Here is a 51386-nt window from a genome sequence, read left to right as displayed (position 1 = left end):
GTGTTACAATAAGTGCAGATAATTGAGGAGAGGTCAAATTTCTTGTAATAAAACATTTTCTGTAAATAGAAATGTAGGTTAAAATAAATCCAAAATCTTATAAAGTACTTATGGCCTAAAAATTCTTTTGAAATATTATATTATTATGAGTCTGCGCAAATTCACAACTGTGTGTATAAAAACTCTAGTAATAAAATTAATTCTTACATGCTAATTTACCAATGTCTTAGACTACAATGAATGGCCAGGGCTTGGATTACACAGTACACACATTCTGTCCTGTCGACTGTTATATTGTTTTGATAGTGTGTGATACATTTTTTGGCCTGGGTTGTTAGAGGGTATAAAACATAATGTTCACAAAGAACACCTGCTAGTGTGCAGTACGGAGCTGAATCACCCTTCGGACCAGTGACCTACTGAGCACATAAGAGCATCGGGAGAGACAATGACAACTGTAAGTCAGTAGATGTGGCTAATTGTTCCATGCTTTTTGGCCAGTGGAAATTCCCAAACATGTTGCTAGGGTAAGCCAAAGTGAATGGGAATCGATTAGTAGGGAAGAGTATTCACAATCCTGTTGCTACAGGATTGTAGCCAAGGGCAGTTAGAAGTGCTACTACAAACACACGTCGAACAATACGCTGGTTAATTTAGCACTTTAAGTAGAACTTCCTTGCAATCCAAAACAGAGGTTGTCGGCATACATCTGTGAACTAGTATTACAGTAAAATATACTTCAGAGTAGGTTGATGACATGAAACATTGCCTGCCCACATGCCAGATGGAGGTAGGAAAAAAAGAATGAAGTGTGGTGGATTAAGTCACAACACAAGAAAACTGCCTAGTTGAGTGGGGATCACTGAATATAAAAATAAAATATTATGTTAAGAATCAACTATGACATTAAAAATTAGATAGAGAACGAATGTGGAGGAGTTCCTCGTGAAAGCATCATCCACCGACTGGTGGCAATGACTGCGGGATTTCACGTCTGCGGGCTAACTTCCATCTCCCTCCCCTGATTGGGACTGCATCCATCAGTGGTTTTATTTAACATTTAACTTTATATTTTTCTTTAAAAAAAACTCCACCTAACAATTCACTGCAGCTCTGGCCTCAACAGTGTATGGTCCCAAAACAGACATACAAGCAGATGACTGGTAAATAGTCAAAGGAAACAAAACTTGTAGGATATGTGATAGTAGTAAACAAAATTTAAACTTACTAAAAAGTTTGCTAAACATTTGGTTGAAATAATAAGATATAAATAAGTAATTAAAAATCACATCCAATAGGGGAACAAGTTAAAATTACTTTACAATGGATTTATAAAAAAAAATTACTGACAACAATTTGTGCTCATCCAACTCGCATAAGCCGTTATGTCCTATTTCTTTTCCTTCATCCCCCCTCCCCCTGCAATGTAACATGTGCCGTTCAAAGACAATCCTGCGTGGCTATCGACTCATACTTGTGTATTCATTTGCCGATTTTTAAATTAAAAAAAGTATCATAAACTTTTATGTACCTACCTATTTTGAAAGCACTGGTATATATTTTACTTGTCGTCTTGCTTCCTTCTGCCGCAGAGATGTTTGAGGTGTAATTTATTACTGTGGGTGCTAATTAACAATTATGCAATTATGCTTGTGGGCTAGTGCACAGAGCATTAGAGAATCTTTAGTCAGGGTGTGACTTTGCCTCGTGTCCAGCAGGCAGCAGGTGATGGCTTAACAGAATTACCACCGACTGTTGTATCCACCAGGAACGCTATGCTAAATGATGATCGGGTGTGTTACAAATCAGGCATTTGCATTCTGGTAAGAGTATTTTTATTGAGTAGAGGCACTCGTTCATGTGCTGCTCAGTGCATGGCCTGGCCACTTCGGAGCTAGAGCTCAACATGGCATGCTCTACTGGTCACACTGACGTGATGTCACAGTGTCTCTAGCCTTCGTGCACAAACTATTTGGACAGATGTGCTTGGCGCCCTGTGTTAAATAGAAACGTGAGTGTCCATACATATGATGCAGCAACCTTAATCTTAATCGATGAAATAATTACAAAGCACATTTCAAGTTACATGCAGCGGCCACTCTCTGTGGTCATGCTAACAACAAATACAAAAGTCCTAATACAAGCACTATGAAAACATTACAAGCTATCTGGTACAGGAGAAAAGATTACATATTATACTTAGCTACTTGGCATGCAGCCTTAAACTCAACTAATGCCATGTGGGTGGGATTAATTACGAACACCATAATAATAATAATTATTATTATTATAAAGAGTTCTTTGTTGCTTTTCGCCTAACCGGGTGCCCTGCGCGGGCGAAGTTGTGAATGTCTCGGAGATGAATACTAATTACTAAAGACTGGGTTGGAACACGCTCCCAGGCAAAACATAAAACTATGTAGAATGCATAAAGTTCCTCATGTGGGCAGTCATAATTAAGTTAAGTGGCCGGTGCATTCAGGATGGCCGTACAGACTTTCCGCGGGGCCGAATGAAGAAGGATTTAGAATGTATGTTATTGCTGTGATGATTGCAGTGAAACAAAGTTTAATGGTCTCCACGGGGCGATATACAACTGGTCTGCCTCAAGGGTAATGACGAACTTCATGGTTGTTGACTCGGCGCGCTACCCCAGCTCGGTTATCGCGATTACGAGCATGATCAAACTGCGATTAAAGGTCGCTTGCAGAGTCGTGCCAAGAAATCTCGGAGAATTCTCGAAGTCAAAGGAGGAATTTTTTCATTGCACAGTTGTGAACTACAGTTTCGTACTATCGATTTAGTCGATAGGTTTTATTGGTTGTGCCTATGACTAGTTATTGCTTTGTTCTTTGGGATTATGTATTTGTTTATTTTATTACAAATATTGTTTGTCAGTCATTTTACTAGACTGTGCTGTAATTTCCGCTGGTTGCTCGAATTAATTTTTGGTTATGTTATGGTGGTTGGAGCTACACATTCCATTTTTGGAAGTACTTAGTTTGAGAAGAAAATGGAAAAATTAAATGCTCTGAGTAGTGGCAATATTTTATCGTTGCTTCAGGAAACTAATGAAGAGGTAGGAATATTTGGTGAACCACGGGTGCCGCAGCCGTGGGATAGTACGTCTTGATGATTGGCGGGGGGAAACACTGCCCCCCCTTTTAATAATATATTTCTATTTGACCCCTCCCCTTGTTAATTTATCCAAAAAATGGAATTTGAAAGGAGTCTCTTCCAAAAACGAAAAAAAAAGTTTTATTTATTTTATTTAAAAAACCAGGGGCCAAGACTTGTTTTCTTCCCTAATTTGTTTTCCATTTCAACTGAATGTATTGAAATATGGGAATGGTCCCCACAGATTTTGACATTATGCTTGCAATTGGGCTTTTACCTGGTAGCAAGGAGTGCTCCCTTTTCACTCACTCCCCCCCCCCCCCCCCCTCTTTTTTAAATTCTCCTCAGATCCCTTGCATCTCCTCATCCAACCCATTCCATTCCATTCCCTTCCTGTCCTGCCAAGAAAAGCATTTCTACCGAAAAGTCTAGGCTGCCACTGATTGTTATGGGTTTTTGCAGGCCTTGAAGACCAACAAGGGCTCCTATGAGCAGTGGCTGAGGGTCAGAGATGAACACACCACTTTACTGGGGTTCTTGGAGACCCTCCCGGGGGTGTTGTCGTACGACGTGCTGGTGCCGTTCGGCTGCAGGGCTCTCATGAGGGGGAAACTGGTGCACACCAATGAGATATTGGTACGTCTTGGGGACGGCTGGTTTGTGAAGTGCAGTGCAAAACATGCCGCTGACATCTGCAGTCGGAGAATCACTTGTAAGTCGGATCATGTTATTTTGTAACGATAACCATAATATATGTATTTGATGTGATTGTAGAGTATGTATACTCATATATCGTTAATATTCATGGTTGTATAAGAGTTGGTTGATTATTTTCCTTAAGAGCAATTTTTATTCCCAAGTGTATTTAAAAAAAAATTCATATTGATGATAGTATAATGTTAAAGTCATTCTGATTATCATATAGTGTTAAACTAACATTTGTTTTAATAAAGGCTGATAAGTATTTTTAATTTTTAACACTTTACATCATTTTATAGATGCATATTAAAATAAGTAGTTGAAAACTGTCCACTTAATCATGTGGAAATTATCTATAGAGAAGTTTTAGCTAACATGAAAATAAACCTGTCCCTGCCAATATATACCTATTTTGTATTATATTTACTTGTCCATAAAAATTACCATGTGACCTACAAAAGTTGTAATAAAATTTTATTTAAAGTTCCTGAAAAAGTCTTGAAATTGGTTCACCCTGTATTTTTATACATCCTATAGTAGTGTTCATAATATATTTTCCCCTCCATTATGATGTGATTGAAGTGAAGGTAAATGGCAATATGTCCTTCCAAACGCTGTCGTGTCGCGAGGGCAGCTGTGTCGTTCGCAGCACAGAGTAAGTAAGGAGAGTTAGACACGTCACTCCCAGGTTGGCAAGATATTCAGTCTCTTTTGGGGGTGGTGGGCAGGTAGTCGGTACCAACCTCAGTGGTTCAAGACAAGAAACAAAACCATTAAATAGTAGTATGTTAGAAAAGAAGCATTTATAATATGTAGTAGTGCTTAGATCCTGCATACTACATAATGCCAATAACAAATATTTTTATGTTATTTCTTCCTTCTGTCAAAATCCCATTTTTTATTTTTAAAACAAATTCAAATAGAATTTCCAAGATATCTAGCAACATAAAAATTAAAGTATATACGTGTGTGAGAATATAAACACCTGCCACAAAAACAAAATCAAGTATATAACAGCATGACATATAGAATAGTTTTGTACATGTTCACATTAAAGGTGATAATTTTGATAGAGAATTAAATAGCTTAATTAACATTAATTATTTAAATATACAAAAGAAATATATTTAGATTATAGAAAAAAATTATTGCTCGAATACAATTCACACATTTAAATTATACTTTATTACGAGGTTGGTAATAGGATAGGGACTAACTTAGAATAAGAGCTTGGTAGCCCTACCTAGAGTCCGCCCCCTGGTTCGCAGTGTGCAAGGAGATGCTGGAGAAACTGGAGAAGGAGCGAGAGTTCCTGCTGTCTCGCAAGGAGCTGCCCATGCAGCAGGAAGCGTTTGGCTCCCGGGAGCAGGCCGAGATCATAGAGACCTACTCCGAGGAAGAGGAGGCGGAGTGGAGGGGTGGGTCTGACTGGTTAGCTCAATAGTCTTGTAGAACTTTGTTGTTTCCCCAGGGTGTCCAGCATAGGGGGAAAGCCTGGAATCGTCACAGGATTTTATGTCAATGGAAAAAGTCAGGTAAATACAGGTCACCGAGAGTGATTGCCAGGATTCTAAAATGTCATTGTAAAATAAGTACTTAATGAAGATGATATGTGTGAAATCTTAACATATTAAAAAAAGTTTAAAGTTTTAGACCTAGCTTTGCACACTTCATACAGGCGCTATTTTAGCTCTGATGATGTTTAGACAGTATTATTTTTCCTTCCATGTTTTCTGATACCCGTCCACAGTGAAACAGCAACATTTTTTTTTTTTGCTACTGTTTCATAGCTTTGTAATTTGGAAGATTTTATTGTGGTTGCATACGTCAACACTTACATTGCACTGCGACAACCAATTTCAGTCCGGCATACCACAACACAAGCTGAACCTTCTATTGACTCATACCCTGAGAAGGTAACGAACATCCAGCACCTTGAAGTTACCATCGCTGCAGCAGTGGTCATTTTAACTGTGGACCCAAATCAGAAAACATAGTTGGAAATTGAATACTGTCTAAACATTGTCAGAATTTAAAGTGTACTAATCTAGGTTTAAGGCTCTTAATTTTTCTGAACATTTTAAGATGTGACTTATTTTACTATAACAGTTTAGAAGCCCGGCAATCATTCTCGATGACCCAGTATATGTTAGTTAGTTCATGGAATTTAAATAATATGGTTAGACTAAGACAGAGTCATTAACCATGTAATACATTTGCATTTGAGTTCAGTTTTTGTGGCGTGCCTAGTATTTTTGACCAGAGTGGTATTTTGTCGCAAATGAGTCGTAAATAAATTCTTGTGACTACAACAAAGTTAGGAAGTAAAGCATAGATTTATATTGTTTATTTTATATAGAAATATCACATATTTTAGCCAGTGGAAAAATATGTTAAGTCAGGGAATTCTGTTTTTGGGTTTTGCTGGACATCCTGTTCTTTTTGTGAGTGAGTGTCGTAGATGTAAGGAAATGAGTTATGTGTATATGCTAATTATGTAGACATCCAATATTGAATAATTATGTTAATGAATGTGTAGTTATTATGAAATAGGTGATTTTGAAAGTGTTTTGTGTCACAATGGAGTCCCGCCATAGTGACTGCTTATCCAGACACCTGTTTAATCTGGGTGGGATTTAATCGTACAAATGTTTCATTTTAATAATCCTACATCAGCTTGTAGGTTCAAAACTTGTACGTATTCAGTAGTATTAAAAATAAAGTTAAGCCTTAGGAAAAATTATATGTATGAAGAAAAAAAATCTATTTACAGTTTTACGCATCTAAAACTTATATTGCATGCATTTTAAGGCAGACACTGGTTAATCCGGACTTTCGGTGATCCAGACAGGGCTATGTCCCATCTAGTCCAGATTAGCTGGACTCCATTGTAGTTATTTTTGGTGTTTATGTAAGCATTTCCAGAAAGCTAAAAGTTAAGTTAGTGGACATACTGTTTAGCTTACAACCACTGCCATCAAGGGCGCCCATACCCGGGGCAGGGGGGGGCCGTGCCCCCCCCCCCCCCTAGCTTTCAGGGAAGGAAAAAATATATAGTGTAGTCAGGTGTTTTACTTTAAAGAAAATTATTTAAATTTGGTATTATGTATAAGTGGTTCAACACAAAGATATTATTGTATATAGTGTTTTACATGCCTACTTCATTTTTTATGTTATTTCAAGCATTAGTTTCTGCTGCTGCGATATAAGGTGTTGTGTACAGGGAGAAAACGCTGTTCAAGCGCAACGCCCGTGGCGAGTCATTTCCCTTCGTAATCCTACCCAAGCTCACGCGATAACACAACACAACAGATTTAGACCAGTCAGAGTTAGACGACGCGACAGTTGACATGTGCTTGCAGACGGCGAAATGTTTTGCTACTTTTTCGTCATAATAATGTGTATGTTCACAAATAACATCTCAAAACAGAGATTTTTCAATAGTCTTTAGGTCTACAGTTTTATGCATCTGGTCTAGATTTAGTTTAGTGTATTCAGTCAGTATAAATAACCTAAGTGTAAATAAATCAGTGAAAAGTGTAAAGATAAAAACCATTGTTATTATGTAGTGTTTCTTAGTTTTCCTCATTCGTCACATCCGCTCAGAATATTCACAATTTTTAAGGTACGCTTACACCTTAAAGTTACTTAAATAAGAATTATTGTTCTTAAAAGTCTACAACGTAAAATTTATGTTGGAATTTTGAATTTAGAGGAAAACCACTTTTTCCCTTCAAAAGTATTTAAAGGGATAAGGATTCCGCTACCTTCAGTAGACTCGAAAGCAATTTACTCTGGAATCCCGATTTTACGTACGCTCACGGTCGCTTGGATTGCATTCGTAAAATCGTTATCTTCATAAAATTTAAACACCCCACCCCGTGAAGATACATGTTATAATTTATTGAACGGAATATATATATATATAATATTAAATAGTAAAAACAACGACTGCCGTCTGCCCTCTGCCCTCCCCTGCGTTCCCCTTATTTTTTTAAACATTCCACAACTTGCCTCATTGCACGAGTGATATAAAAGTGACATCACAGCGACTAAACACAGTTGCACCACGCATTGCATCATGTTAACTTTTGTGTGGTGACAGTAGGTTGTCCGACATACCATTCTTGGATATCTTTCCTTTTCGTAAGACGCGTGCTACTAAAATAAATTTATATTTGAGTTTGCAAACTTGTCCACTCCTTGCCAGAGACGACTAAACACAAACACAAACACAATAAAACTGAAATACACGTCGACATAGTGTCCAGTTGTTTTGTGTGAATTAATTGCGCCAAACTAAACTCTTCTGTGGAAAGCTGATATATGAGTTGTGTCAGCATTTAGAAATTTTCAATTTTTTTAATCGGTTTTGGTGTCACTTAATTCCTTAACCTCTAAATACTGTTTGGTTAAATTGTCTAGTCTAATAATAAACCAATTTTTTCTGTGCTTTACTATCACTAAATAAACTTATAGTCCTCGCCTACTGAATCCATCTGTGCTAATTCTAAATGATAAGCAATTATGATTCATATCGAAACATAGTAATATTCATTTAATTGTGAAACAATTTTTGACTATAATTATAAGCGTAGTTCAGGTGTTACATTTAAAAACAACTGTTTTCTGACTGTGATAACATATTTAAATCGTTTCTCTCCCCAAGTTGAATCTTTTGACCAACACGTTTTAAACTTTATAATTATTTTAATTTTATTTGTACGCGACATTTATTTAGGGGTAAAGAGAGCAATTAGTTGAAGGACTGTATTCTTGATATTCGTGTACCCGAGATGCTGCAAAAATATAAGGACTGTATTCCTGCATTTGTGTTGCTAAAAATTCATTTGTCTCAATAAAATAGTTAATATTTAATTAATAAAGTAGCCAATAAAGATTTTTTATGGCGAATGAGTACTGTGGTCTAGTATTTTAGTAACAGGACAAAACAATTTTAACAGGGTCAGAACTGGAACTATTTTATGGCTAGTAACAAGCCGCAGTTAAGTCTTCCAAAATATTAAAAATACTTCATTCCTGGAACACATAGCTAAGAATATGTGCAAGAAAATAGTTTATTTTACAGGATGTCTATAAAAGAAAGTCCCAGTTTCAATGGTATATTATAACAGTTTCATTTAGACTATTTACAACAAATCATACATCAAATTGAAGGTAAACTAACTTAGTTTTTCTTACAAATGTCCAATATGTGCACCTTTAGTTATATGGAACATAGACACAGTCTCTTATAAAGCCCCGAAGGAAATAATCCCATTGCGGTATGTTAGGTGTATGTGTAGGCCAGCGAAAAAGAGCTCTTGTCTCAACCATTACGACCAATCCAACGGTCAGGGACGAAATGCTCATTGAAATGAAATTACAGATTTACTCATTGCAAATTGCAGAACACAAAATGCTTTATGCTCAGGATACAATTTTGCATAGGTGGTAGGTACTGCAAGAGAGAAAACAACTGTTTAGTTATTCTTTAATAGTAACCTTGAACCAAACAACTCTTTTTTTTCGAAATCTCACATAGACAGTGACCTTACTCTGGTTTTGAATGCCAAATGTGCAGAATTTTTATCAAGCTCAGAGTAATTCTGTAGATTGGCATAAAAAAACCACAGTTTTGTTTGCTGATGTAATATTATTTACACCTTATGTATTTAACAGTCAATGTGTGCATTGTATTTTGTGTACAGTTCGTCATAGAGAAAAAGAACGACAGTACAGACAGAAACTAGCGGAAGTGCGTAAAAGAGAGAAGCAGCCCCTGATAGAAGAGGAAGATATTTGGCAACGACTGGATGAGTTGGAACTTGAGGAAGAACTGCAAGAGGAGTTGGACAGGTAACGTGATACACTTCACCTCAGCATTTTTCAAGTTCATTTGAAACATACGTACAGTAGACTTCCTCTTAAATGGCCACTTTTTTAACAGTCCTCTGCTTTAACCAGCTTACATGAGTTTGAAATGATGATGATGAATCACTAAACTGTTATACTTACAAGACACAATAATTATGCACTTTGCAAGATAGGATAGCAAGCTGACAACTATTTTAGCCACTGGAGTAAAAATTCACGTGTTTGTGTTTGCTTGAAAGCCACATTTCACCTAGTGTCCTTTCATTCATGCTTTTGCATTACTGATGTGTATGTTCCACTTTTTTCTTGGTTTTTGTTCCTGTTTTTAAAAATGTGGTTTAGGTTAAACACCACACAATTTCCAGATACATTAAAGATACATAATGTCCTGATAGATGGCCTGTTTATTTGTTCAAAATTACTTCAGAGTGCCCCACTTTACCATAATTCCACCACAAACACCTAGTAGCATAGGTGCTTTGATGTTCAATTGGTGACTAGAGCAGCACAGGACCTACATCCTGGGGTGGAACAAAATCTAGAAATAAAAATATTAACAACAGTTTTTTAGCTGATTCAATATTTAATTTAGGCACATAAAAAAATTCTTGAGAAAATTTAAAATATGTTGACAAGAGATTAAGTAAATTATAAAAAAAAATAAAAAAAAACTATTGTACATAGTAGCAGTACATGAAAGAAATTTCAAGTTATTTATTATACTGTATAATGGGTGTAACCCTCAAGTTAAAATTGATGTAGGGCTGAAAAAGTGACAGCAAACACACAGAGTTCATAAGTAGTAGACAGCTATAAATCACAGTAGATTGTTTTTAATTTAAGATTTTCAAAAGTACGTATATTGAGTCTGTGTATGCATACTTTTAAGTTTAAATGATCATCCCTGCCTCCTAGTGAAAAAGAGGACAAAAAAAGTCGGGATCTCTGCATACGTTCTGATGGACGTGTATGTTTCCATCTAGGCGGGCTAACACAAGGGGGTTGAAGGAAAGGGAGGGTGACTGCATGCTGTCGACCTGCAGCAAGTTTACGTCCCAAGGGGCTTAATGGGAAGTTAGAAAGACCTCTGAGTGGGCCGCCCTACAACAGCGTGTTACAGTTTTTCTAACGGAAATCTGTTGTATTTTCACAGTGGAAAGGTTTGGCTGTTAAGCTTTCCGTGGTACCGGATTGTATTTACGGTTCTCAGTGCCGGTTAATTTGCTGAGAACTGGGACTGACCCATCATTAGTTTGCATGCGTTAATTCTATTGGCAACTGGGGTTGCAATGCGGTAATACCAACTGCTGTTTATTGTTCCCTGTTTTTGTATTCTTCAGAGATTGCATTGAAAATACACATTCTCATTTTTATCTCATCAATAACATGTCACCCATTTGAAATACTAACTTAAATTTCAATACAAGTCCATGCCAAACAGCAAGTAAATGAAACTGACAGTGACCTTGGAGGGAGTGATAGGGTTGGCAACCCTGCGTGTGTGGTGAATCACAGCACTGTAAATAAAAAGTACTATTAGGAAATGCTCAAAACACTGCACATTGTAGTTACAAGTGTTCCAATTTACGAAACGCAGCAGTGTTTGGAAATACACTGCACTGTGAATAAAAAGGTTTCATTTGACCCAATGTGGATTGACAATACTGTGTTTGAGCAAACTTAAACGCTTGAATAGCTTCTTAATGTTGAGTGTTTCATGAGTGGGTGTATATTGTACGTTCAGATTTTCATTCAAACACAGCGTGTTGGACTATCAGCATTACTTAATACTGGATCTGTAGCATCCTATGTGTTGTACATTATTATAGAAGTAATAAAAGTCAATTATAGAAATAATAAATATAGATACCCAGTGAAATATATAATTATATATTTACCATATTTTTTAGTGGCATTTCATTTTCTTGTTTTATCATTTTAAGATCTCGTCTCATTGTGACTTTTTCACGGGTGATAGCTGATTATGAGCCCATCCAATTATGCTCTCGCTTCTATATTCTTTCTCGAGGGTGCATACCTCTTTATACATAGTTTGATATCTAATCAAATTTAATATTCAGAGCAACATGTTTTGTAATCTAGTTGCTCAATAGGACTAGTATAATGTTTATAAAATGTGGAGGAAGTGCTACTGTTCAATAAACTATCTTTGCTATGGAGGTTGAGCCACGTTGAAGTGGTAGACTGTACAGATGTTTCGCTCGGCATTGCAGTAGGCATGTTCAGCTAAGAGCTAGAAGTTTGTTCCACTACCACTACATCGGCACAGTCTATGAGCTAGTCTATAAGCTGGTAATCTACCGCTACTGTTCAAATTTACAAAACTTAGAAAATTGTCTGGTGATTTAATCTTTAAAATATTTCAATAACAAAAAGCCTAAACTGGTATTATTGGGTTAAAACAGTGTTTTTCTCTTTATCGACACAGGTTACATGCTGAAGATGGTGACTATGATGAAGATGATGATGTAGATTATGGAGAAGAAGTTGAAACAGTGGAAAATGTTAATAATTCAGACTGCATAAGTGGAATACACGGTGGTTCAGGTTTAGAAACAGTTAATCATAGTGACAATGCTTCGGAGACAGAGGTGAAGGAAAGTGGGTGCAGAAGGGTCTCTTTCCCAGACTCGGCAGACGTAGCAGGGGACAATGGGGAGGTGAAGAGGAGGAAAGTGTCCTTCTCTGACAAACCTAAAGATATTGACAGTGATGATAGTGAAGAAGACTCGAGGATTGAATTTTTTCACACGCTGAGTTCAGGAACTGAACCGTCAGAGCATTGTGATTCCAACATCATCTCGTGCCCGGCAGATATTTTTAAGAGTTATAGGCGTGTGCATGGTAAGACTGCAGGTCTCAAATCCATTTTGAAGAAATCGACAAGTTCTCTTGATGAAGCGACCACTTCAAATGACCTGGTTTCGCCCAGTGAAGTACCTGTTACTAATGGTACTGAGGATGTGTTGGAAGACTCTCTCATTGAAGCAGAGGTTTTGCCACCTGTGGTGAGTGTACATTGTCTTATTACTTGACATTGATTTGTTGTGTCTGGCATGCTGATATTTTGTTTATTTGGGTTTAAATCAAAAGTATTGTATATTTAAATATTTTGCATGTTCAAGATTTTAATTATTGCGGTGTAGTTTCATGTTCTGGATGTTATTTAATTGTCGGAGTAAGCTTGTCATTATGTTCTAATTTAAAGCAAGAAGTGAATATTTTTCCATTCTTAAACTTGATACTATCACCTTGCTTAATGTACTGTACTTTCCAGCCAGCCTGAATAAGGAATATAGTAGATGGGGTTTATTTTATATGACTGCAGGAGGCTTAAGGCAAAGGGACGTTCAATATTGTACTGAGCCCCATACTACTTGGGTACCGACTTGGTGCTCATAAATAAACACATGACCCTTGCCACATCAGCTCATCGTATTAGCGATCATGTCTACCAAGAGGCTAATGTTGAAGAGAGAGAGTGGAAGTATTCAAAGAAAACTTTACATAACATTTTTACAGTCCATGCTGCACATAGGTCTAGACTGTGTAAACAGATGAACTAAAAGTCTATGTCTTATAAAAATCGGGGCTGTTAGACAATGACGGGCGACGGGATACTAATGGAGCACTGACAGAATGAATGACAGGAGTAGGCTACCCACCCGCTTACTGCAAAGACTGCAGCACTTTTCACTAGCAGAAAATTCGGAAGTGATATTGGTGGGAATCAAACCTGGAAAGTCTTGGCAGGAGGCAAGTGATCTGACCACTCAGCCACAGCTGCCCCTTAAATAGAAAGATAAGAACGTTAATTTCACCCAGAAATGAATGGCATCAGGGACGTAGCCAAGGGAGAGGTCCCGGGGGGTTCGGACCCCTTCCTTCCAGTATTAAAAAAAATAAACATCCGGAAATAGAATTAGAAAATAACAATTTAGCTACATAAGGTCCCAAAGATATCATTTTGGAAATATTATTGTATTTCCTCCGTATTACAGCCCTTATGCACAGAAACGGCAGGAATTGTCTTTCCAAGTGCAGTCTATCCTGCAAGTTTGAACATGTGTAAATATATCTTTCAAACAAACTTGACATGTTTCATTTATTTATTGACTTTAATATGTTTGTTTATAACAAACAATTTACTTAAAAACAAATAAATCATAAAAAAAATATAAAATGTCCAGTTTTCTTTTGTCAAGCAAAATCATTATTTAAAAATTCTGTGTGTGAACATTAAAAGTAAAAAAAATTCTGATATTTTAGTGTAACTAATTTTTTTTTTATTATTCAAAAAATTCCAATTTAAAGAATACTTACATGTAAAAAATTATGTAATGGTTGTACTGTACCCCCTTGTTTTCACTAAATCCTGGCTATGGCCGTGATTGCATGTGTGAAGGGTACATGGTAGTTGTGTTGGTTGCAGGTTGGCGAAGTGGTGGAGCGGAAGGTACAAGAGCCCCAGCCACCGGCACAGCTGGAGAAGCGCCCGGTCAGTAAATTCAAAGCTGCACGCCAGTCGTCCAGACGATGAGGCCCAGCTGAGCTTCCTTGGCCACCGTGCAACGGATGGCACCTGCGTCATGTGACTAGTGTTTATGTGTGCAAATGTTTGCAATATAGCACATTGGGGATCGTGGCCGTGCCGTATTATCAAACATTGCTATAGTTCAGGTGGGAATACCAAAGAAAAATCAATATACAGTATAGCGGTATTAAAAAAAAAAGGGTGAAAAAAAATTACAGTTCAACATTACTGTTATAAAATTGTCTCTGATATCACATTAAGTTTGTGATACAGATCTCTCTTCTTCAAAAATGTAAACTGCTAGTAAATAGGAAACAATGCACTGAATTGAAAACCAACCACATGTTGAAATCTTGAGTGAACAAAAACAAAATGCCGGCAGCACAGCAATGCAACCTGGCAGCCAAGGTCAACAGTTGGAATCAAACCAAAAAAATCTGAACGCGAATGGTTTGATTGGTGTTGATTACAGAATGTGCCAAACCATAGAATGCCAGATTAAAGAACCTTCACTGGAGTTTGTTGTTCACCCACTGTGTACCTGGCACCAGTCTTTGACTCTGCCAATGTTAATCTATGCAGATATCCTACATTCTTATACTCTAGGAGAGTACACATTAAAGTTAAGTAAAGTTAAAATTTTTTTGATATGTATAATTTAACGAACGAGTAGAGGCAAGATTTTATGGTTTTATTGTTTTTATTTTTATAAATACTATTTTGTAATACTTACTCCACTAAAATAGTGTATTTGCAAGCTGTATTTTTATGACATGATAATTTATAATAAATTGGTCTACAACATATACATTCAGAACAATAAAAATAAATTGTCAAACATTTGTGATTTAAAGGTGTTTCAATAAGAGATTCACAATAAAATAGATTAAATTAATTTTTCTGATTTTTAGCCAGAAATAATAACGACATTCCTTAAATATCATACATTAAGTTTTTTTTTCTTGTGATTTGAATTAAGTTTTGGTTAAATGCTGCTTAATTACATTATATAACTTGCATTTCAGTGTTATGCGGTGTTATCACAATTCACCATGGAGTCTTGTCCCTATTAATGAGATTTGGGTACATAGTATTGCTCTTTGGTCTGAAAATATGAACACACATTTTTGAAGTCTTAACCACTGATGTGTAAATGATTCTCATTGTTCATAAAATATGCAATGATGATAGAGACTAGAACACAGCCTATCTGGTCCAAATTGCGATAAAACTGACGGTAGGCATTACAAATGAAAAAACACTTGGAAGATCCTTGGATAGAAACTTTTGCAGAAAAATGCTGTAACTAGCCATAGCCATCAGGAAGTAAAATGATGAAAAACCACAATCAATTGAATTGAAACACTTAAAACTGGGAGAGTTAATAAACCAAATAAATTATTAAATAATTGCAAAACATGATTAAAAACTGTAATAAAAATAAAACAAATTGTGCAAGTAGAACCAATACGTACAAAGCTCTTAATTGCTATTTTTTATTTTTAAAAAAATCTTAAGCTGTCTTTAAAATTTTTTTAACTTTAGTTCTACATCTTGTTAGCTAGAGCTTTAAAGAATTATCCTGCAGATTCTAAGAATCCAACTAATTATTATTTTGTATAAACTTATTGAAGGTTTTGTTATATATTCATTATATTACAGTTTATAATTTTCTTAACCATTAAAAATTTGCTGTTGTTTTTTTTTTTTACAGCATTGTCATTCTACTTACTGATTTTGCACATAGATGACTGTTTGATGTATATGGCAATTTTTTTTTAAATTCTGTTAAAACAGTGTTTTATGAAAATAAAGGTTATTTTTTCGATACCAGAAACTGCTGTATTCATCAATTTTTTTACTCTTGCAAATTCCTTTTTTTTTTTTTCTTCAATCAAGCAACTCTAGACCTATATGCTATATCTTATGTACTTATGTGAGCTCTGGAAATCAGGTTTGACTTACAATGTAATTGTCCAGCATTGGCAAGCTAAGTTTAAATTGAGCATGTTATCTAGTGATGTAAACCATGGTTTTGCCACCGAGTCTGATTTAGCTCAATGCATCTCATTCCCCCTTTAGCCCTCGAATGTGTGCTCAGGTGCCATATACACAGCACGTCAGCAACCCCAGAGGATTGGCAGCAGTCAATGTGTGCTGCCTCTCTTAAAATTTAAGTGTAAAATTGTTTTGATTACAAATACTACTTAATAACCAATTTGAACTTGTCTCCCAGGGATTTCAAGGCATAATAAATTCCTTAAAATATAAAGTTTTCTTTTTTAAGTATTCATTTGTATTATTCATTTGAACTTTGATTAAATTTAGCGAGCCTTGAAATGTAATATTTTTAAATCACCTGCATCACAAATTCAAAGAAGAGTACCTACCAGTCACACAGTGGATGGGGCACAGCTGACGCAGTGCCAGTCTGATGCTGCCATCGCTCCAGTTTTCTCTGAACACCGACCGATGTGGATCCTCTCTGCACCCCGGAGACTTCAACTTTGATTCCTCGCTAAATATTTAGCGCTGTTTTTTTTTAAATGATTCATAAACCTTTTTCTTTTTATGGGCCTACCTCCAGAATGTAGACCTTTTTAAAACTAATACTTTTTTTCCTGAATGCCGGAGTTTTTCACCAGCCGTAAGTTGAACATCCGACCAATTGGGTTGACTCTGAACAGATTAATATGTGCTTTAAGGCTTTTCGCAGTATTTCAAATAATAAATGTGTGCATCATAATCTCCATTTTGATGACTGGCCATGTGAGAGAGTGGGATGACATAGAAACCACATTAATAGTGTTTTAAAATGAGTCTAGCACCCACACATGCGACATCATAACCTGAGCGAGCATTTTAGCCAGTGTCGAGATTGTTCTCATATATCCAATTCTTCCGCTGTTTCACTCCCTTGCTAAACCCCTCCACCCCGTACTCCCTGTACCTAGATAACCGTATCACATTTATACAAGCGGTGTTCCCATTTATTTCGAAAATAAATCTTGGCACATGTCAGCTAACTACCTCCTATCATTTACAGTTTTAAGCATGTGCATGAAACCTGCTATGCCTATGCAGCACTGTGGGGTAACTAATTCAAAGAACTAAAACATCAATCTTTTAACTTTAAACCTTTACAAAGAAATCTTTTACTTCAGTTTATGTACACCTAGGACTCGTAGATCATCTTTTAGAGAAATTATTATATAAAATATGGGTGTACTTTATAATATTTTCAATGCTGTGTTGCAATAATTTGTACGATGGAAGCAACACTCAAATGAAAATAATCAGGAAATACATTAAAAATCAGTGACAATAAAAATCATTTTTTAATTTGCAAAACCATGTGCCATTAGGCAAAACCACAATAAACCATCAGTAAACACCCCCACACTAAAAAAAAAAATATCCTGTAGTGTTCTTTGTTCCCATGTAAAAACAATTTTTAACTACCCAAGTTTGCACACAAAACTGCAAGTTACAGTGTGACACAAATAAGTTACTCTTAATATAGTCTGATGGTCATTACTGCTGAAAATATCAATGTCAACAAATTAAGGCTCCACTTCACACATCAATACTGAATTCTGTTTTTGTTGCTAGTTTAAGATTTTATGAGAAAATAATTAATAATCAAACTATAAAAGCTATTTTGTATTTATCAACTGTAAAAATTGAGGAAATCAAATTCTGGAAATTATGAATATTTGCCGGAACGTTTTTGGTGCAGTAAAGGTTCTTTAATCAGGAACCACAGTGTCCGAACAGCGATTCTGTCTGATCATTGAACGTCAAATTAGGTAGTTTTAACTGGAATTCCATAGAAAAATTACTATACAGTGAAGATATAAAGTGCTGTGCTTTGGAAAGAAAAAAATATGAATAAACACTGATTACCTAAATTCGTGGCCAGCGACCTGGCAGTCGAGGTCAACAAACGCCCAATCCACCTGATAAAATTTGAGTGCGAACGGCTCAACCGCTGACGGATCACAGAAATGTGCCAAAACAAAGAATGTGTGTGTGTCATACTTAGATTGCAGTGTATTTTTAAGTGAGTGAGTATGTTCTCTTTACATTGCACAATATCTGCACAGTAAATGATGTCCTTGTTTCGGTGTGCTCTGTTGCCAGATTTACACCAAAGAGCACAAGAGTTTAACACACAACTTTATAATGAAATGAAATTTTTAAAATGCATCTGAAAATTGTATTTTGTAAAGGTAAATTTGGAATGAAAATTTTGGAAATATATTTTCTTGTATTTCATCAAGAGCATCATCTGATAATATTCAGTTTTTACTTCTAGTAAACGTAACCACAAGACGCCATCTTTGTTTAAACAGTTTTTGTCGTAATTTTTTTTGTATAGTTATAATAAATTTTTTTCATTTTATAAAAACATTACATAATTTGATGGAATACTTTGTTGTTTACTGTGACATTACTGCTATAATTAATTTCTCCTTTCAAATAATAATTAGTGTTAAATAGTTTTATTTTCTTCTCAGAATAACTAGTCTTAAAAAAAAATCAAGAAATTGTATATTTATAACAAAATTAAACTTATTTAACAATGGTAAAAAAAATAAGATTTTTTTATGTTAACAAGCTGGGCAGTATCAATCTGGCATTGGACGTCATTTTCTCTGTACTGCAATCTAAGCGTGAGAGACACTATTGCAGATAACACACTGCATTACATTAAAAAGCACAAAATGCAATGCTTACATAATGGAACATCCATAAAGATTAGTCCGGATACAAAACCGGCAAGAAAATGCAATAACCACATGGCAGGTGAAGCGGAGCCTTAACACAACACTACAGCACATCAATTTTGTTGCAGCTCAAATCTCAGAATCGGGCACACGGTGTGACATAGAAAAGTATTAAAATAACTCTGTGCACGGACTCGCAAACACGCAGTTCACGTAAGGCAACACAGACAGACGCACGTCCGAGAGAGGCGCCGGCGACCTCAGCTGGCGACGCCTGCGAGGAAGAGCTCGGCGTCTGCTATCTGCTGCTGCATGCGCTCCTTCTGGGCGGAGCTCACGCCCGGCTGCCGGAGCCTCTCTTGCAGCGACACGACGGCCGTGCGGTAGCCCGTCACGTTGTGGAACACCCGCACGTGCTTCTCCCCGGCCGCCAGCACGTACTTGCCCAGGGGATCAAACTGCACGCACGTGATGGCACCTGTGGGAGCGAACATGCCGTCAACGCTCTGCATTTATAGTTCTTTGTGGTCTTCAGCCTTTGGGTGACATAGTACAGGCACAGACTAGTCTAGATCGATCAATTACAGTATCTGTAAAAATAAAAAAAAACTCTTTAAATTTTTATGGTTTATCTCAATATTATTTTGGTGTTAATAACACACGATTATTGTAAGAAATTAAAGATTTACGAAAATTACCGTATTTTAAATAAGTATATGGTAACTACATGCTTTTATGATGAATTCACTTTAACAGTGTATATCTATGTAAAAATATATTTAAATAAATATAGGAAATAATACGGATAAAACAATTTCAGCAGACGTAGTACATTACGCCATCGTGTACAGAGGTTGCAAGTAAGCAAACCACAGTCAAGACATTTTCACATATAGCCTGACTATGCCTAGAACCTTTTTTTTTATTAGTCTTTGCCAAAATGTCGGGTACACAGTTTACTTAATTTTTACTGAGTATCTACTTGTCCAAACAAGTTATTAATAAATTAACAAACAACTAGCTTTAAGTTGTCATGAAATAATTTTTTCAAAGATTAATTTCTTAAAAAATGGTTGACACAGGTTTCACACAGATTAGAGCATCACTTATAAATTCATGCTTTTCAGTAAAAATAAATAAATGATTATTAATTGGATCCAAAAAAGTTCTATGTATTCTTCCTGCCAGTATTAAGTTATCAGTAAAACACGTAACTTTTATTTCCGCATATAATAAAAAATTACAAGCCATTTGATTGCTTCATATTAAAATCAATTTTAATGTTTACAAATATATATAAGATCTATTAAAAATTTATTCCTCTACAATTATAAAAACAATAACTGTTCAGATTGGTAGGTTCATGTCTAAAATTATTCCCAAACAAAAAAATGCAACACATTCTCTCTGTGCAATGCATCTATTATGCTAATGATTATTTTCGATGATGGGGAAACCTACGATGCAGCAGCCTTCTCAACACGCCCCAATAATTGCTTTCATGTAACATGGGATATTTTGATCTTCACGTATGTAGTCAACCATTTAACATTTGTCTGGGCAAAAACGTGGGCATCATCATGTGTGAGAGCCTACTGTGCTTGCAAACAGCAAACACGGACCTTAAAATCAGAACCTGTTGCGAAGCGACAGGTATCAAGTGAAGGAACAAAGATCTGCAGCAATTTTCAAATATTTGTCTCATTTTTAATGGCTTAAGTATGTTGTGCCACTTTATACATTTATATTATCTTTGAAAGATTTGTGCAATGGGAGTGCATGACTTGATGTAAGTTTTTGGACATACGCCATTGCTAAGAACTTTTTCTGTTGAAGAAAAACTAAAAAATAAAACCGTTGTGCTGAATTTTTGGGGTTCAATATTTCTGTGTCATCATCATTTGTGGGTTTTTTTTTCGTTCTCTTAGTACATTTTTCTTTGTTTTTCTGTGTTTGGTTGACCATATTCCTGTTACGGAATATTTTTTGGTGTTTATATCCTTGTTGACAACAGCAATTTTTTGCTTAATTTTGTGTTTTTTTGTCTTTTTGGGTTTTATTTATTTATTTATTTTTTAGTTTTTCTTCAACAGAAAAAGTTCTTAGCAATGGCGTATGTCCAAAAACTTACATCAAGTTTATACATTTATGTATTGCTTTTAACCAGTGTGTTTACTCAACTTAAAAATAAACCGAAGTTACACTAAGGCAAGTATTCAGGTGAGCTGAAAAGACTTTTTGGGTAGTAGGCTTTCCTGTGAAGACATTTCTTGCCTTTTCACTGCCTAGCTTTCCGAAGGTAGACGTGCTCACCTGAGGTGTAGATGTCATCGATACAGCTGTCGCGCTCGCCCGTGAGCACGGAGAAGAACGACAGCGAGTTGCCGTGCGCCACGACCACCACCTCGCCGTTGGGCGAGAGCGCGAGGTGCGCTGGGGTGCCTCGGTGCTCGTACTTGCCACTAACCAGCAAGTGCGGGTCTTCTCCCTTCTGATACTCAACTGCACCCAACCAAAATCATGTTTTCTTACCGACAGAGCCTGAGGATCATGAGTCTGAACTCAACTCCTGTCGTGACCCGGTACCCGAGGTCCCATTGTTTCAAGGCTACGTGCAAACAGCTTGACGTGCCACACCCAATACCTGCAAGAATAACTACACCAGATGTGCTCTTAGCAGAGCATTCAGAAATTGATGCAAACTTCGCTGACAGTCTCAGCCCATCCTCTTGACAGCACCTGGAGTGACACGAGGGCAACTGAGAAGTCTGCATACAATGAGCAGCAGAGCGCCTGGTGGAAATGATCTGTTCAGATTAATATCAGTTTCAGTTGGCCAACTAATCTTAATACAAATGTGTGTATGTATTTCAGTTTTAATAGACAAGTTTTGGTGCTCAATTCTGAGAGTGATGACCACAGATAATGCTGCGGTGTGCAAAGCACGATGCACCCCGAGGTTCTCAGGGTGTAGTGATTCTGCAGTAGTTTGCCTTAGCGTTCCGCAGTATGGAGTTAAAGTAAAATGCTTGTATTATTGAAGGTAATCAATTAGTTCCGAGTCTCCCAATTAATTTTTCTTTTTTTAATCTTTCAATGGAAAAGATTTTACGGCAAGTTTGTTGTTATCTGCAAAAACATAAACCTATTTTTAAGTAAGTAGAAGAGGGGGATGGGTGTGTATGTGTAAAAAAGCAGAGAAGCTTTCACACTTTTAATTATGTATTTCAAAATGCTAAATAGACATACTTACTTTTGGTGTTGAAAACTTTCCACGTAGAATCTTTAGATACAGTAGCCATTCGGGAGGAGTCTGTGTTGAATGCCACATCGTACACGCCCGACGAGTGACCAGTCAGTTCAAAGGCACGAGACACCTGATTGAACTCTCCGGATTTCGTGAAGCACACCTCCCATACTTTCACATCCGGAGTGAAACCTGTTTGAAGAAAATAAACTCGCTGGAACATTTTCTGAATGAAGTGTACGACACAATCATCCGCAAACCTTCACAGCCTACATTTCATCCATTCATCCACATGTCCATCATCATCTATTATGAACTGCATGGGTCACAGAAAAGTACTCTGTGTAGTACCTCCACAAATTTTAACTTGTCTAGTTTATTTTCCTTTTCTCGTACCAACGTATCCACCCTCATATGTTTCCCAAAAAGCCTTCCTTTTGAAAGTCCACGAAATACATGCTCCCTCACAATCAACTGCTTCCACTAGATCTGTTTAGCAAACCAACCATCTGCATCTTTCACAAATACTCTCTCTGTCATTCATGCATCCTAACCAGTCAATTTCCACCCCACGTACGTACTTGCAAACCAGCACTGTGTGGTACCTTGTCCCTTCCTCCCTTGAATACAGGCACCAGCACAGCCTTCTTGCACTGTTCCAGAACCCGTCCTGTGATAGGGCATGCAGCCCTACCCTCCCCTCACTGAGGGTGCCGTAAGGACCACTGCCTTCCTCTCCTTCAGTCACCCCCTTCTCATTCTGCTGCTTGCTGCCTCTCTTCACTGCCTCTCTCCCTCTCCACACCGCATCCCCCTTTACTCTCCTTCAAAACTTGCACGAATCAGCTTAGTTCTCACTCGCACAAGCACAGAGGAGCATGTGGGAGTTGGAGAAAGGCAAGAAATGTATAAAATTTGGAGGCAGAGGAAAGCATAGCAATTAATCTTCTCTTTTGCTCTGCAATAAGAATGATAATAAAAGCTGTAACATAAATTTAACATCTTTAACTAACTAAAAAAAAAGCTCATTTTCATCTCCTCAGACCAATATTTTTTATTTATAACATAAGGAAAAAAAAATGGACCAACATTTGTTTGTTGTCCATTTAATGCTCATTCCATTTGTATATATGTTTTCCTTGTGCATCTCATATTTCTAACAGACTACATGCATCATCTTACTCCCTACAATGCATTGTAAATCATCTTGGGTTACATTTAATAGGCCTATTAAGATCAGTTATCAAATTTTTGTTACTAATATATCATGTGGAATTACAAAAAAAAATATTTTATCTGGTAAATATAAAAAAAGTAAAAATAATTAAATAAAAAGTATACTCTGTTATGAAATGAAACACACTTAAATATTCATATAATAAAGTTTATATGACGGACATGAAATGATGCTCCGTCACAAAGGATTGAGGGCTGAAGAGTCAGACACCATTATAAAACCTGTATGATATAACCTCAAACAACTTATTGATCTTGTGATCCAAGTTTCATTTTTTGCACAATTAAATCAGTTAACTTTACCGACAATCTCATGTTTTGGACACAGGTATAGGTACAAGCCAAAATTCTGTCAGTTCATAGGACAGAAAACAAATCGTTCCCTTCTTAACAATACGTACTTACTATTGTGGTAATTATGCCGCAAGAAACTATGCCCTCTCAACACAATTAAGCAGAGTGCAAAGAACAAATGCTACAGTTGTGCACTCTTGTCGCTCACAGTGTGATGATCACTCTGTCGCTCAAAACAGTCTGGCTGAGGCCTCAGTTTGGGTTTATAAATTATGCAAGGAATGCAATGACGTAACATGCAACCAATGCAAGATAATCACAGTCGTATATAATGCAAACGCAGTAGAAAAAAAAATTTATACCCCAGGGTTCTTTTGATAATTCATATTTATCATGAACACAAAATAAATTCTAAATAATTTGATTTAAAAGTGTTTTTTTCTTTCACAGTGTGAAAGTTTAACAACGTAAAAATTATGTAAATAATAAAAAGAAAATCTAGCTCGTCTATACACATAATGTCTGCAGTTCTGAATGTTTTCAGAACACGTCTCTTCAAAATGGCCATCAAAAACACAAGCCAAAACGTAAGGAAATTGAAGTTGAACAACACTTGCATTGCATTATTGCACCTTGAGTAGTTTATAAATGAGTACCATAAGACTGCTGAACATTTAGCTTCTTGCATTCTTGGATAGTTTATCAGGACTAAAAAGACAATCTGGCCTTTCACACCACACATCATCTAATTGGTCAGAAATTTTGGTAGTCCACTGTAGGTAGTACTAGGTTCTACAATTTAAACAAAAACATGTGCCCATAATTTATACCTTTGGAACTGTTAACTGATGATAAACATACAATCACAAGATGCAAGCAAGGCAACAGCCAAATACAGCACAAAAGTGTGCAGTGTTAAGTACTTCCCTCATGTAAGTTCGGCATGGATGGTTATGAACGAGGCTCACCTGAAGCAGATACGAAGCGGCCGCAGGGGCTGATACGGGCGCAGTAGGTGTTCATCAGGTACGTGTCCACCTTCGCGAGTCTTTCTCCTTTCAGATCCCACAGAAAGAGATCTGTTTTCTCCGAGCACGACATGATGAACTTGCCGTTACAAGCGATGCCTAACCCCACCACAGTCTCCTCGTGGAGCTACACAAGAAAACATACCATTTCCTCAGCCACCATGCACTTACTTCATTAATTTCATTCATCTACATTAAATGAAGACTGCCATGCCAAAACGTTGTAAGTGCCAAACCGGGCGAAATGTGTATTCCTGTAAAAATAGGTTGTAAGTGCCATGCTTTTTCATGTGTTAAAAATTGGTGACGATTGTGGCGCTGCAAGTGGCAAAATATGTTATGTGAATCTCAAAACGTTGTAAGTGCCATAGTGCGAGTGATGTTCTCATAGCAACAAGTCACAGTGATATTGCTGTGTGGTCGGATCCTGTCAATGTCCTGAAGCCTGGTGTTACAACAACAGATTTTCTAAACTTCCCATTGGTTGCATCCAGGACTAGATTTGGGCTGCCTGACAAGAAAAAAGACATCAGGAACATGCTGGACTATGTTGCTGGCAATGCAAAGCAGTTCTTATTAGATGTCCTTAATGAATGCCCTGAAGTTGTGTCCGAAAACCAGTGATAGTGTGCAAGAAAACTGTGAACTGAAAAAGTTTAGGACCATTTTCATTATTTTTTTTCCTAAGTTGTCTCATTACTAAAACATACTATAAAAGTATGTTGCTTAATCATCTTAATATTTGGTAGACTAGTGCTTCCCATCTATTTATGTATTTTGCATTGTGTATTAATCTCTTTTTTCTTTTCCCAGATCATAGAATATTTTGCATATGTGGCACTTACAACATCTTGCTTGGCACAAGAAACAATACATCAGTATTATACTTGACTATGGTAATGGCCATGAAATACAGAATACTCTTTATAAATGCCCTGAATTTATGCCAGAAACCCAGTGACAGTGTGCGGTTGAACAGTGGACATACAACGTTTTGGAACATTTTTCATATTTCCATTTTATTATTACACATAAGTTTGTCAGATAGTGTAAGTTACTACCAGGTATTATTGATGCATCATATAAACATGTATATGAGTGTATCCCATTGTGTTATTTATATTTAAATATATATTAATCACATTTTTCCTTCTCCTGAACATTTTAGTCAATGGCACTTACAATGTTTTGGCATGGCAGTCTTCAAATAAGCAATTGACTGGTCAATTAAAAAAAAAATAATCCATGAAACTTTATGGTGACAAACTACAGTAGATTTTACAGTATTAGAACTTACTAGACTTAGAAAAGTAAGTCCTTCTGAGCATTAATATGTGTCATATTATGTCTTATGCATTGAACTAAAAAAAGTTAATTTACTTAAATAAATAAGGAACTTAACTGTTTGCAGAAGCATGTAATGACCACATCATGATTTCATAATTGGTTTTTAACTTCTTCCATTAAATTCTCGATTTGCTTACATTTTGCCAGAATTATAACACTAAACCAATGAGGGAACATTCTGTTGACATAAGATAACATAAAAAAAATATTTATGGTTGAAAGTAATTATATCAACATCAATTTCCAAGCAAAATTATGTAATATCAATTCAAACTGCCACAGCAGGTACATCAAATGTATCTGACCAGCTAGATAAAAATTGCTGCTACAATCTGGTGGTTGGTCATAGCATTACTAAGTATGTTTCCCAGGTCAATGTGTCTATAGAGATTATCTGCTGCTGCTCATTAATGGTGTAGCCAGTATAGCATATGGTAATAATGCCCATGATAAATCAATAACTTTGCCATCCCAAGAGAAAATTAGATGAGAGGGGTGGGGGGAGTTGATTGTTTTCACACAGCAGGTAAATATAGTCATATTTAAAAAGTTCATCTGGGCTAAGATTCATTAGAATAGCCTCCTAGCCCAACTTAACTGTCCTCATCCCTTCAATTTGAATTTAATTTTAAAATTTTATGATAGCCTCATATTTGAATGAAAGTGAACATAAGATAACCTCAAATATGTGATAACTCAATGCAGTCGCCCGGGTTCTCGTGTTCGAGACTCGGCGGTGTTCCTAGCGGGAAGGCTGTTCTGTTGCGGGGAAACGTGTCCGGGAGGGCGCCAGGCTAACGTGGTGGTTAGCCACGAGGTGGGTCGTGAGGTCCGAAAGCCCCTGCATGGCCCACTAGGAATGGCGGCGGTGGTGATGATGCTAGGGATCCCTAATGCCTGTTGCCCCACTGGCCCTACACAGCATAGGACGCTGATCCCTAACTGGATTGGTGAGGTTTAGAAATAATGTACACGGCTTTGCACTGTTGTTCACATGTTGCGCACAGAGTGTGCGGAGTGGACGTTTAATTACGATGGCAAATTACACGGCACTTACAATCACACGAATTCCCTAACATAAAGTACATTGTCAATTACACACGAGACGCTCTGACGCACCGTCACTAACGTTATGCCCTCACGCCAGTTGCGGTTGAGGGAGTGTTTGAATAGAGTCGGCTAATCCCGTAATTGGTAAACGGCGACGTGCGGGCCCACCTGTGTGGACCGCGGCTCGCTATTAAATTAAGAACACGTCTATGATTGGATGTAGCCAGTGCCTATGCACTTGGCGATTAATTAAAAGTCTGTGGTGGCGGGAGTCGGCCCGTACCGTATATTGCACGGCCCCACGTAATGCGTTGTGTGGGGCGTGTTAAGTTGACGCGGCTGGGTTAGGCCCTACACCGGAAAAGGACCGGGAGCACACGGGGAGTATTTAAAAAAGGTTCCGGGGTCTGACTATAATTACCAGATTGAAGTTTGATGGTGACAAAGAGATGATGGCTCCCCGTGGGACGTGCGTCCGTCCCGGTCCGCGAATCGCGCTGTACTGGCGTGCAGCCCTGGCGCGAGGGGAGGGGTGAGCTCCCTGTCGCGCCAGAGTTTCTAAAGTTCCGTTATTCGTAAAAATTTATATTAATAACTAAATTTAAGTGGCTCTAAATTCACACAATAAAACTTAATGATTAACTTAATATATATATATATATATGTTTTAGAAATGACATTTAATAAATTTGTCTAAAATAAGTTTGAATTATTAGAGTCATACTGGAGACTGTCTGTTTCTTGATAACTACTCCAGTGGCGAATGATAATGCTAATTTGGGGCGGTTTGAGTTACGTCACATATTCCACTATTGAATTTAGGCTGAAGGCCGCAAGGGTTGCACTCACAGCTGTTTTAGTAGAAAACTACACGTGAGTGACCCGGGCACTCCTACTCGCACTTGTGTTGCACGGTGTTATTAATTCAAAGTGGCGGGTTCATTAAAGTTTAGTGAATTTACTGTGTACATGCCTTGGTTTGTCTTGCCAATTAATGAAGGGCGTTGAAATACCTAAGTTCCACGGCGCTCGCCTGACTCGGGTGGGCCATGGCTAGGGGCGCGTTCCGTTAGCGGGGTTGGATACTGGCGGTTGCAGGTCGGGCTTTAGGGTGGCCTTCGGTCGGACGTCATCATGATACAATATTATCTCAAATATAAAATAAATATCATAAAAAACCTTTACTAATTAGCAAGATAAATTAATTTCCCAAAAACAAACATTTAAATTACACCTTCTGTGCTTCCAGAAAGCAGTTTATTGTGATTATTATTGAGTAAATAATTGCTTTAATTTATACCAGTTTTGGGAAAGATAGCTATTACACATATTTTACAATGATATGGTTTGCAAATTACCCATTATCTCATCTGCAATTTTTGCAGTTACATTACTATTACCAATCACTGTCCAATTACAACAAAAATTCTGGGAAACCAGAAAGAATACTGGTCCCAAGGATTCTTAGGTGTTAAAATATTGTGAACCTGCCTTTTAAATACACAGTTCATACATGTGAAATACATAATGTAATAAATTGATATCAACACATATTGTCGGAGAATAAATTTTATTTGAAACACATACTCAATTAAACTGCTCCAACAAAGCTCTTCTTTATCACAGCAAAAACTGATGATAGTTGAACAAAAAAATATTTTTATAAAAAATTTAAAAAAAATAACTAGCCCCGTAAAGATTTATAACCCCCATATTGGCATTAATTCGATCTAAATTAGAATACTGTTCAACTATCTGGAATGACATTGGGTCGACTGATATTGAGAAACTAGAAAATTTACAAAACAAATTGTCTCAACTAATAATTCATAGAGGTTTTCCGCATCCCAAACTTATTCCTCTAGCAGACCGTAGAGCCCATTTGGACTATCTTTTTGTACATAACATTTATAACTATAAAATTAAATGTAGCTATATTCTTGAGAACACCGGATTGAGAATCCCCCAATTCAATTCTCGCCTCTTTTCTAGTTTATGTACTATTTATAACAAGAATGATCTTATTTATAGACTCGTTAAAAACTATAATAGACACAACACCAAGTCAAATTAATTGTGTACAGAGCTATGTTAAAGTATTTAATGTAATTTATATCCTCATACTAATTATAGTCAGTATTTTTTCTCTTTCACGTTTACATTATTGTACTCTATTAAATTTTATGTCTTGCTGCTTACTATCTTACCACTTTGTACTAATTATTATTTTAAGTATTATATTTGTATTTGTCCTTGTGTTGTCTGTGTGTATGGATGTCTTGTCCTTTGTTTCTTGTTTCTTTATGTATTTGTGTATATTTTGTATACGTCGTGCCCACCACTAAAGTCCCTGGACTGTTGGTGCGCATGTAACAAAAAATTTAAATAAATAAATAAATAAATAAATAAATAAATATCTGTATGAGTTTACAAATCCTTATGGGGCTAGGAGAAATTATTTTATACTTTTTCGTCCATTATGAATTTTTTAAAAAAATTTTTTATTTAATTATTTTCTGTTTTTTTTTTTTTTTTTTTTTTAAGTCTTGTGTGTACCAAAATTTTGTAATTAATTAAATTTTTAGTACAGATTAAGTATCTGACTTTATTCCTAACCCCATACAGATTGTAATGAAAATTTGTGATTGTGAATTTTAATTACCTATAAAAATACTAGTCAGGTTTAAAACTACAATTGCGGAGACAAGCCGCGAAGGAAGCACCAAACGAAAGTGCGTGTCAAATTCAATACAATGCAATCTATTGACAAAGTCAAAACCAAAACTGCTATCTGCACCGTTAGTTTGCCAGTCGCAGTGAGCTTTGCTTAAGTGGTTGGGTTCGAGAAAGGAGGATAGGAAGTTGCCAGACCATACTATATAACCACGTGGCAGACATTTCTCCTAGCCCTGTATGCATGATATAGGCACCGCCTGTGAGTACTGCAGTATGCATCCCGCAATACTGTACTGTTCTGCTCGTAGCCTAATGCGACGAATCTGGGGGTTTTGCTAAACAAAATAAATTTTTAATTAACAAACGAACTGAAAAGAAAATTAGTTAATGTTGCATTGTCACCCAGTTCTGAGCTATGTTAAAAGAGTCAAGTCTCTAGTTTCTCTGAAAGTTAGTTTAAAATCGATTGAAAAATTATTACTGAATAGACAGACAGATATTCAAGAAAGCGAATTAGTAAAAACGTTTAAAAATCTACTGAATTCACATTAACTGTGGTAGAATTTTAATAAGAAAGAAGTATTACTGTAAAAAAAAAAAGTTACCTTTGGGAAGGTGATTAAAAAATGTTACCTTTGGGAAGGTGATTGCCTTGGTGACCTCCCCTATCCAGCCGTCTGGCCGCTTTGTCAGCTTGTACACCTCCACCATGTTCTCCATCACCTTCTGGATGATGAACGCTTTGGAGTCCGGGCTCCATCTCACAAAGGATGCGTGGTCAAACTCCACATTGATTCGCAAAGATTTGTGTTGCTTCTGGTTCCATTCTTTAGTGCTCCAAATTAGGACCGCTCTGTCTGCAAACAAAATTACGGAAATTTTAAGTAGTGGGTATTATTATCTTTGCGGTTAAACTTCTGGTAGCTTTACATTAATAATTTTGAACCGAGGCTGTAACAATACATTTAATTGTTAGCAACAGAGTAGGCATAATTTTTTTTTTTGGTGGGAGGGAGGACATAACCAATTATGTCCACTGTTTTCTTTCTTTCTGTTGTTAGTAATAATATAAACTTTTTAAATTTTTTGTGTATGCCCCTGTTGTTAAAGTATCACTATATCCAGCCCTTAGTCGTATTTTAAAAATACAACATAACTAATTTCTAATCCAGTGTATCTAATGAGGTGACGCAACAATAAAACATTATAATCACATACAGAAAGACCAGGGTTCAACACCTGGTAATCCATTAATATTTTCCATAGTTCCTCGAGGGGAAAAAAAAAACCCAGTTTAGGAAAATACCAAGACGGTTCCTTAAAAAAGGCCGACTGCCAGTGACAGCAGTAGCGGATCTAGAGGGGGGGCTAAGGGGCTCAAGCCCCCTCCAAAAGCATCTGGGTCCACTACCTATTGTTTTAGTGTTTGCCTTGATAAAGCCTAACCTCAGCTGGGTCAAGCCCCTCCCAAACCAAAATCCTGGATCCGCCACTGAGTGACAGAATTAGGTGAGGGGAGCAAGGAGGAGTGGATGTTAAGAAATTCAATTCAGTGGTGTATGTGTGTATTGAAGCAGGATGACGAGTGGAGTGCACCACTCGCTAGTGCTTCTAGTGCAGTGTCACCTCTAGGCGCAAGGCTGTGGACTGGCACGAGTCTTCTCATCATGCTTAGGGCAACTATGATATATCCCCTTTTGATTGTAACTTACACTGGATAACATAATGTTTTCCGAACTAAAGTGAGGGGAAAAATATTACAAGCTTCTGGCCTGGGCCAATTCATTCCCCGATACACCTTGCTTGTGTTGTATGTGTGTTTTTTCAAATGATCTTGTTGCCGACATCAGACAAAAATAAAAAGGCACTGTTATAATTACATAATAAGTGTATTTTATGCGAATACAATTTTTTCAAGTACTGTCATTCCATTACTTATTTCCTCAATAAAGAAAGTTTTTTTTTTTTTAATTTTGTAACTTGTAACTCTGATTTAAAAGTGTTTGTAAATAGAGCTACTATTACTGTTCACAAGTAAATTTTCAGTATTAAAAGACAACTTTCACCTAAATCAATAATTCTAAGCAATGGTTTTTTTCTAATTCTCCATAAAAAATGTTATTCTGATGTAGATTTGAAATTTTGAATTTTTTAGTATAATTTTTAAAATAGTTTATAATTATAATTTAACTAAGTGTAATTTTTTATTAACTGCCTTTTTAAAATGCTAATGTTTGGAACCCAAGTTTTGCCAAATCTAGAAGCTAAAAAATGCTTACATTTTAATTTTCATCTCAGTTGGTTCACTAGCAGAGTTAAATTACCATATTTCATTAGGAACAGACAAATTGTTCTATTTCTCTAAAAAGATTTACTTCTGATAACGTATCAAAATAAGTAACATTTTTGTAGTGAAAACTTTTCTAATGCAAAACCTATAGTTTGCAATTTATTGCTAAATATTTAATTTAGACCCAAAGTAAGTGTTTAAAAACCAACTTTGATGAAATGTATTGAAAGTAAAATCTAGAAGCACAATAACTCCTAGACATACAGATTTTCATCAAAATCAGCTGAACAGGAGAAAAGTTAATAAAGTGTCACACACAAAGCCAAGGAAGGTGATTAAATAGGCCATTCTTCCTATGGAAGCTAAATCCAATAAAAGCTGTTTATTCTACAATTATTTTTACCTAAAAGAAACTCACAAAATTTTTGGAAATATTTTGAAAGCAAAACCAACACTGATTTTGTTAAGCGAGAGCATTATTTCCTCCAGTAACACAGTTGAACATCCATTTCTTCAAATCTGCCAGTAGTTGTTCATGGACTGTACCTATTCCATGTATAATGTTTTTTCACTTATTATATTGTCACTTCATTTTGTGTTGTTAGTGGCATTTGTTTTGAAGTGATTTGATTCTTAAATATGGTAGTTGAAAGTTTTTCCCCAATTTTTTTTCATTATATATATATTTTTTTTAATTTTATATTTGGTTTTAAAGTTTTACTTTTCTATAGTTTTAGTTTCCTTTATGCTACCTTCTATGCTGGGCACAACTATGTTCGAAAAATGGAAGGCTTGCTTGGATAAAAGAAATCTGGCAATTTGTACACATTTTTTTTTATACAGTTTGTATGTTCTACAAACCACCCCCAAGATCAATCTCTCTTGTGGACAAATGTCTGCAGACCCATCAGGTCAGTCTCGTCACACAGACTTGAGAGCTGACACTCCTGCTGTTCCATCAAGCTGGTCAAATACCCTCCAGTGCACAACCGGGACTGCACATCCACACTCAGTGTGCATCGTCGTCGAGCAGGCCACTCGGATTGGTTGGCACTCGATCACAACTGTTTCAGTGATACATAACTTTCCTTTTGGCAGTGTAAATAGAGAATGAAAAACACCTAATTACCTCTTCATTGCAGCCCTGATGATGCCCGGTAGTGCTAGCCGTGTGCCCGGTAGGAAAAGTCAGTAGTATCAGCGTTTGACACCATTTCCACATTTCTAACCTCAAAAATGACAAACTTCCAAACTTTCATCCCCTATTTAACCCCTATAGGGGAAGAATTCTCAAAAAATATTTTCTTAGTGCTCTTCTACATTATATAAGGAACCCATATGTAAAATTTCATGCTTCTAGACCCACCGGTTTAAGCTGTGCTTCAATCAGTGCTAGTTTTATTAAATGCATGTGTTTGTGTATGTATATATTGTTGTCATTTTCATGAGTTAGACAACCTGACAATACTAGCAGAAGGAGAGATAGTCAAAGCAGAGCTTTATCAACAAGCAACAATCCTTGGTGTGGTGTAACCATTACTAAACCCAATTGTTGAACAATTTTGGAAGTTTTGACTGTCTCCTTTTCCAGTCACAGCCAACTGTCCCTACAGTTTCTACTGTCACATATTTAGAATTGTGGCCAACATCTTTCAAACAATCTTTGATCATACGCAAGGCAGGTACCTTAGTGGTATAGATACCAAACCGCATAGTGGTATTGTGCATAGTGCATTAGTGGTATTGAAGTGACTCAAGACTCAAATCTTAGTGCAGTAAAACTCAAAATATTTCAATGTGTGTGAAGTGGTGATCATGTACAAAGGGTTTCCTGTAGTGCTCCTGTTTACACACCAATGCATTCCATCACTGGTATGATGTTGCAGGGGAGGGGGAAACAGTGTTTGGAGTGGTTACATCACTCGCTTCCCACTAAAACGATCTGGGTTTGATTCCCTGTGGGGACAAACCAGAATCATATTAGAGTGGCAAATGTGGCTGATGTTACAGCGAGCTATACGGTGTTCTCAGAGTGTTCCAGTTTCCAGCATCAAATCATTCTGTCGCTGCTCCACCCGTTTCACTTCTCATCTGTATATAATCTTATATGTCAAATCGTGATTTGTGTATTTAATTACTTAAAATGTAAACTTGCGGTAGGTATGTCTAAAACCCATGGCAAGGATCATTCCAGACTTCAAGATTGTTGAAACACGGAAACATTCCTGATAATCCACAAACCACCTCCTAAAGCTGTATGTATCTAGCCATTCTGTTGAATAACCTTGAGGTGTCAAATGCCCTCATACAAAAAATTACCATCAAATTGAGACAAAACAATCTAAATAGCCGCTACAACCATTTATCACAGACCACAAGATTCACCGACATATTGCTTGAGGATGTGTGTCTGATATATTACGTGACCATTTCAGGAATTATAAATTTATCCTTATAATAGTAAACTTTGTTCATGTTAGGTAAATGTCAACATAACTTAATGAAGAAAAATAATATTTAAGGTTAAGAAATACAAACACATAACAGGATCCTAACCAGCAACCTATGTATGTAACAATTAATATCAGCAGGGCATATTAAATAAATGTTTTTAACCGTACATAAAAGTGAACATTTACTTAATCAAATATGAACATTTATTTTTAGAAAAACATTAAATGTTATTACATGAAGGAATTCACACTGCAAGGCTTGGTGAGGCTAATGTTATACAATGATTCCACTCATTTATGATTGTTGAAGCATTATTTTTCCACAAAATTTAAATGTTGCATCACGTAAATGTATAATAGGTTTTACTGTTCAACTGTGCATTTGATAATCATCTTGTCTGAGAATATGCATTGCAGCTTCATTATCTTTTTTAGTGTCTTCTACTTGCAAATATTATGCTGTATAATCTTCACGAGACTGATTTTCCAAGAAAGAATACTAGTACATACTAACCATGACAACTTTCAATTAAATTCTTTACATTACTTGTAATGACAGATTATGTGCTATTAACAATAAAATATTATAGTAAAGAGATGTTCACGATTGGCTGTCTTGTTAAGAGAATGGAAACGTGGAAGAGATGTTGCCAGTCTGTCAAGTTAAATCTGCCTTCTACAGACTTCCCACTCGTCTCACTGTTGTTGGGTTGGTACGGAGACTGCAGGCTTCTCCGAACTGGGGCCATTCTTCCATTACAACCTGATGGATGCATTTCAGCAAACTTGCGTTGGTCCATTTTGTCAATGAAGTGGTTTGTTTTATTTGGTTGGCAACAAGCATTAAGCAGCAAGTAAATAAGTTGTGGTACACTACTTTAAAGGTACCTACGTATGTTTTAGCCATAAAATGTTATTGAATAATTATGCTTAAGTACTAGTATATATGAATTGAAAAAAACCCATATATATATATATATATGGTTTTTAGTCATCATTAAGGCTAGTAGTGTAGTACATGCCGTTGGTGATCCTCACACCAGTGAAGGACAACGAATGACAATGACACCAAAACCAACAATCCGGACCTCTGTGATGACCGAACCAAATAACGTTTTAACTCCATTGTCCTAAATCTGTAGACACTTCAGGCTACCAAGTGCCAGACTGTTAGAATTGGCTCTTTCAGGCAAGTTTACTTCTTAGATGTGCTCATGTTTTGCACTATAGTGTAGAAGAACTCACTATAGCATGATCTTTAGACTTAAATGTTTGATAGCCAACTATGATAAGAAGTGAGTGAACTCCATGGCTACGAGAAACCACAACCACCAGGAAGAGAGAAGAAAATATGGGAAAAATGAAGTGTCTCACAACACACTTTACTGTTTTAAAACAGAGTGTCAACACTAAACATAACGTAGTGGTGAACTAGCAGGCCAAGCAAGGTTTGCACGAAGAATGTAGATACACAATACATTGCGTACCAAAAGGTCAAGGTGTCATTGCGGGGTTGAAACTCAAAACATGAGACACTGCACGAGTCAACACACTTATCTGATGCCAAGGTCATGCTACATTGCACGATCTCAGATTCATGAATACACGACATAGTAAGGGGTTGTAACGGTACATTGAGTATCGACACTTGGATATATGAGTGGTCTATTATAAATCCGCGAACATTCTACAGCTTAAGCAGTAACATGTTCAAGTGCCACAAAGACTTTAGAGGATGTAATCATGTTCTTTGTGACCAGCTATGTTACTAGATGTCTTTCTACTGTCTGGTTGGCAGAATCACTGTAGTGTTGAATGTTAAAACCCTGCAGTAACATTGTATTATGCGTTCAAATTACATTTTGTGTGTTGCTGAAGCTCAAAAACTTTAATTTTGTTGAATCACACAACCAAGCCCCAATTAATATATAGAGCAGCTTAAATTCAACTTGCATACTCAGAGCATTACACATGTCAAACAACCAGCAAGTAAACAATGAATATGAGCACAGATGCACCACTGCAGTTGTCAACACCACACTTTCCTGATAAAAATGTTAATGTAATACTATATATCATTAAGACATTAACTGTATTGATGTCATTTCTCCAACTCGCAGCCAGGAAGAAGTATTTAATGTCTTTTTTGAGTAATTTGTCCTTTCACACAGGAGTCAAAACTACTTAATTATCTGTGCATAGTCAGCCAAAATCAGTGTAGTAAACTAGTTGCTAATTAGGAGCTTAAAACTGAAAAGCAGGACCTTGCAAAGTTCTTGACTAGCATCTTACTTCACTAGCCACACTAACCAAAGATGTCGCAAACAATTCTGAACTATAGAAAAAAGATGACATGCATGATGAAATAGTTTACCAGCTCAGAAGAACCACAAGCTAACAAGGACTGGCAAATTGACACAATTTCTTACACACAGAATAAAATAAATATTTAACTATGGGTGGAAAACCAATAATAAAAGTAACTGAAGCGATTAGAAACTGTGCTCGAACCGTAAAAGATTGCTGAGCGCGGAGACATGTGTTTTGAATGAGCTGTTTAGAAGTCAACACCCTTGAAGAGGCCAACCTTGCTCAAGGCCATAGCCAGGATTTTTTGGAGGTGGTCCGACATAATCACTATATATTATTTTGTAAGTTTTATTCATAACTGAATTATAAAATAAAATTGATTGTCACACTAAAATCTCATGGAACAGTAGACTTTTATAACTCCAACATTCACACATAGAAATTTAAATGAATTTGCTTAAGAAAATAAAATTTATATACGCACACATATATATATACACACACACATACAAAAAACTCTATTGTTTTAAATATTTATTTCTTAGGTTGTTTGATGATTTCTTTAAAAAAAAAAGTCATAAATACATAAATGTATTAATGTTGTTCAATACATGAAGCACACAATTCAGGTTTGTATGAAAGACATGCTTAGAGTAAGATACATTCAAGCTGTTATTAAATATAAACTACTTGTCTTGGAAATTTAATTCCCATCACTTTTCTGTATGAGGAATGTCGGGCTATATTGGGGAGAAAAAAGATGACAATAATCCTTCAAAAATAATTTCTCTGCAACCTTACATAGCTAAGTTGCTGTAATTGACCTATTCTGTCTTCACTTTTTCTCTTTAATTCTGCATTCGTATAGCAACTTAATTACTGTGCATGTCACCAAGATAGGATTAACTGATTGTATACTTTTAGGCAGAAACTGTAATTTGTACTTACTGTAGTATGTATGTACAATGATAAGTATAAATGGGTACATCCGTGGTCTGTGACATATTCTGTCATTTGCAATATTTATTTGAGCCTCTTCCAGTCATTTAGGGCCCGGCCAACCTTGGCACACATGGTGTGGAGAGCTTCAGAAGAAACCAAGTGATTTGAATGATGCTTTTAAGATATCAGAGTGATGCCTGTTTATGAAAACCATTTAAGAATATTCTGAGGGGCAATGAGCAATTCTGTTTCCCGATTTCATTTATAAACTGTATTTTTAGAAGAGTGAAAAAATACTGAAAACATGTTTTCAAAGTTGTTTCTAGCCGTGAAACAACTGGTACATATTCTTTAAAGCACTCGACGGACTGCATTATACCATCTTCATTTCACCACCATATAATGTTATGGTTACTGCTCAAATCTCATGTTTGTCCTTTACATGACGAGAAGACTGCACGCCATTTCAGAGCCTTGCACTTATGGGAGACACTGTGTTAGAAGTATCATCCTGCCTCACAGTTACACCCCTTACTAGGTGGGCCCCTTAAATGAAAACCATCATTTTATAGTTTTAATGTAGTACTGTTGTAAATTGCAGTGGAAGGAATGTTGTACAACAATGTAATACCAAGAACCCTGCATACATCAACTACCTAAAAAATAAAGTTGTTGAAGATAAAATTGTTTTTTTTTTAAAAGAAAAATTAGCAAAAACAATTAGTTTTTATTTTTGGACCCAATTCTCACAAAAATTATCTCAAAACATGATAAACGCTTAAGTGTTTTGTTTGCAAAGTATGTTTTGAGTTCCCTTAATACATACCACTAAACATTATATATATAGAAACAATAAGAGCAATCTAAATTTAACTTCAAGCATTAAAGCAACACTGTGGTTTACAATCCCATAAGAGCAACAAGCAGCCAAAATCACTGCAGATCCCATTGTTAGCTGTAATGAATACCCGTAACATTTAACAACCATGTTAGTGAAACGTTCTGGCAAAGTTAACTACCACTAGCAATCCACCACTTAATGGTGCCATGGACAAGGAATGTGAAATAAAAACAAGATTACAACTACTGCTTTAGAAACAACTTTTTACTGGCACTAACAAACATGTCTGTAAAAATTTCACAGCTGTTCATCTACCGCAGCATAAATCACCAGTACAACCATCATTAGATTCAAATTTGTTGACATTTCACATATTCTGAAAAACTTTAAACTTTTTAAAACTACTTGCATTTTTTTGTTTCCACCCTTTTTTTTTAGCTTACACTTAACGAAATACCATCAAGAAGACTTACTACTAGTGAACCTCTCAAATACATTTTACAAAGTATATAAGAAAAAAATGTGAGCACTTTGGCAATAAATTAAGAAATCTTACTTGCAAATGAGTATTTTAATGACCAAAATGTTAACAAAACAGGTTTTCTCACTGTTTTTACAACCTTCAAAACCACTGGCAATATGAAACTTTTGCAGCAGTTCTTAAAATACACTTTATTTTCAGAGAAACATTGGTTTCCAGCAGTCTTCAAGTTCCTTCCAGCCTGAACCCATTGCCAAACATTGTTCAAATTTTATAAATTAAAAAAAGTCTTCCCTCAAATATAAAAAAAGGTTGTTACCTACACATCTCAACTAAAAACTCACTTTCACCACATTTCAGTAAAAAATATCTTCTTACATGAACATAAAGTCTGTTGTTAAATCTGTCTCAAATTTGATAGTTCTCTATTGTGGGTAGTACCAGTAGAAGCAATTTCCTAAATGTCACTGCAGAAGCAACATGTGGTGTTTATTTATGCACACTGAGTCACATAAAGTTGTTGTCAAAAAATATTGGCAGAACAGTGGCAGGATACATAGACCGTTGGTACTACTATTGAGAACTATCAAATTTGAGACAAGTAATGACACAGACTATACTAAAAAAAACTGAATGGCTGGCAGTGCTAGAAGCTACTGCTGTAGACAAATTACTTCAACCAACTATGTATGAAGAACAATACCACATCTATCTACTACATCACCTCCAGAGACCAAACACAGAAATAAAAATGAAAAGTTTTAATATAAGGGCAAATTACCATTTCAACTCATAAAAATATGGCAGTTACATTGTTGCATACAAAAAATAAAGCCCTACATTTTAACTACAGCTAGCTATCATTGGACAGAACAATTTAAAAAAAGACCAAAACACTAATGACAAGTGACACAACAAAAAATACAAGACAAAATAAATAACACATGTGTTTGTATCCAAGTATATACAAGCCCACACACACAGCACACTTATAGCACTGTGCAAAAAAGGCAGCGAATGTGAGCGGCAGTGTGTGTTTCTCCACCCGACGTTACACACCACTACACAGTTCATATGACACACAAACCAACCATCGCTAACCACGTCTCCAGCAGTCAGGCTGACACGAGCAACAGTGCTCCTACTGAAAAAGTATTCTCCTTAAGTACCTACCTTACTGCTGTTAAGTATTGAACAAGAAAAATAAAGTGGCCTTGCCAACGTCCAAAGCCGCTTATGACATCACAAAATACTGTTATTTATACACGAGTGATGTAAAGTAAAAAAAAATTAAGTCCTAAATAAAAGGAAGATGCACTGTTTTGAGATCACCGTTACCAAAGGCTGTGCCGTTGCTAAACAAATACTGAACCACACAACTACTTTACTTCTGACAGGAGATAGGTGGCAGGGTACCTTCACATTACTCTACACAAACAAGTATCTAGCCAAGTCTTGGCTGCTGTTAAGAAACTTCATTTAAAAAACCATTAGAAAATTAAGTTTTCAAATGACAAATTACTAGCAGGGCACAAATTACAAAATTGGATGATTTTTACAATACTACACACATGGACTCAAATCACAAAATGTAATAAAATTCCGATGGTCCCGTGCATGGATGACATTGCAATCCATCACCCATTCTAAATGCTAAATGTAATAAAATGCATATAATTAGGCAATAATTTAACTACAGCACTCAAGAGGGCATTCGGGACACCAGCCATAAAATTACATACTGTATCTACATACTCCAGATGTCAAAACTACAATAGGTTTTTCCATCTTCAAACCAGTTCATATTTTTCGAAACCTGAAATTGTACAATAAGACAACACCTAGGTCACTATAGCAAAGGCTTTTAACCTCTACACCACTGTCTGTAAAGATTCAAACAAACGGAACGACCATTTGCAAGCTTAATCCGGGCACACATACGTGGGCAATTTTTTTTTTAGAAACATTCCATGCAATTTTAAAACTGCTCATAATATCCGCATGGTGTCTGTTTATGAAAAGTATTTAAGAATGCACTAAGGGTGGATAAGTAGTTATGTTTCTGGATTTTGTTTTTTAACTGTGTTTTTATAAGAGTGAAAAAGGCTGAAACACATGTTTTCAGAATAAATTTTGGGGATGAGACAATTGGTACAGATTCTTAAAATCTGTCAAGGGACTTGCATTAATTAAATTTTCATCTCTATTTTCCCACCATAAATGTTACCACCATCGCTCAAATTTCATAGTTGCCCTACGCACGGCTAGAAGACTGCGCCCTAGAGGCAGGCACCGTGCTCGAAGCATAAGGAAGCATCACACTTATCATCCCACCTCACTAACATCTGACTAAGCGGGCCCCTTAAATGCTTCAACACACATTCGCAAAAACTGATATAGTTGAATCAAAAAAAAAAAAAAACTTGATGCAATTTATAATACATTTATTATTTAATTTAACAGCTCTTAATAGTCTTGGCCAAATGGAACTATTAAGTGTACTGCAGCAGCTCACGATGAAGAAACTGATTTCCTCCCAGCTGTGACATGCTGAGCCTGTTCGATAACACCAGAGGATAGTGTAAAAACAGCTTGCAAATATACTATTTCTGCCTTATGCCAAGAATTAAGATAGATACTTCAAAACAGAATATTTAGAAGTAAAAAAGAAATAATAAATAAAAATTGGAGGGTATGACTACTAAATTAATTAAATCCTACTTTAACATAAAAAAAAATTTCTTAGAGTTGCTTAACTCATCACGGTCAATCATAACAGATAAATACTTAAATTCAGAGCAAATTATTTATGTTGGATGAGATCAATATTAGGGATTCAAAAGTACAAGAAAAATAAATTTGTTCAAAAGCACTTGCTTACATACTATTAAACACAAATGACAATCGGGTAAAAAACTAACATAGCTTAAACTGCATAAACCAGGGATGCTAATAATATAACAGTATTAGTGGCCAGATAAATGCTTTGGTGCCCTGTAACTATTGATTTGATAATACCAATTTTTTAATTTGCTTCAAAACCTTACTGTCATACATTATGTATTTAAATTATGAATCATTTTAAAATGTGTACTGTATTATGTTGTAGTGAAAGAGAATTCAAACTGCGAACTAATTTGAGGAAATAACCTCTATTGTTTGCCCGGTCACTTGGAAATGTTTGTTGCCCTGAGAAAGTATGTAACATGCTATTTTCATCCCAGGCACAAGCCAATAAATTTACATTGTAATTCTTGTAAAAAAAACTAGATGTCAAGCAAACACATTTGTAAACTATTCCCTACCACCCTGTCTGCATTTTTGAATCTCTTCAAACATGTAATTCCACAATGCCACATTTACACACTAATCTCTGAGCACTTCATTGCTTACAACAGTCACAAATAAAAAACTGCCCGTTACTTCAAAGAATAGGCAGCATTTGCAGCATCAAACCAACATTGAATGCAAAACAAACACAGCTGGCACACACTAAGAGGAACAAAAATGACTAGTTTGCTTTATCCATCATACTCGAGTGTGTATGCGACACATACTCCAAGGCTTAACTTACTGCACACAAATGGTTGTGTGAATAAAGCCTGCACCATTCTCAAGAATTGCGCGATAATCCTTCCTCAACTTCCATAGCATTAGTTCCACACACGCCCTAGCATCCTCCAAGCTGTCGTGTCCCCCCGTGTCTTGCTGGATGTCCTTCTTCAACAGTGCTCCAACCAGAGATTTAAGCGAGCGCCGGAATGGCAAGCCGTAGTAATGTGGGAACACTACAGAAGTGTCTATTACAGTACTGTGAATGATTCGCAAAGCACGAAGATCATTCTCTAGTCCATGACCTACAAGAATAGTGTCTGCATTGATGAAACCCATCAGGTCATTCTGCACTTCCCTGAGTGACTTAGTACCACGCTTGCACAAGTCACGTGCCGTGATTCCCGAGAAACGTGTGTTGTAGTCTATGATGTAGTTCTCCGGCCTGACCAAGGCATCGTACACCAACCTGCCATCCATGCCCACGACGGTCACTTTGGTGAGCTCCAGCCCGCGGGTCGTGAAACACATCTCGCAGTCCAGAGCGTAAACACCAAAGTTACCGTCCGGCGGAGCCGTCTTGCGCGGCCGAGTTCGCACGTAGCCTTCGAACGGGCCGTTCATGCCCTGGCCTATGCCGTACCACACGTGCAGCTTGCTGGTGGTGCAGCCCTTGGAAGTGGACCGTCCGCTGCAGCATCCGTACTGGGTGCGCACCACGGCCGCCCCGCGACTCGGGACCACCACCCTGTGGGGCTTGCCCCAGTGGTAGAGACAGTGCTCTTGCGTCAGGTACTCCCCATCGGTCGTGATGAAGAAGCCACGGCCACACCGCACGCACTTCTTTTCGTCGCTGCCACCCAGCTGCCGCTCGCTCCTGCGCGAGCCATCCACGTCCACGCCCGAGTCGTCTCCCAGAGTCGAATCGGGCGGAGTGTCCCCGCAGTCTGACTCCGCCGACGTCTCCTGGGATGCGCTACTGCTCTCCGGCGTGTCGCCGCTCCTCCTGTCGCTACAGTCGTCGCTCACCGCCAGGCTGAGTTTCCTCTCGTGATCTGCATGCCACTCCTTCCTGATCTCGCTGTAATCCATCCCGGGCTCGCTCAACACATCCCTGGCACCGGCCGTTTTCTCTCCGTAATAATAGGAAGCATTTGGTTTCTTTGCTCCCTTGGGCACAAACTCTCTGGCATTCACGTCGAACAAATACGACGGCGGGCAAGGTGCATGGAGTTGAACTCCGCTCTGATGGGTGCCGGCAGCATCTCTGTAGATGATGGCCCTCCCGGGGTACAAGGCACTTTCTACAGGGAATCCCAGCTCAAACAACTGCTGCGACGTGAGCACGTAATGGCGCAGGATCACAGACAGATCACTGTCTGACAGGTTCAGCTTGGTGCGCTGGCGCAGAACCGGCTGGCTTGTCGTGCCGGCGGCACCGGGCACTTTCCTGGACTTGGCTCGGGATTTCTTTGTGGTGGTTGCCGGATGCAAGACCGGCGAGCCATCGTCGCGCCTCACGCGGTTCTTCTTTTGGCGACGAGACAGCGAGCGTGCTGCCTTGTTCTCCTTGTTGGCTTCGCTGCTGCTACTGTTACCGCTCATCTGCTCGCTGCCTCCCGGGTCCAGCTCTTCTGGGTCTTCATCAAAAAAGGTAAGCAATAATCACCACACACATTTCATTAAAGCTTCCAGTAAAAAGCTAGCTTTGCAAAATACACACTTACGTTGAAAAAGTCAGTTTAATCTTACCATATACATTTTTTGTATGAAAGCAGTAGTCAGAATGCAATAAATCTCTACCATCACTATACTATAGTCCACAGTAACTTTAAGGTTATTACAATTTATGATAAACCTGCTTTCCCCCTCCAAGAAAAGTAATTTCCAAGCTTCTTAAAAACTCAATTTTAATCAAATTTGGTCCAAAATATACTGCCTGAAAATATTTACCAAATTTAAATAAATACAAAACTGTGAACTGACACCATGCAATAATACATATATGTAGGTACTATTAAGTTATTGTAGCTGATAATGCATTATCCATGTATAGTAAAAATTGGTCACAATGGCAACACTAAGCCTATGACTGAAAGCTGTTCCTAAATGGCACACACAAATTACCAAATAGACTATTCTAAAGCTTACAGGCCAGTAAATCAGACACTTAAAAATAGTAACTTTGGAAACTGTAATATAGTAAGTACATATGTACTAAACTTAAAAAGCATCGGCAACCAATTACTTTAAGGTTCCCGAAAAGGCATTAATCAGCATTGAACATTTACAAAGGTCTGCATCAGCTCAATTAAACTTTAAATTAACAGAATAAAATAAAATTCAATTTCTTAAGCATTTTAGGTAGGTGTTACAGCATACTGAACAACCTCCATACCTACTGCATACATCTGCAGCACAAAAGCATCTCACAACCACCTTAGACGTAAGGTTAACATTCCCACTCTCGTACACCTCGGTACCAGAATATTACAAATGCAGGTGGGTACAATGACGCAGCTTCATTCTCAGGCAAACACATTCTTTACACCTAAAGTTAAAAAATAACAATACCAAGACCCCAATAATAATCGTGTGTGACAAAACATATAGAAGGCAGTACCTACAACAGTAGTTACTTCTGAAAGACCATCTACTCTTTAATATTTACACACATATAAACTCAAATTATACATACATACTCTAGTTAAGTTTCTTTTAGTATGGCTTTGTTTTTGTGGGAGCTTTGTTTGTGTGGGGTGTACCTTTTCCAACTTTTGCAACAGAATGTACAGTGGGTAAGCGAAGAAAGTTACAGTTAAGTAAACAATATATAAATGTTCCCACACTGTCCTTCAATGTGCTAATAAGAATTAGGTAAACATCTTGCGTTGTTGCTTTTCCGCAAATTAAAAATAAGATTACGAAAATACTATCTTCCAACACTACAGATATTTCTGTATTTGCCCTGAATATCGAATGTTTGAGAAAACAGACTTTCAACTTACATTACAATACCTGTGCAAGGACGGTGCTGGTGCCATTTATTGTTTAACCATACATGTTTACTTTGGAGATCTTTAGTCAATGGAGGTATTGTTTTATAATACAGTAAGTAATATGGTGGCACATATCAGTTGTAGGGAAATATTAATGTTTATATTTTTTGTTGGTTGTCAAACTGTCCACAATGTTAGTATTTTTAAAGTAAACAAACAAACAGGGTTTTACAAATTAATAGCGGCGGCAGCGGCAATGCACAGGTATTTAAATGTGAGCTATTACTGTGATTTCTCAAAAACTGGTAGAAATTTATTAACGCTGTTTTCAGGGTACGTACAGGAACGTCTACAGTGTTGCAAAATGGTATTTTCTTCATTTTATTTTTACTATGCGGAAAAGCTGAGACGTAAGATTTTTACCAAGAATTGCATGATGGAAATCTATTGAGGACGCATGCCAACCTGTACTTCTATGGCATTTTTAAGGAAAATTTTATGTGATTTACAGTATAAGTCATAATACCCTAAGCTTCATTCGCAAAATCCAAAGGGGTTCTTTCAAATGTAGGTTTTATAGCTAATCACAGAAGACCCATGCTGCAAAGTGAATTTGTTCTATAGTATGGTCAAACAGAGGATATAAAATCCATTAGTTGCAACATACAGTTACCATAGTAATGAACATGTGCATTATTACAATTACTGTAAGTACACAAATAAAGTAAATTCTCACTTTGAGCAATGAACTTTCTGAAACTGCATTATTTATTAAGCCTACTTTTACTGTAGTTTTAACACAACCCATAAACTTACATACTCATGACTTCCTATACAATGTTCAACATATACCTACCCAGAGTTAGGCTACATTATAAGTTTAAAAGTTAAAAAATTCAAATCATTAGGTACCTAATTAAATTTCTAATGAGAAAATACTATAATTATACTAAAAAGTTGCAGACACATCACGAATCTCAGTTGCCCTACACATGACAAAAAAACTGCATGCCTGCTTAGATGCGATACCATGCAAGATTCACCAATGAACATTGTGCATCTCCTGCATCATTAAACCAAATTCACCCCTACCTAGGCAGACTCTAATTATCTTTAACTACACTTCACTATGTAGGTACTAATAATCATAATCTGACAATAGCATGCTTTAATAACCAGAATAAATTCCTGGTTGTTTTAAATAAAACCTTCAAAAGGATTATTTTTAATTTTCTAAAAAATTTAGATTACAATGAAGCAGTCCTCTCACTATGCATGTATATTTAAACACACAAATCTTATGTGAGGAAATTAATAATTTTAAATGTACAAATGTTGTGTCTGTTATTTTCTTTCCATGTGTTGAATTTATAAATGGATGGGTTTATGGGGGCACAAACACTTCCTAGATATAAATTAAAGAAAATCTTCTCAGAAAATTAAGTCAATTGTATAAAATGCCCTCTGTCAGAGGCACAAAACTTACCTTCAGCACATGTAGCCAAAAACTTTCCATTGCTACTGAAGTCCATGTCCAGGACTTGGCCACTATGACCTTTCAGTGAAGTCAACAGCCATGGGTGAGAAAAAGTTTGCTTCGATTCACGATTCCATTTTTCATGTTTCTTCTTGTTAACTTTGGGATGGGATGATTGTGGCGCCGACTTGTCTTTTTCTTCTTCAGGTCGCAAAGCTGTTAAAATAAATCACGTACAAATTTAAATACTATCGGAGATTTTCACACAATACATAACTGAAACATTTAAAAAAATATATAAACTCTATATAAAGAATTAGGAATAAGCTAACGAAACCACGTGCTAGGATAATTAAATGGCCGCGTGGGTTTAGAGAGACTAAATAAAGCTTTTCCAAAACCTTAAAATTACGACCATTAATAATATGAGACTAGCTTATAATAAATAGCCTTAATTATCCAAGAACAGCATTTAATCAATGAAAATGGTGCAGTGACCGCATTTTTAACTGATCCTTACTTTTCACTTCTTCTTCGCTTTTGGATGATCTCAATAAACTTGATATGTACACCAAGACAAAAGCTGCAGCACCGACGATGAAAGTAACCACCAGAGCCGGGTAGTCATTAATTCCATAACTCAAATCTGCCATTATTCACGGTAAAACGCTGCACAACAATATCACAGCCGACCACCACGATGCACATGCGACTAATGACTTGCTGCAGCACAACAGCCACAAAAAAGCATGGCGGGAAGAACTGAGACTGCGCATGACGTGTTTCCTCTGAACTCCGCTACGTTTCGCTGAGTGTACGAGCCACGTACTTCGAACTTCGTTGGATTCTCTAACAAGCTGATACAAGGAACTGGCTGGTTTTACCGCTGCGAGCCTAAACCTCACTGGAATGTGACGTCACTACCGCTCTAGTGGAGGGGGAACGGGAGGAGAAAAGAAGGGATAACGGAAATAGACGCGTCACACGCAACAATGACACGTCGCGTCGTCCACGGAGCGACTGCGGATGCCATCATGATTATTGCATCATTTTATATTATGATGGCGTCACAACGCTAAACTCTTATGTGAAAATAATACAAAATGGCCTTTGACAACTTAAAAATAACGTAATCAAAAGCGCAAAATTCCACATCAGACTTTACCTAGTAAACATTTTGATGAAAATAAAATTACAAAAAGCGAATAAATAATTATTTAGGCCTACGAAATTAAAAATTGATTTATTTATAACGTGTCTTTTTAATAATAATTTCTGCAAACTAGGACAATTTAAGAAAATACAGGACTATTGAGGTTAGACACCCAGTTCATAAGATTCCTTATTTTTACAAGATTGGTTCGGTTCCAGGGGCGCAAATCTGTAGGATCAATGTGTGATTCAATTTTTGTTTGAGAAGGAAGGGGGGGCGGGCGCGGAAGGAGGTAGGGGTCTACAGCCCAAGGGTTTTACATTTTTTTACTTGAGGGGGGTAACCAACACATGTCATCTCTGAAGAAATTGTTTTGATGTTGTTTACGTCCCTTATATTGAAAAATAACTCAATTTTTACATATGTTTACCAGGTAAAGAGAACAGAGCAGCATACGTTTTCTTAATTATTAATCATTGATTGAAAAAAGAGAGGAGTGTAAAAAATTCCACGAGCAATGAATTAATGTGATTTGCAATGAGCTGAAACTTTATAATATTTAACAATTTTGCTTAAAACATACGTAATTTTGGTGTTCTTATTACTTTACTAACTCCGTTTCACAGTTTTACCATATTACTAGTTCAGGCGGACTCCCACAGTGAGTAGCTTTTTAACTCAATGGGGAGAAAGTGACACCCTGCCCCTCCCCTTTTTTTCCAAGGGATATACGCCCATGATTAGGGTGATAACACTAAATAACTCCATTTTATTTTTCACAGTATTAAAGTTCTTGTATATGATCATTTGTATCTCCAAGTACATTTCGTACTTAAATACATTTTAATACTCTCTCTCTCCAAACCTCTTTCAATGAAGGGCTTATAGACCTTTCTGTTTACTATTATTGAAGCCACTCACGACCTATTTCAATTTCTAAGAATGCTTTTAACCAATAAATAATAGGTTTCAGATATTGTATTTAGCACAATATCAAAAGCTATATATAATTTAACTGCCTTTCCAGGGGTAGGGATTTATGCTAAGGAGTTAATCACCCACACATTCAATAATATCTCCTCTCCATCAAAATAATAGCTAGAGCACACTAACTTTGTTTCCACCGATATTATGGGTATTTGATACCAATCATTAAGAATTAAAATCCCAATGGATAAAAACATCCCTGCAGGCAAACGTTTCAGACGAAATTATACGACGCCTGTAAGTAGGCAATACTTCCTGAACGCAGAGGTAAACACAGTATTTACAGCGGGTAATCGCACACAGACAAATTGCAGGTACAAAAAAAAAAAAGAACAAAACAGAACAGAGAAATATGTTGTCCTCGTCGCTCGTTTCTTTTACGTACCTCCTCTGTAACTCGCTGCCTGTCGGACTCCACCCGAGTGAACATCGAGATACTCGTTCCACTGCTTATAACTTCAGAACACACAACACACGCTTCAGGCCAGCTATCACCAACTGCCGAGCGCGCTCCAGTTGTCGGTGTTAGTCAGCCGTATACTGGTTACTCATGTGGTCGCTGATTACCCCTGCGGGCAGGAAGTTTTGCCTACGTCGTAGGTGTTGCATCATCTCCGCTCAAACTTTCGCATGTGCTGTACCCTGATACGGTGCATCCTAGGCAGTTGCGACAAAGACGGTTTCTGTCACTAGGTCATGCTAGAACAGTCAAAAATGGGGGAAAATAGAAAGAAAAAAAAAGGCTGCTCAAAGTAATCATAAACAGTATTATAAAGTTTTTCACTCATTGGAATTCACGGAAATTCATTGCACGTGGAAATACTTCACGCTCCATTATTTTTATTCACTGCTGAATTTTATATATAACTTATTCTGCTCTGCCATCTTTACCTAGTAAACATAACGTATCTAAAAACTCAGTTATTTTTAGAAATTAGAGAAGCAATCATAAAAACTCTCTATTCAGTATGTATTATATTTTTGATTTAGAATTGTTATATTTTGTTATTTTGTAGATATGTTATTCACCAATATTTTTTAGAGTAAATTTATCTGAATAAAATTGTACTTAAATATTTCTTGAGTGAATTTTCTCTTCACCCCGATGTTTCTACTCATCCTGTTTTACTTTACGCAGTCATTTGTGTGTGTGCGAGGGGGGGGGGGTATAATCACTATTCCTTCTGTTAGCATTAAAATTCTTTCCATTTTTTGCGGGACTAATATATATTATACAATTTTGGGAGGATGGTTTATATCTCTCCCCTCCCCCTCCGGGGTGTACATCCACGTACTTGATTTTTTTTTTTTACAAAAAATCTATTGTCAAGAAAAAATAATTTTCAAGTAAAACGAGAAAATTTTCCACCATATTTAGAACGTTGGATATAATTTTGGAAGAGTTTTCTATATTTCTATATACTATGTTTGATGTGTGAACGGCTCTAAAATAACGCTATAACTCACTATATTTGGAGCAAAAATAAAATATCTCTGGAACGTAAAATAAGTGGCTTTGTACAAAATTAAATAACAAATACTCTACATACATTTAATAAACACATTTTTTTTAGTATCGCTTTTATAAGGCATACTTGAGTTTTACGTTAACGTTTTTTAATATAGTGTAATTATAACCATTAAATCCAAATTATTGTAATTATAATAGTTATACCAATCCAGTTTGAAAGGTATATTATTTTTTCTTTAAATGTTTGTTTATTAATCAAAATTTGTTTATTGAACTCAATGCCTCAAGAATATCAACAGGTTAATGAAAACGTGTTTGTATAAATCAAATATTTCTCTACACGCCATATAGAAAGTTAAAGTTAAACGAATTATAAGCAATCTGTATCATTACGGTTAAAATTTTATTATGTTTGCCTTTTACTAACTATAGTCTTAACCATTGATGTTATCGACCTGTCTACGTAAGGATCCTCATCATCATCATCATCATCATCATCATCATCATCACCATCCACAGTTTCTACTTTTGCCGGTGAAGAGAGTGTCAAAAAACTTAGGACTTTCTGGCTTTC

At 36.7% G+C, this 51386-nt stretch overlaps 2 protein-coding genes across 6 annotated transcripts; one reads left to right on the top strand and one right to left on the bottom strand.

Moving 5' to 3' along the window:
- Positions 1 to 2810: 2810 nt before the first annotated feature.
- On the top strand, positions 2811 to 16085 carry LOC134532834 (unconventional prefoldin RPB5 interactor-like protein). Its single transcript, XM_063369754.1, has 6 exons — positions 2811 to 3079; positions 3580 to 3829; positions 5085 to 5234; positions 9528 to 9675; positions 12143 to 12722; positions 14147 to 16085. Exons 1-6 carry the CDS (start codon positions 3014 to 3016, stop codon positions 14252 to 14254), a joined length of 1302 nt encoding a protein of 433 aa, XP_063225824.1. The 5' UTR covers positions 2811 to 3013; the 3' UTR covers positions 14255 to 16085.
- A 1482-nt stretch (positions 16086 to 17567) lies between these two features.
- Positions 17568 to 49899, bottom strand: LOC134532833 (transducin beta-like protein 2). Of its 5 annotated transcripts, none has more exons than XM_063369752.1 (7): positions 49727 to 49888; positions 47211 to 47417; positions 30490 to 30713; positions 24724 to 24910; positions 22232 to 22417; positions 21292 to 21480; positions 17568 to 19456 (listed from the first exon to the last, which is right to left on the bottom strand). In XM_063369752.1, the coding sequence occupies exons 2-7, from the start codon at positions 47254 to 47256 to the stop codon at positions 19239 to 19241; spliced, it is 1050 nt and encodes a 349-aa protein (XP_063225822.1). In that variant the 5' UTR covers positions 47257 to 47417; positions 49727 to 49888; the 3' UTR covers positions 17568 to 19238. The 5 variants fall into 5 exon arrangements, with proteins under 5 accessions (XP_063225822.1, XP_063225821.1, XP_063225823.1 ...); XM_063369751.1 differs by lacking the exon at positions 49727 to 49888 and adding an exon at positions 47722 to 49714; XM_063369753.1 differs by lacking the exon at positions 47211 to 47417 and having other exon boundaries at positions 49727 to 49899.
- Positions 49900 to 51386: the final 1487 nt, after the last annotated feature.

This window comes from Bacillus rossius, chromosome 6, assembly GCF_032445375.1.
Source record: "Bacillus rossius redtenbacheri isolate Brsri chromosome 6, Brsri_v3, whole genome shotgun sequence".
Lineage (NCBI taxonomy): Eukaryota > Metazoa > Arthropoda > Insecta > Phasmatodea > Bacillidae > Bacillus > Bacillus rossius.
The sequence above is the reverse complement of the archived record's forward strand: the minus strand, read 5'-3'. Positions and strand labels throughout refer to the sequence as shown.

Bases quoted from the DNA above. Each gene is read 5' to 3' on its own strand.
- LOC134532833 (XM_063369749.1), bottom strand. From the start codon at position 47,854: ATGGCAGATTTGAGTTATGGAATTAATGACTACCCGGCTCTGGTGGTT. The intron at 47,418-47,721 runs GTAAGGATCAGT...TTATTTTAACAG, and splicing joins AAGCGAAGAAGAAGTGAAAA to CTTTGCGACCTGAAGAAGAA. The intron at 44,366-47,210 runs GTAAGTTTTGTG...TTTTTGATGAAG, and splicing joins TTTGGCTACATGTGCTGAAG to ACCCAGAAGAGCTGGACCCG.
- LOC134532834 (XM_063369754.1), top strand. From the start codon at position 3,014: ATGGAAAAATTAAATGCTCTGAGTAGTGGCAATATTTTATCGTTGCTT. The intron at 3,830-5,084 runs GTAAGTCGGATC...CCTGGTTCGCAG, and splicing joins CTGCAGTCGGAGAATCACTT to TGTGCAAGGAGATGCTGGAG. The intron at 9,676-12,142 runs GTAACGTGATAC...TTATCGACACAG, and splicing joins CTGCAAGAGGAGTTGGACAG to GTTACATGCTGAAGATGGTG.